We start from the raw sequence: 72,089 nt of genomic DNA, 5'->3' as shown, positions 1-72,089 counted from the left end.
GAGAACGGGGGCGCGAGGCATGGCAGATTGAGGAGTGCACTGATATTGTCAGCGGTGAGTTTTTTGGCACTTCTGGCTAAGGTCGCCGGTGCTTTTTTAGGCACTTTAGCGCTAAGTGAGACAGGGATGTCAAATAGGAGAAGGTTGTGGTCTGTCCATGGGAGGCTAGTATTGGAGGTGATGGCTGTATTGCAATTGTGGTCTATAATCCAGTCTAGGATGCGTCCTTTAGCATGAGTAGGCGAAGTGATCTTTTGAGAGAAGCCTAGGTCTTGGAGGTCTTTGGCTAGAGAGATAGCAGTTTTGTCCTTAGAGTCGTTTAATCCTAGATTAAGGTCACCTATAAGAAGTGATTTTGTGGATTTTTTAAGGTTGTTTCCTAGGAGGTGATTGACTTGACCTATGAATTTAGTGGTTGGGCAAGGTGGACGGTATACGGTATGAATATTTATTGTGCTATTTGGAGAGAGTGCTAATTTGACTGATAGGATGTCAATATTATCTTTCTCTTGGTGGGGTATGGTTCTGATAGAGAGTGTTTCTTTGTGAATAATGGCTACCCCCCCTCCTGTTCTGGCTATCCTATCTTGTCTAAGGATGGCATACCCTTGTGGTAGGGCTAGTGAAATGGCTGGGCCGGAGGCTTCGTTGAGTCAGGTCTCGCGAGTAAGTCTAGATTTTGGGTAGTTATTAGGTCATTTACTTCTAGAGCGTGGGCATTGATTAAGGCGCATTTGTATAGCATTGGGCCAGTGCAAGAAGTTGTGTTGGGTATGGTGTGGGTGTCTGCTTTAGGTACAGTGGTACATTGAGAGTAGGAGTTACTGCTAGGTGTAGTAAGTGTGGGTTTGAATTTGTGGCATATGGATGTATTATCACGGGGGTGGGGCGTGTGCACTTTAGAGGTGCGTGAGCTAAGTCTGCAATTTCTCTGTAGTAAGTGTGTAGGGGTGGTATGGTGGTGGATAGAGATGGTGCGAGCTCTGAGTCTGTCTAGCCTGAGGCTGAGATTAGGTATCATTAGTGCTGTGTTATTTGGAGTGTGTGAGGGCTTAGGCAGGAGGTCTATCGTGTGTCCTCGATGACTCGAGGTGATTAGATAGTGGTGGAGGTGCTTAGATGTAGAATGGTGTGATGTGGTCATAAAGGTGAGTAGCGTGCTAACTAAGCAGGTGAGGACGGGCATAGAGTACATATTGTGCATGTGTTTGTATGCTCCTATGCTTAGGTCAAGTATACTGTTAAGCGGGATAAAGGTTACACAATATAAGCCTGGAGGGCAGAATGCATAATACACTATATACAGGAGGCGGGGGGTTAGCATATACTGGTGGGGCCCAGGTGAGCTAAGAGCAGTAGTCAGATAATCTAGATACAACTGTCACAGGGCATGGCACATATGGTATTAAATCACAATCACAGTCTCAAAATGGGCAGAATCGAATGTTTCAGGCAGATATTAGTAACAGTGTCCAGTAGTAAATAATAACAGTGGCAACCTGCCTAGATTCCAATATCACAAGTGGAGCAAAATGCAGTGTTCAGTAGTAAATAATAACAGTGGCAACCTGCCTAGATTCCAATATCACAAGTGGAGCAAAATGCAGTGGTCAGGTAGTAAATAATAACAGTGGCAACCTGCCTAGATTTCAATATCTCAAGGTGGAGCAAAATTCAGTGTTCAGGTAGTAAATAATAACAGTGGCAACCTGCCTAGATTCCAAATATCACAAGTGGAGCAAAATGCAGTGTTCAGGTAGTAAATAATAACAGTGGCAACCTGCCTAGATTCCAATAACTCAAAGTGGAGCAAAATGCAGTGGTCTGGTAGTAAATAATAACAGTGGCAACCTGCCTAGATTCCAATATCTCAAAGTGGAGCAAAATGCAGTGTTCAGGTAGTAAATAATAACAGTGGCAACCTGTCTGGATTCGAGTATCACAAATAGTTCAGATCATGTAGACCGAGGTGGGTGCTCCTAGGTGCTACGAGCAATCAGAGGCATTCAAGTAAGCATATAACGGTGCAGGCAGTGTAACAGCATTGAAACACAGTATGGTTCGAGAAAGGTGCGCCGCTGTGAGCAGTGTGCGATCAAGGCGAGATCTAGGTACAATTGTCAATTGGGCAGTTACCGTGACCAAAGTGATGTGGGCCAGTGGCGGTAGGTGTGTAGGGCGACAGCCAGGTGGTAAGGTTTAGTGCATGGGGGTGACCACAAGAGGTGATATATAGTACTCATAGTACTGAGCCATGTGCAGTACTTCTGATTGTGATTTCGCCTGCCAAGCGCTCTCAGAAGACATAATCTGTGACTGGATGTCAGGCAGTAATCCACATACAAATTTGTCCACAAATAATCTTTTCCCAGACTCTGCGCCTAAATCTTGTTCACTGAAATCTGAGAATACCTGTTCGAACCGATTAAAGAACTCGGTAGCACCTTCAGACTTTCCTTGGACACAGGCCGTAAACTTGTCCCAAATAATTCTCTTTTCGGGAATTATGGTTTTTAATTTAACAATGATTCTATCAGGCAGAGTTAATATCACCTCTTGTGGTCTTTTGCCAGCTGTTCTTTCCCCATCGAGTCTAGTTATATTCGCCCATGTATCTCCCAACCCGGGTACATCGTCAATAGTTCTAACTTGTTTCCATAAATCTACAGGCAGGAGTACGGGAAACAACAAATCAATGTCACCTAAGGTGAACACTGAGGATTGCAAAACAGATTCCATCTCTTTATAGAACCCTGTCGGATTTTTCCTAATGTCAGGAATAGACTGTCTAATGGTGTTCACTTCCTGCCGTGAAAACGGGATGTGAACAAACTGTGATACATGATGTGCGGGAATGTTCACAGCGAGTATACCCTGTGCAGCATCGGCCGCAACCTCAACCTTCGGGACAAATGTCGGAGGAACCTCTCTCATAGGCTACTGGGATGTAGGTAACTCCGAACGCTTACTAAGCAACAGAGCCAAGTCAAGCGCTAAAGCAGCTGAAGAAGTGTCAAGTGAAAAAGCTCTCTTATAAATGCTCAATAACTCTGTGGGACAACTAATCTTCCTTTTTACACACTCATCCTGCGGGTACTCTACCATTACCTGTATCACTTTCCTCTGCATTTCCAACGTATATTGACTATATGTGTCATATACCTCAACTAGAGTTATCGATATGTCTGAAATCCATCTAATCGCGTCTTTCTTACAAATTAGCATTTCCTCTGATATCGGTTTACGAAACGGAAGGAACCGTTTCTGTACATACATATTCTCCTCTTCATCATCCTCATTCTGTAACTTTTCTAACTCCTTTCTATACCCAAATAACCTCTCGACATGCTCATTTACCTTCTCCACAGTGTCTCTGGAAAGTGCTAAAGTATTTAGATCCCTTAACTCTTGCGGAACATCCGCATTATTTAATCTTCCCCACATTATACATAACTGAATCCCTAAACCTTCAATAAAAACATTTTTCTCAGGAAAATTATCCGTATTATAAAGTGTGGCAAAAACAGTAGCTTGATCATCCTTCTCCATACAATGCTTAGCCCATGCAATTAACTCACATTTCTTCTCCGGTGGTACAGTACTGCGAGTGACAACCTTTGACCCTGCACCTCGATCGATTACAAGCGGCTCAGGACCACTTGGAAGAGAGGGAGCAGGCAAATTCGATGGAGGTACTATAATTGGTGCGATAAAAAGAGGCAGAGGAGCAGGTGGAGGGATAAATACTGGAGGAATAGGAGCAACAGGTTGAGCAGGAAGAACAGGAATAACAGCAGGAAGAGGTACAGCAGCGGGAAGAGGAACATACAGAGGTGGCGCAGAGGCACCAGGCCTTCGTTCATTTAATATTTTGTCAATAAACTCATCAGAAACATGAAGATCTTTAGAAGGATAGATTTTCTGAATTCCAAGTGAGAAAGCCCTATCCATATTTTTAGTCGCCTCAGACTGTTTGTTTTGGTCATATAACAATGCTTTTTCAGCGTTCGTTTTATGACGACGTGCATGTTTCTCTCTACCTTTAAGTTGTTGCAACGCTCCTTTTTTCCAATTCTGCAAAACATCAAATGCTGCAGGTCTAGCCTTTTTCTTTAACAAGACTGACTCCAAATATTCAATGCGAGGGATCTCAAAACTACCATTGATTGGCCACTGAAGGTCGGAGGCATTTCTGGTTTGTCTGTGCCAAATATCATTAAATACTATACTTCCAATGCCGTACTTACAGTACATAGTACATGCCGGCGACCCCTCCTGTGGTGCGGGACGGCTAAATTCCAACGATTGTCTATTACTGCGGAATAATGCCCTAAAGCAGGTAGACCATTTCCCAGGCATATCTCAAATTCTTGGTGTTACCTGGTCAATAATTGTGTCTGTAGATGCAATGTGCCAAAATTCAAATTGTCAGGGTTGAATTAAGAATCGGGTCATGACCCACCGGACCAAACCTAAGGAGGACCGATCAGTACTTCTAAGAATCTTACCTAGCTAATCTTACCTCGTGTATGGTGATTTCGGCAAATCTGCCCGCCTCGATAACTGGACCCTCGTCAAGATGCCGTCTCAGACCACAAGCTAATCATCCAGGATCGGGTCGGGCAGCGCTGTTGAGGTGTCGCATCTTGTCCAGGGGCCCCTTTATGTCACACCGTCCGATCCCGGTCCGATAGCGTGTGTCAACCTTCAACAATCCGGCATCAATCTTGAGGGTCCCTATTCGGGCGCCAAATGTGAAAACAGAAAAAGAATATCGAGGCTAAGCACCCCAAAAGGAAATATACCGAACACGGGTTACAAAGGAACATGCAAAGTACTTTATTCTATACTGAATTCAATTACAAAAACAGTGCAAAGTCAGATAGCTATCGGCCCTCAGTACAACACAACGAACTCCAGCGTGGTTCAGTGTGTTCAGTGAGAGATGCTGTACATTAGAATGCATTCACTTTTTATACATTTTGTGGGCGCGATGCCCAGCCCCACTTCGGGTTAATATTCCTTTTAATATATCACCGATCTAGGGTTCGTGTCAAGTCTCAAATAACCGTATATAACTGGTTTGCTTTTAATACATGTAACAACAAGCGTATGCAGTAGCTGTGTATTCTAAAGTTTTCCATGCAGGCCTTCTTAAACATTAATACAATGTAATAAGACAGATGTTCTTTGTTCAGTATTCGAATATATTGTCTCGACATATGCTTGTGGATTAGTTTTCATTGCATGAGTAATCCCTTTACACATAGGTCAACGAAGGACGAGGTCTCAGTTCATGACCTCAACAAGTGGCCTGCAGGCAAATTACACATTAGCTATGTACAGAGGTCAAGACGGCCATGTTATATTCTGCATTGACATCGTCCACCATTTTAGCTCACAGGGTGACTTTTACACAACGAATCCTAAAATGGCGGTTTGACCTAAACTGGCGGCCTGTATAGATTTAAGGTCAGGTCCTTGCAACACAGATTTCTTTTGCAAGCGACTTTGGAGCAGCTTGGCGTAGGCCAATATAATATATATTTATTACAATAGGAGGCACGATATACTTTCTATTCCGACATCACATTTTTCTGTCTGACTTCCCAACATAGAACAAAGCAAGGGGGAGTATCACCCTTTGTTTATTTTGAACCAAAAGTGTGGGCGAAAGTATAATTGCCATATGTATTTTCACCAATCTTGGCATCCTACTGCTACCCTTTTAAGCCTGCAGGAAAATCAAAATCGCACAGCATTACATAAGAGCCTTTGTTATTGATGAGTGTAATTATTTTGTGAAGTGAAATTTGCAGAAAGTTAAGAATTGTGATTGTTTTCTTTTTAAACTCACTTCTGTGATTATTTCTTTATGCTGAGAGAAGTTGATTGTGTTATGCCACGGATAAAGTGATTTTATTTATAGTTTTGTGCTAATTTCTTTTGCTTTTGATTTAAATAAATGCCAATATATTTCCTGGACAATGGCCTTGTTCTTTGCTCATTGTTAGCTCAGGGGAGAAGGACCCAAGGGGCATGATATGTGTCTGAGATAGGGCCAAAAAAAAAGAATCTGTTAAACAGTTTGTTGCATAAGCACGTAGGCGGGGAGGGAAGGAACTCGTAGAGGATGGCTTCTCAATAAACCATTACAGGTGGAAGACTGTGTGTACCAGAGAAGAAGGGAAAGCATACATGCAGGTGTTAAGTGAACTGGCAGAAGGTCTGTGGAGCATTACAAGAGGTGATAGGTTGGTTCCTTCCATCAGTCTTAGGAGCAAGGCTTGTCGGTTTGGCATACGAGGGGCATCTGGGCAGATCTCTTACCAAGAGAAGGTTGTCAGGATGGGTGGCCAAGGATGGATGATGAGTTGGGGATCGTTGTGAAGGAGTGTGTGGCATGTGCCATGAGTGATAAGAGCAGAGTTGTGCACCCACAACCTATTTACCCAGTTGATGTTCCAAATGAGGTGTGGTCAAAGGTGGCGTTGGACATCATGGGTACCATGGATTGGCTCAAGGGTGGTTTGAGGTTTGTGGTTGTGTTGGCCGACTATATGTCGCATTGGGTGGAGACTGCCACCTTTGAGACAGTGACAACAGAAAAAATCATTGAGTTTTTTAAAAAGGTGTCACTGACAATGGAGTGCAGTTTTTGTCACATTGTATGCAGGAGATTTTGAGATGGAATGGTATTAGGCACCACAGGACGACTCTGTATAACCCATCTGCGAACAGTTTGGTCAAAGTCATGAATGGTTTTGTGAAGTGGCCCATTAAATTGGCCATCACCAATGGTTTGTGTGGGCAGGAGGTGGTCTTGGAGGCATTAGCAGCGTATAGATGCCATCATCCTTTACTGGTAGATCCCTGTTTGAGCTCATGAGGGGAAGGAAAGCAGGGTTGAGGTTGAGAACGGCTGCTCTTGGAGGGGGTTACTCACTGAAGTGAACATGTTAGAGTTATTGGAAAAGGTATGTGTAGCCCAGGAGCAGTTAAGGACACAACAGGGAGTAAGGAAACCCTTTGATGTCAAGGTTGGGGATCAGGTGTGTGTGAAGAACAGCACGTTCATGCCCAAAGGCAAGAGTGTGCCCATGTCGCCCTGCATGGCATTGAGGTTGGGCACAGGTTGTGTGGTTTTGGATGATGGAACGAGGTGGAGAAGAAAAAGGGTTGTTGTGTAGGGGGGCACAACCGTGGTGGCATCCATTGGGCATGAATCTTCCTTGGAACTGCATTTGAGCGGGTTTTCTGTGGAGCAGGGGTTGGGGACTGTGATGCTGGAAATGCATTGGAGGGACAGAGCTTCCCTGTCCTTGTCCTGTACTCCCTTACATGTGTGTTAAGTATTGTTTTCTGCACAGAAGTCCAGTTAGGGCCCCTGGCAGAGCAACCCTTCCTCTTTTTGGTTGTGGTGAACAGAGACCCTTAGGATATACATATGGCACCCATGGGTGGGAGTACAATTCTGTACCCCTAGTGTATGTTTTTGGGCACATGTCTGTTGTCCACAGAGCAGGGAATGGGCTGGTGGCTGCTTCATACAGACATGACAGGGGCTCTGAGTATCCTCCATTTTGAGATACCCAGGTCCTGCCATAGGAATCAGTAGGTTTCTTTGTTTCTTTTACCTGTTACCTTGTTTTCCCAAAGTCCTGGGAAGCCCTGACCCTGTCCCTCCCTCTTACTGGCTGTTGGGTGGAAGAACATATATGGTATTGTGGGGAAGTCAGGCCAGACTGGCTGGAGCCTGCCCAGTGATTGTATGTTGTGGGTACTCCCTTGGGGTGGTATGAAAAGAGTGTGTGACCAATATGCATTCTATGTTACAGGTGTCTGGTTTCTGTGTGGTTTCTGTGTGTCTGACACAATGAATGAGACAGCCCTGCCTTAAACTGACATGAATGCAGTGTGGTGTGCTGAGAGGCTGGGTGCTTGCCCCAATCCACATTCCTTGTTATGGGTGTCTGGGTGGAATTGAATAGCCCGAATTCATCTGAGCCGGATTGGCTGCCTGCCTGCATGAAATTCTGTGTAATTGGCTGACTGAGCCTGGCTCAGCCAGTGTGAATGAGGAACAGGGGCCAGATTACAGAAACCGGTGCAAGTGCAAAGTTTGCACAGTATTAGCGCTAGGGAAAAGTTTGCCCTATTTTTAAAAACACTGGGACAAGTAAAAAAACCATTGCACCTCGACCAGTGTAGTTTGGCATATTAAAAGCACCAGGGCTAACATTGCCCTACTGCTAAAAAATACATTTTTAATGCATTTTTGCATTAGGGCAAAGTTTGCCATCGTGCTAATATCATTCCATATTAGCACTAGGGCAAACTTTGCGCTGGTGCAAAAATGTAGTGAAAATGCATCTTTTTTGCACCTGGGTAATTTTTGCCCTGGTGCTTTTAATATGCCAAACTGCACTTGTCGAGGTGCAATGGTTTTTTAATGTGTCCCAGTGTTTTTAAAAATAGGGCACACTTTGCCCTACTACTAATACCGTGCACATTTTGCACTTGCACCGGCGCAGAGTTTCTGTAATATGGCCCCAGATGTGTATATCTGGGTACCTCGCACTTACCAATTCGTATGGAAGCTGAAGTTAAAACTTGAAGCTCACCCTGAGAAGCACACCTGGAAGAAGATTGCTGCTGCATTCCTTTGAAGTAATCTAAAAGCTGTCGAGTTTGTCAAGGACTGATCCAAGAGAGGACCTGGCTAGGAGACCTCTCCCCAAGCTACGAGGGACCATCGTGCAAAATGTTTCTCTGAGGCACCCTGAAAGCCAGTTCTGTTAGTCTGACGTCCGGACAAGGGGTCCGCCGAGAATCCTGAGGAGAGCGCCTGGACCTTTGATGTCAACCGGTGTTCCATGACGGGTGGAAGCCAACTCGAATTGTGTCTCCCAGAAGCGGGGACACCTTGACATCGTGCTACTTGACGCCCAGAGCTGAGAAAGCGCCCCTTGCCTAAGAACATTTGACAGAGGGCTCCCTTGCCATCACCATCGACCACTTTGTCTCGCCTGAGAAAGTTGAGGTTGCTGGCTACCGAGGAAAGTCTGCTGTTGGGTTTCCCTCCACCAGAAGCTGACAAAGATATCCCAAGGACACTGACGCAGTGAAGATATGAGGTCAAGCCGGTGGTCAAGTCCCAATCGCTGAAGCTATACAGAGGTATGTGCTAGGGCTTCAGTGCCAACAGGCCAAAGGACCACCGAACGCAACTCCCAACACCCGACACCCGCTGCTGGACCTTCCTCCATCACTGAGTCTTATTTGCAGCACCAAACAGTTTCCATCGAGGTTTACCGCAAGCCTCATCTTCCCAGGACTTGAACCATCGATCGTTGAAGAGCACCGCGAAGGTCGTAGCTGCAGCATCACCGCAATTGAATACGGTGGTCAAAAGCTCCATGTATTTGGTCTGACCACTTTCATATCTCTTTCATAGTCTCTATTCCTACCTCACTTCCTAAACTACCCAACCCGCAGAAAAATGTTTAAAAAAACAGACTTTACAAAAGTTACACAGCTAGATTTGAAAGACTGTTTGGAGTGCATTATGTCAGTCCCTTCTGATTTAGATTCTCCGACTCTTACTGACACCTTCAATATGTCTATGCTCTTGTAGAGGAGCAGCCAAATGCCTCAGCAGGAAGTCCCGCCTCCCTCCCACCTATATGCTGGAAGCCTGAAATTGTGCCATGCTTGACACCAATGATTGTGACCATTCTGCAGCGAATATTCAAAAGAAGGTATCCACTAAGAAAACCCTATCAGATGTATTCCTGAAGAGATGACAATCTCGTGGAGGAAGTCCCTGAAGAAATATAAAAGAACAAGAAAAGGAGCTGGTGACATCACAAGAAACAAATGTGACGCACAGAGAAGACTGGCTGAAGAAGATAATGTATGGATCTTATAGAAACTGATGATGAAGTAAAGAATTGAGTAAAACTTTCATATGCGAAAAGAAGATTGCACATGTGAAGAGCACTGCAGAAAATGCAAGTTGTTAAATAACTGTACAGTTGCAGTAAAGCAAGTAGACTAAGTGGTCATATAAGCTGGCTATACGTAGTGAATAGAGTGCAGGCGGAGCCACCATTATAGAGAAACTGGACATCGGTCTCACAACTTTAGTAAGTGCAAACCCCTGGAGAGAAGGGCCGAAAGCTGTGTCGCAGCAAAGAATTAGCTGCGATTGTGGAAGATGCTGAAAGGGCTATCTGGCTTGTTGTCAAGGCTAAAGCAGACAAGACGAGTTATCTATTCTTGAAGGTGGTGAATGTGAGATGCTGCATCATCCCTGGTTAAGGTGCAAAGAAAGAACACCATGAGTGCCAGGTTTTATTCAGTTAAGACACTTAAATGCTAGAAGATGGGCTGAATTGTCATCTCCTGTCACGTGAGCCAAGGATGGAAATAGAGTTGGCCATGCAGTTCCGGATTTTCGATACCATGTGCTCACACTCCCATGTATTCTCAGAGGCAAGGATACTGGCAAGGTCAAGTTCAAAGACAATCTTCATGGCAGAAGGCATGGGTGATGAGAGATGATTGGCTAATTGGGTGGGGAGGTACAGTCAAGTCCACCTCCTGACATCTAGGATATGAGCTTACTAGTGCTGCTAGTGAACTGAATGCTCCAGACTGGCAAGAGCGTGCCAACCAATTGTAGAGGGCTATATATCAAATGGCCTTATAGTTTCAGAGGTAACAATACGCTGTGTACCTAATACTTGTTGAAGATGACTTGCACTAGGGGTGGGCATCAGTTGTGCACCTGATAGTAGGTGTGCAATCACAACCCAAGCGCATATAGAAAGTATACTTAGATATCCCCCTTGAGCGAATCACAACCCCCCGTAAGTTTATCTTATTTGCCACATAGTATGATATCACGCATGATGGATTTTTACTATAGAAGTGTGATTTTTTATTAAATGCTTCGAGAATGCTTGTGCGACGTTCATTGATGTCTGTTGTAACTCCCTGTTTTATAGAATTCATAATAAAACATACAAACGTGCCATGTTCCTGAGTTGGTTCCATTATTTAGTGTAAGAATTACTCTGCTTCCCATCCACTGCAGATACGCGACCCAAAGGACCCTATGTTCACTCTCTATGCTGAGTAGAGTGCCCCGGTTAGGAATAAGCTTGTTAGAGACAACCCTTCCCATCAGAATTGGTTCACAAGGTCTGTGCTAATTGAAAATTGAAAAACATCAGGCCAAGACTAAATGGCTTACATGCCCTTCACCACTCACAATAAAGATCAATGGAAGACCCTAGAGAAAGCCTATAGGACAGCCATCCAGGAAGCTAAAAATAACTTTTACAACAAACAAATTGAGGAAGCTAATAACTGCTCTAAAAAGCTCTTTCATATTGTTAAATCTTTAGAAAAGCCTAGTGCCCTTTCCATAGCTACAGTCCTCATGAAGCAAGTATGTTCTGACATACAGTGCACCTTTAATGATAAGGTAGATAAAAGGCAAGGGACACAATCAGGGTTAAACTCCTAGTTGAGAAACACCCTCCCCTCTGTCCCACCTGATTAATATGTCGGAATATATGTTTAGCTTTGCTCCTGTCTCTCTCGCTGATATGATGGCTACCCTCTCCACTACGAGTTCATCCCAGTGTTCAGAGAATACTATTCCAGCTAACCTTATCACAGATCATAAAGAAACCTTTGCTCCTTTTTTGACAAGATTTGTCAACTCCTCTTTTTCTAATAATCAAGTCCCTGATTCTATAAAATAAAAGGTACTATCACCCCTCTGATTAAAAAGCTAGGACTTGTCCCTAATGACCCAGGTAACCTCCGTCCCATTACCAACTGCCACTTCCTTCTTAAGATACTTGATAAAAGTGCCACCAATCAAATGCAAGCATTTGTTGAGAAATGTAATATCTTGCAACTGAGATAGTCTGGTTTCAGACCTTGTCATGGTACTGAGACTGCTTTGCTAGAATTACAGACACATACACTGGAAATCTCTGATATTGGTCACTCTGCCTTGTTGGTTCTTTTAGACTTATCAGCGGCTTTCAATCTCCTCGATCATGATCAACTCTTGCTTGTATTAGAGAAACAGGGCCATTGAAACCCTGATTCTTTTCTATGGGTGAAATAATTCCTTCTGAATCGCACATCCCGGGTGTGTTGGGGCGATGCCCCGATTTCTCATGGAAAATGTAAATCCCCTCTGCTATTCAACCTTTATATCCAACCTTTCTGTTATATGTTGGATGAGCTCGGAGTGTATTTCTCAAACTATGCTGATGACACACAGCTAGTACTTGAGTTATCAGGGAACTATGCCAAGGACGCGAACCTTCTTCAGACCACCTAGCGCCAAATTGAGACCTGGATGTGTCTAAATGGTGATAAGACCGAGTTGCTGGTCTTTGGTACCAAGCATGCTCAAGCAAAATTACCCTTGCACTATCGCGCATTATCTATCCATGGATATCCAATCTGGTCTCACAGAGCATTAAGATCCTGGGCTTCTATCTTGACCCGTTACTCAGTGCCGATGCCCACATCAATCAGACAGTAAGGAATGGATCATACTATCTTCGGCCGCTGAGAAACCTGTGCCCGTTCCTGTCAGCGCCTAACTGCTCCTCGATTGCTCATGCTGTGATTCTGTGTAGATTAGATTACGGCAATGCTCCGTTAGTTGAAGCCAAAAAAAACAAAACATTCAAGCTCTGCAAATCCTTCAAAATGATGCAGTCAGCATTATTGCAAAGACATCTAAGAGAGAGCATATCTAGGATAGCTGGAGAGATCTTCATTGGCTCCCGGTTAGCCCTCGGCTAGAATGCAAGGCTTCTGCACTAACACACAGTGCACTATTTGGCACCGCCCCAATCTATATTAAGGACCTGGTCTCTATTTATGAGCCACTGTGGAAACTATGCTCCATACCTCTCTATAACTATACTATTCCTTTGGCATTGGTAAAAACTCCCAAATTCTCTCTCACCAATTGCTTGGGAAGAGCTTTCCCTATCAGGGCTGCTAATATCTGCAATGCCCTGCCCCTGGAGTTTAGGCTGATAAAGGAATCAGATATTTTTCATCAGAAGCTTAAGACTGCTCTATTCATCTAAAATCTTTTAAGTTCTACCTTGAACGAATGCCGTTTTCCTGACGTGCTGGTTCTTCCTGTGCTGTTGTCCTGTGCCTTTATGTTTGTACACAGTGTTTTTGTTTGTGTGCCCTGATGCCTGTGGGCTTCGGGCCCTATAAATCAATAAATAAAATAAAAGTGTCCGACTTTTCCTCGAGGTTCTAGACACCCAGTGGCTCCTGCTTTAAAGGAAGTCCATCCTCGAAGGATACCGTCGACGAACCGTCAAAGAAACTCGTCCACTTCAGGTACACTGCGGTGGTTGAACTTTTTAACCAGGAAGCAAGGCTTATTAAGCATTTATGGACTTAGCTTGTCAATTCTTTTATTACAGGTTGCCCAGGTGGGGGGGATCCTCATTCAGAATTATTGTGTATCTATATCAAAAGAAAGCTTTCTGCCATTCCTTAACCTTAACCTGCCTTCTTGTCTATGCTGATACACCGTACTGAAAGATGTATATGCTCTATTATGAACTGTCAGCAGTTCATGCATTTTAAAGGAACCTAAAGGTTAAGTGTGGTACTACATAGCATTGTATATATTTGCCATTATAGAATAACCAGAGTACAAAGTGTGTTATTAATTGTGTAACTATCTCTGAACCTTATTTTTATATAAAGAACTGCGTTAGCATATAACATAGTGTGTGGGCATTCCTTTGTGGGGGCTTGTGGACTCACTGTATTTAAGAACCAGCTGCATCACAGCCTGAGAGCTTAAGCCTTGGTTGCTCCTCCATAGCTACCACATAGAGAACCTTGGCTGGGGTGCTCTGTGCCTCTACTCTGCCATATAGAGGGCAGAAGTACAGATACCCCCGTCCAGTCTTTACAGGTACCTCTGCGGATGGACCTGAGGATGGGAGCAGCGAGGGGCCAGTTCAGAGTCTGAACAGTGCATTCCAGAGCCTAAGTGAGGAAGAGTGTGGGGTTGCACACGAGTGCAGTGGCAGTGCCGATGGTGGTCGTCCATTGAGGATTCGGGTACCTCCGGTTAGAATGAGACACTGTCTGAAAGAGTGTGTGTGGTTGATGTATTAGGTTATGATCTTCACTCCCTAAGCATTTCTTAGTTGTTCATTGGTGTTCCAAAGTTTTGGGACACACTGTGTGCTATTTTGCATTGTTCATTTATTTCTATCTTCCTTTTCTTCTTCCTTCTTCTGTTGACAATTGTTGGCATTGTGAGAAGTTGTTGGCATTGTGCGATCATTAAGGGTAGGAGAAGTGCTGTAATGGAACTCTGCCCTGTGTTCTGTGGCCAGAATTCCAGGTTCCTTTGTCAGTTAGTGGGGCTTGGTGGTGCTGCTGCCATGAGGTTCGCAGCTTCAATAAAGCACTTTCGTTTACCCTTACCTGTGTCCCACCATTACTTCACGTTTCTGGCCTCGCTCTACTCAACTACTTTCAAGTCATAATAAAGCTGCTTCAGGCCCCACGGAGATACCTTTGAAACTCACTTTCTTTCTATCCGATTTGAGCCGCTGAGTTGACTCGGCCATCACCTGCCTGCACTCCAGCCAATTTCAGTCTGATCACCATTGAAAAACTGCATTGCTTCATTGGACCTTGTTGAAGCGACTCGCCAACTCCTGCCTATCCTTCACCCGATTTGGGCCGATCACCATTGCAGGACCACATCATAATGCTAGACCGTTGCAGGCGAACTTGACCATCTCAATGTACTTGATTCATTGGGAACTTGTAGCTTGACCATGTTGATGTCAACTCGACCCATTTTAAAGTGCACAGTAGCCTCGCTGCTGTTGAGCCTCAAGAACAAGCCTACATGGTATTTGTAGTGGTTCTGCCCCCAAAGGCCGCCTTCAAAGGCCCTAGTGACCTTCATGACACCACCCTTTATGCTTTTAAAGACATATTTAGTGAACTTTAACATTGCTGATGAAACTGTTGCCTGACTTTAGAACCAGAGTGCGTCTTTCATCCAAAAGTCGGCATATTCGGCATATTCTGTGTCCCCCCTGGTGTTTCTGATCAGTGTGTTTGCATTTTTTTGTTTAAATAGAACCTTGTTGCACATTCCATGCATGCCAACCCTCCCGATTTAGGCGCGAGAGTCCCTATTTTTCAGCGAAAAATATTGCTATTTTTCACGGTCTCCCGCCTAAAATAACCGTAGCCCCAATGCATTCCTATGGGGAAAATGCATGTCTCCCGATTTTCTTGGGTAAATCTCCCTCCCAGGTGCATCGCAATGTTGGCATGTATGACATTCTTTTGTTTTGGCACCCCAGTACTATTATTGTTTGGAACCTTCTTTGTTAGCTTACACACCTTCTGAGAGAATAGCCTGGCCTCAGCCCACATTATCACAAGAGTTGAAGGAAGTATTCCTATCAGGTTGTGCCTGTTTCCTCTTTATGACTGACATCACTGCTGTTCTAGCAATAGTGTGGGGCTAAGCAGAGCAGCAGCCATTTTGTCAGTAAGGTCTTCAACTGAGGCCTTTGGTCAAGCATTCCTACACATATTGCTGCCAAATGATGGTGTGTCCAGTACTGTTCTGGATTATCTTAAACAGAGCTGGTACTAACTCTCAACAGGGCTGCACCTCAAAAAAGTCACTGGCTAAAGGCACCCGAAGCTGAAAGAAGAAAATGTTTTTCAGACAACCTCTGAAAGCTCACAAGGAGTCGAGGAGTGGAAGAATGCGGAAGAGATGCTGGAAAATGACAGGTTTGCTTCCCCGCCTCGTCTGTAAGGACAGTAAGGCTTTCCGGATACGACACGGGCCGTGGTACAAACACACCCTTGCAACAGTAAAGAAATACTACATCACAGCTCTTTTAAAATGCCCGTATGCCCAAAATTAGACCTACCTTTTTGTTGCAAGTGTGCCCCCTAGCTCTTTTATTGTAGGCCCATTCTGTCTTTCCTTTAAGTTACAATGCACAGGTTATTTGAAACAAACAGTGTGTTTCTTCTGCCTCATTCAGACTTGTTGTATGTTTCACTGTGCCCAATTTTATCTATGTACAGCATTCAACTTGTGTACTTGTAGAGCAAAGGACTTCCAGGAAGACCCACGCCAAGTTTCGTGGGAACGACCACGAGATTACAAGCGGGCTTCCCGCTAAGGACATTATGAGCGTGGCTAGCCAGAAGAAGGAAGGCAGCCCAACGCTCTCCCCAGCAACCTTCTTATAATGGGTCCACTCCCTCACCTTGAATGCAAGAGGGGCCAGCAGTGACATTTCCCCACATAGACATTTACTGCACTGTATGCCGAGATTGTACCTAAGGGGTGAAGCTAGAGTTATGTGTGCTGTGTAAATAAAAGAACACTGCTCCAATCCCCTTTGCCTGTGTGTAATCATTCCTGCGACCACAACATAATTGGCAATGAGGATCCAAGTGACCCAACTGCCCCATGATGCAAGGAGCAATGCCACTGCCGCCATTCCTGCAAGTGCCAGGCAAGCCAGCCATTCCATGGCTCCAATGGGAGCTTTTGTTTCAAACTTACCTAGAAGCAATGGGAGGAACAGGCTATCCAGCTGCACGCAAAAAGGCCATGTTACTGAATGCGCTGGGCGTGGAAGGACAAATAACCTTTGCTGGCCTGAACCCAGAAGCCCTGACACGAGATGGCAATGATGCTTATCAAGAAGCAAAAAGGAGAATTGCCAAGAGGTTCTCTTGTAAAGAAAACATCGTACTACACAGAATCAGATTCTATGGCATGAAGCAAGAACCGGCGCAACCCGTGGATGATTATGTGGTCAAGTTCAAAGAATTGGCGGCATTGTGTGCTTTTGGAGCAACATCGGAGGACAGGATCTGCAACATGCTCATAGTGCACATGAACAACAGAAAGGTACAAGATACATTTATTCTTGAGAAGGAAATATCGTTAGACAAAGCAATTCAAATTGCGAGGGCGGTGGAAGAGACATCCTGTGGCACAAGGAGTGGGGAATCACTGCGCAATACCAGAAGTACAGTGGGTACAATCCAGAGGCAGAAGAGATAGAGGGCAACGCAAGGCCAGAGATGACACAGCAGGGAAACGTGAATCGTTGAAGTGCCACAGATGCGCCAGTATCAGCCACCTAGCCAACAGCACAGAATGCCCAGCAAGGAATAAAGAATGTTCGAAATGCAGAAAGTATGGACATTTTGCATCGGTGTGTACGTGGAAAGGGAGGAAGACTGTGGCGGCAATCCAGAGTGAAGAGGGCAGAGATGAGGCCTACTCAGATGAAGAAGCATGCGCCACAGTTCTCATGGTAAACAGCTGCACGGTTCGGAGGGAAAAGTCCCATTGTACCATTAAAGTCAACTGTCATTAAACAAGAATAATGGCGAACTAGGGCTCAGACCTCACCATACTACCATTGAATGTGTACAAAAGCATAGTGGGAAAAGAAAGAGTAGAAGCGTACATAACAAATATAAGTCCCACGGTTTATGGAGATGTCAGTGTAAATCTCCTAGGATACATCAGGGTGACAGTGGAATTCAAGGCAGAATTACTCCACCATAGAATGTGCGTGGGCTGTAAATTACTTTTGCACATAAATCTGGGGTACAGCATTCTTGCTGGTAACTGACCACAAACCCCTACTGCATCTACTGAGCCCGCGAGGGACCCAAACAGTGACACCTCACCTTGCTCGCATTGCAGCTAAGCTGCAATAATACACGTATGAGATACAGCACATTGCGCGGTGGAAAAATTCCCAGGCGGACTGTATGCCCAGACTCCCACTGCGCAAAGACACAGAAACCATCTTTCTACAAGATGCATGTGTTGTTGCGTCACTCACTGACTTGAGGAGTCGAGAATGCCTCAAAATGAGCAAAGGGCAGTGGAAAGAAGAAGCAGCCAAGGATGCCACCACAACAGAAATCACAGAATGGGTCAGCAAAGGGTGGCACGATGAGAAGTCCATTCCCGAGGGGTTGCGCCCCTATTGGAAAGTGGCAGATGAAATCTCCAAAAGCAAGGGGAAGCTCATGAGAGGTGAGCAAGTAATCCCACACATAGCAATGAGAAGAACCATTATATGCAGGCCTCACGCCGGTCATCTTGGAAACAATATGACAAGAAGGAGAGTGAGGGAAGCATATTAGTGGCCAGGAATGGACTTAGAAATAAGGACCATGACAGAGAAGTGTCACAAGTGCGTGAATAGTGACAAGCGACTTAAAGTAAGACAATCGCCACTACACCCCTTAGAAGTGCCAGAAGGTGTGTGTCAAAAATTGGGCATGGACTTCATAGGCCCGTTAGAACTTATGGAACATGAACACAAGTATGGCATAGTGTTAGTGGACTATTTAGCCAAATGGGTAGAGGTTGACTTTGTATCTAACATAACCACAACCACGATGATTCAGTTCCTCAAGAACATTTTTCAGAGAGAAGGGTTGCCAAGAGAACTGGTCACTGACAATGGAGTTCAACTCGTATCCAGAATAATGGAAAAATGTATGAACGAGAACAATATCAAGCAAATCAAAGCAGCCTTATATCACCCACAAGCAAATGGGTTGGTGGAACGCACCAACCGGTTCATTAAGGGAGCCTTGCAACTAGCCACAGTAGCGGGACTTGACCCACTAAGCACAGTCAACGAAGCAATCGCTGCTCATCGCCTTACCCCCAATGGGGTCACAAACATATTGCCGTTCCATCTTCTCAGAGGACGCAGAGCAGCCTCCACCCTGCTCCTGCCATGGTTGGCAAGTGTGAGAAGGGATGAAACGGTGGACATGGAAGAATTGGTGTGGCGAGTACAGAAAAGCAAAGAAAACATGAAGAGATATAGTGACAAGAGATGAAAGCCACAACAAAGCACAGTCCAAGAAGGAGATTTGATACATTTTAAAATGTTACATAGAGATTCCGTGACTGGGTCCAAGTTCAGCAGACCATTGAAAGGGGTGCAGTGAGGGACAAACCATGTACGCACCCAAGACGGGAAGCGATGGAACTTGTAGAGGGCGGTGCTATACGAAAGGGGGGCAGGAGAAGAATGCAGCCCCGCAACACAAGAGCAGAGTAGTCAAGAGGAGAGCGTGGCCAAAGAGAACCTGACCATGAGAGAACCACCTGTACATGAAAAGGAGGAGGACATAGGGACATCATCCCAAGTGGAAGCCAGTCCCAAAAGGAGTGCGGTGAGACAAGAGAACCAGTGGAAAAGGCGCAACAAGAGAATGCAGAGGGCAGTCGACCACAGTGAGAAAGAAGACCAGGAAGGTACACCTACTATGTGATGGAGTAAGACAAATCTGTCCAACAAAAGGAGGTATGTAGAGTAAAGGACTTCCGGGAAGTCCTGCGGGAACTACTGTGAGATTATAAGCGGGCTTCCCGCTAAGGACATTATGAGCTAGCCAGAAGGAAGACAGCCCAACGCTCTCCCCAGAAACCTTCTTATAATGGGCTCACTTGCTCACCTTGAATGCAAGAGAGGACAGCAGTGACATACCCCACATAGACATTTTCTGCACTGTATGCTGAGATTGTACCTAAGGGGTGAAGCTAGTGTTATGTGGGCTGTGAAAATAAAAGAGCACTACTTCAATCCCCTTCGCCTGCGTGTAATCATTACAGCGAACACAACAGGTCTGTTTAATAATCTAACAAATGCAAAGTTACAACGGAAAGTAATGTTACCACCAAGCAAATTACAGCTCCTCTCGGGATCACATCCAGAACTTCATGAATGTGCTTCCCCTCGCCCAACCACAGGGAGTGGGGGCAGGGGGCGGCGGCATCTTACAGTACTCTCGTCATTTCTCAGGGGGAAATGTAAGTCCTCACCTCTGCTACTGCATCAGGGTCTCCCACTAGCACCCACACTAACGAGTTGAGCTTAGTAGCCCTCATTAGGTGAGAGTGTCATGAGCTCTGAACCCCTGCCACTATGGGGCTGAAGTCCTTCAAGAAATGCTCTAAAAAGCTCAATTCCGTCTCTGGCATACTACTTGGCCACATATCTGGGCTCCCCCTGACCTCCAATGATAGGTCAAAGGAAGTCCTAGGAAAAGTGATGTACATTGAATTAAACAACCTCCTAGGTGTCTGCCAGTCAGCATTCCTACCAAGAGTGGCGGCACCAAAACCGCCCTGTTGTAAATGTGTTAATCTTCCGGAGACCAGGGCCAGGATTGGTTCTCTTTCACCCCTCCACTGCCTTCCACATGTTGATCACATCATCCTCTTGCATCACCTCAGATCAGCCTTTGCGATTGAGGACTCTGTACTCCGCCAGCTCTCTCCTTTCCTCATCTACCACAGACATGTGCGCACACACACACCAGGTACATCTCTCTGTTTTCCTGTCATCAGTTAGTAACATATGCTGCATAGTCCAACAAGGGTCTGTGCTATTTTGCTACAAGTCTCCACCAGCCTACATCATAGTACAGCACGGCATAAACTTCCAGCATTCACATTGATGATCCCCAGTTGTCTTGCAGCCTAGGACTCTCAGGGCAAGCAACAAGGGGCAAACCGCCCCCTATACGCCTCCAAATATGGGGGGCGGTTTGAGGCTAGGGAGGTGAGCCCGCGCCGCAAGACCCTCCCTAGAGTTGTGGGCAAGTGGGACCTCACTGGAAGAGACTACCCTTAGGGAACAAGGACTCTGTTACACTGAGGAACTCCCTAAGCCATTCCCTGTGATGGCATAATTAGGATGATCTTATATGGAAAGGACAACCACATTCAGAACATTGGCTGAATACGAGAATAAAGTATATCCTTTTCATCAAGAGAAAGGCTCTGTCGCTTTAAGAAAAAGCCTCCAATGAACTGCAATGAGGAGGTTAAAGAGAGAGGACATGCTGAATGAGGCCAAATGAGAGGAAAGCATACACCAGCAGGGGATGCCCACTGTAAGCCTAACACCTGATGGAGGTGGATCTGAGCAGAGCCACGGAGCCCGCAAAGTCCTGATCCACTCTGCATGTGAGAGACAGACACCGGAAAACCAGCGTGTGCAGGCGGGAGAAGCTGAGAGAAGGAGAAAACCAGGTAACGGTGGTGGCATGACCACAGGGACTCCATGGTGGGAAAGCTGATTGATCAATGACGCTGACAGCACCCAGTTGAGAGTGCAGCAACCTGTCCTGGTAGCAGAAAGAATACTGAGACTTTGAGTGGAATGAGAAAAGGATGCCGGAGAGAGCGCACTGACAAAGAGGTGGAAGGAAGGGAACGGTCCCAAGCGACTACAGCCCCTGAAGATGTTCCCCATAAGGATAGGGGAGAACAGGAGGACCGCAAGGCCACATGAGACTCATTATGGATGGAAAGTAGGAGTGTACCGAATAGTAGATTTAAGTATTTGGCCACATACTGAATAGTTGCACAAGTATTCGGCAACAGCCGAATACGGAGCTGAATAGTTGCCTTATTAATAAAGTTATGTAGACAAGAAAAACATGTTGTAAATTAAAAAAACACACTTTAACATATGTACATACATTCTTTATTGCTTTTGTTTTCTTTGTTGTCTACAGAAGATGTTTGTGTAAACCATGAAAGGAATACATAATCACAAAATAAACAGTGCAATAAAAGCACAATTTGTATTTGTGTACATTCATAGGACCCAAGTAACTAAGACTAGCTCAAATGTATAGTACGCATGTATGCAATCACTGAGGGGAGACTGGAATGTGTCTCGGACTTAGAAGTATATGCTGTCATCCTTCCCCTGTCTGTTGCCAAGCGCTCTGGTTCTGACCTGAAGCATCAATGAAGACTGTTGTTGGAGACCCAGGATTGGCTCACTTAAGTTAGGCTTGGCCTACACCAATCCCTGGGCCCCGTTTGGCTTTAAAAGAGGGCTGAGCCCCTCACTGATCAGATCATCTGAAGACTTCGCAAGGAGTAAGAAGGACCCATTTGGACCCGAGCTGAAGGAACAGTTTACCTTACATCTTCCGCCAGTGAAGGAAGGCCAGGAGTTCCAAGAAGGAAGCAGGATCCTTCCTGTAAACATCTCCCAGGGAACAGAGGGAGATACCAGACTCAGAGGACCCGTCCAGCAGCTCTAGAACCAGTACCCATCCAGCACACAGCGTGCCCTCCTAGGTTCCGACAGCAAGCTTCCTAGGTGGGAAGTGCTGGAGAGTCTCTGGACAAAGGACAAGGACGTTGCCTGCTAACACCTTCCTAAGTTTTGGGTTGTCTGTCTTGAAAAGGACACATGCCCTGCGAAGAAGCTAGAAGGAGTGCCACACAAGCATTATCCAGCGTCCATCTTTTTAAGGACAATTTCGAGACAGTCGGGTCCTTGAACCGCATCCGGCTGCACCGCTGACTGTTGTCAGGCCACAGTCACCAGAGCCATCCGGGACGCCTCGACCAGCATTCCATATCCGCCAACCAGCACAGAGACAACAATTCTTGGCCCAGGGCCGCCGCACCGGACAGCCTGCAGATGTCTGTCCAGCCTCGCTTGCCGAACTGCCTGCCGCCTGCTACCCGCAGCTGTTTCCCGCCACTAACTCTGTCTTAAGGGCGGCAAAGCTCCCTGGAACCACCTCAACGCTTCCGAGAACCAAGAACATCTTCAGCATCAGGTACATTGTAGTTCTGACTTCCTGGTCCTTCTCCGAAGGCCCCTGGATACAGTTACGACCCTTTGCCCGTTGGTGCTGGAACCAAATAATCTTGAACTATGAGACTGATTACTTTAGCAACTACCCTCCTGTCAGTATCCAGAGTGCACCCCTTTCCTTTGTGAAATTTTCTTTCCTATGTGTTCCTTTACAGTGTGGGTTGTAATTGTAATGTGCTCGAACTGTCTTTTGTAGTACTAATAAAATAGATATTTGTATACAACCTTGACTAGACAGTCCCTTTTATCATTGGGTAATAATTGTATTTTTGCTGTGTTGCAACTAAACAACGATCCATGACCTTGCAGAGATAAGCCTGCCGTTCTGTCCACATTACCAAAAATTGGACAAGGAGGTCTTATAATTCACTTGTATTCCAATCTTTTCCGATCCCTTCTGGTGTACTATAAGCGCGGGGTTGATTGATGGTTTAGAAACCGATATTCCTCCCTGGACCACAGGTTCCCCGGAAGTTGATTGGTCACAATTCCCAGGTCTCCATATCCCCCCACAATACAGCATAGCACTGGTGCCCCCTGTACCCTCCCACCAAAGAGCATAGACTTGGTCTCCTCCTATTCCCCAAACAACATGACCCAGCAACCAAACATTATGCCGCATGACCCCTACCCCCAACCAAACACTAAGCCCTATGACCCCAATCAAACACAATGCCTAATGACGTCCACTCCCAACCAAACACTATGCCCCATGACCCCCACCCCCAACCAAACACTATACACTGTGACCCACAAACAAACATTATGCCCCATGACCCCAACCAAACACTATGCCCCATGACCCCCAACCAAACACTATGCCCCATGATCCCAACCAAATACTATGGCCCATGACCCCTCCCAGCCACACACTATGCCCCAGGACCCCATCCCTCAAACACTATGCCCTATGAACCCCCACCCCAACACCATGTTCCTTGATCCCCCAGCCCCATTAAACACCATCCCCATGACCGCCTACCCCCCCACAAAAACGCCCCCATGACCCCCACACAAAATGGCATCCCCATGACCTCCCACCCCCAACACAATGCCAGCCCCATGACCCCACCCCCACAAAACGCCACCCCCATGACCTTCTCCCTCCAAACAAACCACCCCCATGAACCTCACCCCCCAACAAAATTCTACCCCCATAACCACACCACTGTCCCACAAAATGCCATACCCCTGACCCCAACCCCGCACAAAACACAATCCCCATGAATACAAAATGCCATCCCCATAAGCCACCCACCCCACCATAAAATGCTATCCACATGACCTCCCACCCCCCAACAAAATGATAGCCCCATGACCCCCCACACCACATAAAACACCATCCCCATGACCCCAATGGACCCCACAAAACACCATCCTCATGACCCCCACCCCTCACAAAACACCATCCTTATGACCCCCCAACAAAATGCCATCCCATAACCACCCACAAAATGCCATCCCCAAGACCCTCCCCTCCCCCAAAAAATGCCATCCCCATGACCGCCTCACCCCCCCAACAAAACGCCACCCCCATGCCCCTGCCCCAACAGGAATGCACCTACCTGGGTGAGCAGCTTTGTTGCAGCTGCGAGGCTGTTAAACGCCCTCCCCTTAACCCTTTGTGCCATCCAAGATCATCTTTCCTTTTGTCGCCTTTAAAACATTTTTGTTTTAGTTTTCTGCTCCTTCTTTTGCACACTTGTTGGTTGTTCTGTGGGTTTCGCACCAATATGTACGTACACTCAATAAATACCCAAATCAAATCAGTCAGGCGGATAAGGGAGCTGGAGGACGGACTGACAAGCAGGCTGGCTGGCGAGGTGTCTTGTGGGCCGGCCTCTCCTGAACCTGTACTGCGGCTGGCGTGTCAAGGTTGAAATGCCTTCCGCAACAAGCCTTTAGCCACGCCAGATGCAGTGCCAGCCCTCCATTGGTGCAGGACACGCACTACATGACTCGTAAGAGCCAAGAAGTGCATGCACTGAACTAATCGACGGTCAGTATTTTTCCCCACCTGGCAAGGGAAACAAAGTCTTATGAAGGGTGGCCGTTGCTGCTTGTGGGCTGCCCTCCATTCGGAAATTAGCAGATCAGTAAAATCAACGTGCTGGCCCGCAGGCCTAATGTTGCGCAACCGTGTTCTAAAAGGAAAAGGGGAAACCATGAACATAAGTGAAAGGTTATGTGACAAATTGAGGGAATTCGTCCCTTCTCCCCAAGGGGGAGACACCCCCTTTGAGGCTAGAGAGGTGAGCCTGCTCTGCAATCCACTGCCTGGGGGTTTGAGCAAATGGGACCTCACTGGGGACAAGGACTCCCGTACTGTTGAGGAACTCCCTAAGCCATTCCTCATGATGGCATACATTGGACAATCTGATATGCAAAGCACAACCACATTCACAACATTGTTTTAATACGAGAATAAAGTATGTCCTTTTCATCACGAGAAAGGCGCTGTCGCTTTTAGAATGAGCCTTCGATTAACTGTGACGTGGAGGTTGAAGAAAAAGGACATGCCGAATGAGGGCGAACAAGAGGAATGCATACGCTGGTAGTGGAGGCCCCTTGCCAGTGCAACACCTGACAGAGGCAGAGCCGAGTACAGCCGTGGAACTCGCGAAAGTTCAGATGCACTCTGACCGTAAGAGACAGACGCTGGAAAGCCAGCATGTGCAGGCAGAGAGGAGAACCCAGGTACTGGTGGCGGCATGACCACAGTGACTGTGGTGGGTTGGCTGCCCAATCAATGATGCCAATACCATCCGGTTGAGAGTGCAGCAACCTGTCCTGGTAGCAGAAGGAATACCGGGACGTCAAGCAGAAGGAGAAAAGGACGCTGGCGAGAGCGAGCCAACAAAGAAGTGGAAGGAGGAGAACTGCCCCAAGCGACTGCAGGCCCTGTAGACGTTCCCCCGAAAGGATAGAGGTAACAAGGAGAATGGGAGGACTAGGAGGCCACAGGGCACTAGTTATGGATGGAAAGAAACTTGTCCCTTTGAATTTGAAGAAACATGGGGCGTGGCTACATGGCCATGTGAGTGGACGTGTTTCTGGACGGCTCCCGCAGATCTGACATTGATCCTTGGATATGAACGTGCTTCACCTTTGCCACATGAGCCTGCTGCACACCTATGGATGCATGAACGTCGGGGCACGAATGGAGCGCAATGAGGGCCCGATCCGTGGCGTGACGGGCGTGGGACGGATGCTGGAAGATTTGGGGAGCCCGAGTCTGGGGGCTGAACAAAATGGCAGACGGTGAACAAAGGGCCATATAAACTGACAGCTGCGTCGCAGGGAGAGGAGGAAGCGAGGCGCAGCGGAGACCGAGCCCGGCGTGTGTGCCAGCGAATGAGGACCTCTGAGGACGGGATGAGACACAGCTGGGTCGTGATGAAGGCGCCAGGGCCCACGGAGCGTAGTGATGCAGTATGAGGCCGCGAGTGGCACTATACAGCTTGGAGACGCCCCTGGCGCGGCCCGGCCCTAACATTAATAATAGCCTAAAACTTTACTAAGCCTAGGGGCTGCAAGTTGTGGGGCTCGCCGGCACTCCTTTCTCACAACACGATGACCAATAAACCAAACAAAGGGCAAGCAACCCACAGTCGACGGATACGCTAGATCATCACCGGGTGCTGAAGGAGACAGGAGCAAAGCAAAACCCCCGTCGGTGGCACAGCCACCAGGGGCACGAACCAGGAGATCCTTGCTGCGATTGCTGATCTGAAAGTGGCCTGGGAGACCAAACTGGGTCTGGCCATGACCGAATTGAAAGCGGCACCGGAGCTCAAAGTTGGAGCGGTGCAAGAGGAGGTGAATCTTCTCCGACAAGATGTCCTATCATTGGCGAACACACAGGGGACTTAGAAAAAGAGGTGGCCCCGAACACAGCAGACTGCGCAACCCATAAATTGGAACTTCACGCCCTAGTATAACGCGTGGGGAACCTGGAAGTAGGGCGGAGGAGGCAGAAGGACGCACCCGAAGGAATAATATCTGCATCATTAGTCTCCCGGAGGGAGCTGAAGGACCGAACCCCACGGAGTACATTGAATCCATGCTGCTGCAGGAGATAATCGGTGGTGTGTTGACCCAGGGGTTTCCTGTTGAGAGGGCTCACAGGGCCCTGATAAGGAGGCCGCCGCCGGGGACCCCTCCTAGGCTGGTGATCGCCAAGATCCTGAACTACCGGGATCGTGAAAAGATTCTCAAACATTTTCGGAAGGGCGGAACAATACAAAGGGGGTCGGCACACATCACTGCATACCCAGAGTACACCTTGCAGGTGCAGCGCAGACGCATGAACTTTGGGAATGTGAAGAGAAGATTGCGTGAATCAGGTCACAAGTACATGCTGATCTACAAGTCAAAATTGAAGGTGTTCCACAAGAACAGAACATTGTTTTTCGAGACCCCGGAGGATGCTATAGGATGGCTGGACACGCAGAGCTGCCCCCAAGAACCGGATATCCAGAGAGGAGAAGGAGAAGATAAGAAGCAGACGTCTGGGGCATCCAGGGTGTCACAGCCAAGGACAATGGGCCTGGAATATAGTCTGAGACATGGCCTACGGGCGGGTGTTGCTTGGGCCATAGGTATGTAGGATCCTGTAACGCTCACCTGGTTCCCACGGAGGCGCGGCGTCGAAGGCGCAGAACTCTGAAGATGGACAGGAAGGGCCCCTCTATTCTGGCTTCCCTGGCTCGTTGGATACCCTCCTGTGCGTGAAAAGGGAGTATTACCAACTGTGGAACAATGCTCAAGCCTCCCACTCCCTTCCAACCCTCCACGATACCTCCTCCACGATTCCCCGTGAAGCCTCACCTTAGGGTTTGGAAGGATAAGCTCTCCATCCTGCTTCTGATGCAGGGGCGCGTTGAAACCCAGTTACTTCACTGGATTGAGGATTGATGGGAGTTCAGGTAAGCTTGACTGTTCAGGTAAGGCGCTGTAAAAGCTCTGTTCAAAAGTTCAAGCTTAATAATAATGTTCGTTGTCTAATTGCAGCAAGCGCTAATGCTTATGTCTTTTTCCCCTTAGGGGCCGGGGTTCGGAGTGCCGGAGATATGGCGCCGACCCGAAGTGAAACAGTTCTGGATGAGCGCTCAGGTAATGTCTTTGCATTCGCTCATTCAATGTCTTTGTCTTTTTTCCCCATAGGGGCCGGGGTCCGGAGATGCCAGGAAGCGGCAGGACCCGAAATGCAGTGGGAATAATCCAACAGGTAAGACTTAAAAGGAAACTGAGCTTTCTTTATTCCTTTTCTCCCTCTCACCTTTGTTCTTGTCTTTTTTCCTCTAGGCGCCGGGGCGTAGCTGAATCCGGAAGATCGGTGCTGAAGATGGAAGCGCCTTGCAAAGGTGAGTAAAATGCAGCGCTGCAGCGATCGAAACGAAATGCCTTTAAAATGATGTCTTCCTTTTCAGGGCCGTTGGAGAAATGACTCTGGGATGCAGATTTAGCAGTTAAGGGCTTTTCTTCTCCTATTCTCTTCCTTTCTCCCCTTGCAGGTGTTCCAGGGTGCTGGCAGGCGTGGCTGAAGTCAGGATGCAGGAGCTGACACGGTGAGCGTCCAGCTGCTAGGTGCAGAACAACGCGAAGCATGTGTGGCTGTTCGGGTGGGGTTTAAATAGCCTTGGAAGAAGTTCCTGGTATGTATCCTTCCACCAATCAGGTATGTATCCTTCCCCGACCACACCCGGGTGGTGAAGTAGTCCTACAGGTTAAGTAGTCCCATTCAGGCCTCAAGAGGGCCTGGATGAAGCAGCAAGGTCTGCATCAGGTAAGTGTGCACCCAAGCACTTAAACACATATCCTCTTCTATGAGCCTGGCGCCTAAGGCGCCAGGACTGGGGTCCGCTATGAGCCTGGCGCCTAAGGCGCCAGCACTGAGTCCAAAGGGCCCCGACTTGGGCCCGCTGAGACTTCCCTGGGGAAAATGATGTCTGCCTCTGGGGTTGCTGGGCCCGGCCTGGCTCCTTAGAGGTAGGCATCATGACAGATCCGTTGGCACCGAGAAACTTTGATATCAGGGCGGGAGCCTTACAGAGCCTGCCCTCATACCCCCATAACGAGAAGTTTTTGTGTGCAGTGGTTTAAAGTTGGGAAAGGGGGAAGGGGGGAGTTTGTTGGAAATGGGAAGGGAATGAGCCAAATTTTGTGTCACTTCAGACAGGAGGGAAACTGGGAGGGGAGGCGGGATACTCCATAAATGGCGTCGGGTAGTCTTAGAGTGGTCACTTGGAATGTGAGGGGCCTCAATAGCTATCTGAAGCATAACAAAGTGATGATGTACCTGAGAAGGATGAGGATCGATATAGCATTGTTACAGGAAACCCATCTTACTAGGGAGAAACTGGAGGTGGTCAGGAGAAAGTGAAGGGGGAGCGTTAGAGGAGCCACATACTCAGCTTACGCAAGGGGTGTTCTCCTATGGGTGGCACCGCATGTACCATTTCAACTGATTCAATTCACGGGGGACCCGAAAGGTAGGATGATAGTAGTGCGGGGGATGCTGGAAAACCAAGAGATGAGCATTATAAACTTATACGCCCCTAACCAAGATACAGCGGCCTATTTTAGGACTCTATATGGGAAAATTAGCCCCCTGCTGGGTGGCACGATCCTGTGAGGAGGTGACTTCAACTGTACACTGAACCCTAAATTGGATAGATCAGATGGTAAACTATGCAAACCCAACCTGGCCGCAAAGGCGTTACAGGCCCTGGTGAGAGATTTTGGACTTGAAGACATCTGGAGGCAGCTGCATCCAGCGGACAGGCAGTACTCACACTATGCGGCACCTCATGATCTGCACACAAGGCTGGATTATGTGTTTGCTACGGCTGGGTTAATGGAAGAAATGATGAGCGCGGAATATAAGGCCAGAGTGCTTTCGGACCACTCCCCCTTAATCCTGGAGTGGTGACACCAACCCCCTAGAGCGCAAATCCCAACGTGGAAGCTAAGAGCTGCGGCCCTGCATGACTCGGGATTCTGGGAATACCTAAGGAAGGCGATCACCGAGTACTTCGATATTAATACCGGTAGCGTCCAATCTGAGGGAAACATGTGGGAGGCATTCAAAGTTGTAGTGCGGGGCGTAGCTATATCAAAATCAAGAGGGCTCCAGGGGGGCATAGAACGGGAGTTGCAGGAAACGGAGTGGGAGCTGGAAGACATAATGCGTAAGGGAGGCACCACTCTGGAGGATGGGGTAAGGGTGAGGCTATTACAACAAGCCAGCAGTGAGCACTGGGATAGATTATGTAAGTTGAGCTACAAGAAATATGTTGAAAGACAGCATGCGGGGGGAGACAAGCCGGGCAGATTGCTGGCCTGGTTATATAAATGTGAAACATCACAAGCAGTGATCAGGAAAATTAGGGGAGACAAAGGCCATATTTGGGATACCCAAGAGGGAGTAAACAAAGAGTTCCTTAGATATTATAAGCACCTTTATGAGGACATAGGAGAAATAAGGCTTAAGAGATCCAGGACACATTAGAAGACATAGGCTTGCCCACGGTAGATAATTTGGAATGGGCCGACCTGGATGCTCCAATCACCTTAGACGAACTAGAGATAGTGATCCAGCACCTGCCCACATGCAAAGCTCCGGGGTCAGACGGGCTCCACAGCGAATTCTATAAAACATATAAACAAGAGCTGCTCCCCCCGCTGCTGGCCATGCTTAATGAGGTGTTTGAGCGTGGTAGGTTGCCAGAGTCCCTACGGGAGGCGGTGATCTTCCCGCTCTTAAACCAGGTAAACCAAGCACAGATTGTGGGTCTTATAGACCCCTATCGATGCTTAACCAAGGACAGCAAAATCCTCACGGCTGTGCTGGCAAACAGGCTTAAGCGAGTCATCGGGAGACTGATACACCCCGACCAAACAGGCTACGTCCCTGGTAGGAATATAACTGACAACCATAGGAGACTCCACCATATTATTGACAAAACAAAGCAGGACCCTGGCGAACTGGCAATCGTTTCGCTGGATGCAGTTAAGGCCTTCGACTCAGTGAGATGGCCCTGGCTGCTAGCGACTCTTAGAGAATATGGAATGGGGCCAGGGTACCTAAGGTGGATGAAAATGCTATATAGTTCCCCAATTGCAAGAGTCAAAACGGGTGCTACAATCGCGGATAAATGGCAACTTAGCAGGGGCACTAGACAAGGCTGCCCTTGGTCGCCTATGCTATATATCCTAGCGTTGGAGCCACTGGAAGTATGCCTCAGACAACAATATGTGGAGATAGGGATCCACACGGCGGGAGGCTCCCATCTTACATCCTTGTATGCCGATGACATACTTTTATATCTACGCTTCCCAGAAGAGAACCTACAATATGTCCTGGAGGTGATGGAACGATACGCTACCCTCTCGGGCATAGCAGTGAACCCACAGAAATCCAGTTTATTCCCCTGGGGAGATATAGAAGTGCCCCACCAAGAAGCCTGCCGATACTGCCAATACCCTGGCGTACCGAGACATTCCGATACCTGGGTATTGACATTTACCACACGACAGGAGAAGAACACAAACACAATATGGAAAAGGCAGTTGAAGGTATTAAAAATAGCATGGGATTTTGGTCCAGACTAACCCTGGGCATGATGGGGAGAGCGGCCCTGATTAAAATGGTAGTCCTGCCCAGACTGTTACACTTCTTTGTAAACATCCCATATGTGATCCCCAAGCGCTTCTTCGCCAGACTCCACAGCTTGTGCAGGGGGTTTATATGACATAACTCCAGGAATAGAGTGGCCCTCTGGAAACTACAAAACTCGTGTGACAAGGGTGGTATAAACCTAATTTCGAGTTGTATTACTTGGTGGGACAGCTGCAATATGTGGCCAGGTGGTTGTCCAAGGAGGAAATGGCTGAAGCTAGGCTGTTATGTAAGGATCCTGCTCCCTACTTCCTTAGAGAGACTGTGTGGTTGCCAAAGGCGAAGACACTGGGAATGGCGAGGCTGCTGGTGCTTGGCTGGGAGGTGTGGCATAGAGCATGGCAGACCGTGGGATGCCCGGCCCGCTCTCCATGCAGGTACCGCTAGTGGCGCTATGCGGAGAGGACTCCCAAATGATAAAAGGGGTCCGTAAATACTGGGAACCGGTGGGCCTGGCTACTCTTGGGCACATATGGCAGGAGGGGAGGCGCTGGACATTCAGAGGCTAACAGTGGACACCAGAGTGCACAAGGGCCAATTCCCTTGCAAATATTACCTATTCAAGAATCATCAGACAGGTGCGAGAAAGGTGGCCTGCGGTAGTGCTAGCAGAACAACCTAATGCTACCATCGAGACGATGTATGACATCTCGGAGGGTGGGCATGAAATATCCTGCATATATGAGCTACTGGGAACCAGGGTGGGGAAGGAGTTGTTCCAACTGAGGCGAGATTGGGAAGAGGAGGTGGGGGAACCCATGTCGGATGGGCAATGGCACAGAGCCCAAAAGTATCATAAGAAGGTGTCCCGAAACGCGAGGCTCCAGCAGATCCAATTATATATCACTCATAGAGCATATTTAACCTCCAGAGAAATTGCCAGGTTTGGTGGCCCAGTGATACAGAAATGCCCTAAGTGTGGGGAGGAGGAGGCGGGGATGCTACATATGTTTTGGGCTTGCCCAGAGGTGGGAAGGTTTTGGACAGAACTGAAAATGCGCTTGGCAGAGAAAGGGATCACGCTGGAGGTGGAGTCAGCTTGGGCATGCATGCTTGGGGGCTTTCTCAGACCACGCAACCTGAGGCACATTAGCAAGATGAAGGACCTGGCCTACATCCTGGCCAAAAGGAGGATTGCAATGGGCTGGAAAGCAGCCTATAGGCCTAGAATTGAGATGTGTTTGGCGGACCTCATGAAGTGGGCAGAGGCAGAAACGGCCGCCTGGTACGAGGTGGTCAGCAGGGGGGGTGGGGGGAGGTGGGATCCCTGATAGCATGGAGACAATTGGGGGCCTTGATGGCGGGTTCCCCCCAGGCCGACCATAGTGATGATGCCACGGAAGAGACAAAGGCAGCGGATACGTCTGAAGATGAACAGGCTGATGATATGGACACAGGGGCTCGAGTTAATGGGGTCGGAGGGGGAAGGACAGAAGAGTGTACTCTGTAATGTAATGATGTAAAACCTAAACATGGAAGTCCTAATTGTTTGTAATGTTTGGTGTGTTGTTTAAAATAATAAAAAACTATTTCAATAAAAAAGAATTTGACGAAACCCTGAAAATAAAATTGAAGGAAGGTCATCCCAGTAAGGTTGACCTAACGCTGAATATCAAATTCATGTACTTGTACTATAATAATATGAGAAGGAGAAACCCGGGTACACCAGGGAATGAATAAATTACAACTGGGTCCCAGTAAGCATGAATATAAAACTTATGAACTTGAACTATAATAATCGGAAATGAAAAACCTCCAAACACACCAGGAAATCAGTACTTTAACTCTGCGGTAACGCTGCCAGGGGTAGAGAGAAAATACCACAAAGTGAAGGGAAGAGAAGCCTATGAGATAAAAAGGTTCACAGGAGATACCACAACTGAGCAGGGGGAACATTAGTTATCCCGAAGAGAGACCCCATCCAAGAGAGTATAACTTTCAAGAATACCTACGCCCCAATAGCCTGGATCAAAGGACCAGTTTAAGAAAGGACTTGTGTAGGACAGTCCACAAAGATAGGGGACAAGCCACAACCCTTGTGATCGAGTTAAAAGAGTTGTTACTGATGGTGAACAGAGACCACCTGAACATTGGATATTAAGAGGAACTCTAAAAAGACCAGACCACCATCAGGAGAATTCAGTCATTCTCCTGACCTTAGTTTGTTAAATTAGTGGTATGGTCGGTTAGGGTTACAGTTTTGGACAGCAGACTTTTTCATTTGGACATTTCGTCATGACTTACGAGAACCTTAGTAAATGTCATCACAGTGTCCCCGTCCTTCTCCTGACCCGCCACACCAGTCTGGAGTTCCTAGCTCCCCTCTTCCATCCTAATCTGTGTCAAATCATACTAATGGCAGCCAGGAGTTCCTAGTTCCCCGCTGCCATCCTCACCTGTTTCAAACCATGCTAAAGCTAGCAAGGAGTTCCTTCCTTTTTGTTTTGATCTAACTTATTCACTTTTTTAAAATCAGAGATTAACCTTGGAACGTTGTTGTTTTCTTCAATTTTACTTTAGTCATTTACACTTTTTCCATATTCATTTTAGGGTTCATTTTTCCAGCGTTATTTTTACTGTGAACTGGCCAAGGCATTTTGGGGGAAGACTGCTGCACATTTTACATCACTCTGGACCACCCATCATACATCAGTTAACATGGACACGGCATGCAGAGGTTTCCGAAAAATTTAAACCACACTTGTTCCAGCCAGTCTAGTCTATTTCCTGACCGTATGAAAGTTGGGTTGGAACAACAAATAGGTCTGGGGCACCAAATGTAAAGGGGAGCACATTTGCAAACTGCAGTTATGGAATTCTCATTACTTGCTTTAGTAATATACATACATATATTGTTGGGAACGTTTGTGGGAAACGTTGATAGCAGCATTGGTCAAAACTGTGGTGTCACGTGCCAGGACACTTCCGGGTCACGTGACACCCGGAAATAAAGGTATCACCGGAACTGGCGTTAGGACGCCAGTCCGGGTTTATGCACCAGCACGAGTGGTTGCGTCGGTTCTTCCCGCGCAGCGAAGCGCCGCGCACAAGGCCAAGCCTAAGCCAGGTCTGCACCTGAGGTGGGGCCCTCATGCTAATAGAGGCCCGACATCACACTTGCGATGAAGGGGAAAAGAAGAGCCCCGCAAGCGGAGCCGCGTATCAACACGCATGGCAACAGAGCCTCGTTTTCACACCCTCAACATTCTAAATCAACACGCGAGGACGCGCGAACAATACAAAAGCCTCGTTCTCAGCCCCCAATGTTCCAGGAGCATCGCGCAAAGTACAAAGAGACTGAAACACTCTGCTTTATCCAGGAACATTTAATGAGAATTTTTTTAAAAAAATAAAAAAATAAAACAATAAATCAAACATCAGGAAGCCACAACCCAGACCTCCAGGATAACAGAAGACAACACCGCAAGCCAAAGCCACGACTCATGCACCCAGGCACCAGCATCACAACACCGGTGAGTGAAGTCCAATAAGCTCACACCTTGGCTGTGCCCTCACCCTGAAAACACAACATGTCCAGCAGGGAGTCAAGCCCCTCGAGGGTCAACACAAGCTCGTCAACCAGAAGGAGCATCACCCCAGATCACCCCGACCCAGCGCTCACCACACTCATGCCACCTTTTGACCCATTCACCACAGGAGCAGCCATTCCCTGGGAGATCTGGCTCCAACAATTTGAAATGCACCTTGACGCGGGAGAAATCACAGTAGCGAGGAAGAAACGCACCTTCCTCGTGCTCAACATCGGGGCGGCAGCCCCACGCCTGTTTAACGCTATTCAAGACTGCGGAGACGCAAACAATTATGATGCTGCGAAGAACGCACTTACAAACATGTTTAAACCAGACCTCAACCCAGATTATGAATGCTTTCACTTCTGCATGGCCAGACAGTGAGAAAATGAGACAGTCGATAAATTTCACGCACCCCTCCGCGAAATGGCAGTCGGCTGTGAATTTCCCAACGAAGAATTTGCCATCCGTCTCCAAATAATAAACAGCGTCTCATCTGAAAAACTGAGAAGGGCCATCCTCTCAGAGAAAAATGTACACCTGTCCCACATCCTGGAAATGGCACGCCTTCGCGAGCAAACGGAAGACCAGGTAGCAGTAATCGAAGCAGCCATCCAAAGGCTTCCATTCGACAACCCAAAGCCTACAGAAGACGTTGCGGCAATTTCAAGACATCAGAGCTCTCGCGAAAAGCACGAGCGAAGAGGAAAAACCTCCAAAACCCAAACGCCGCAAGGGAGAGACCATGCCTGCAAATGGTGCGGCGGCCCATGGCACAGAGGAGAGTCCTGCCCCGCATGGAGTACAACATGCCGGAAATGCAACCGCCTCAAACACCATGCAGCAGTCTGTCTAAACCCACCTAACCGAAACGACAGGGAGCAAACACTGCAACAGACGCAAGAGCACTGGAAAGAGTTCACCCCCAGAGAACCGCCTCATCAGCCAAACAGAAAAGGAAAAGCAAGGGCTATAGATCATACCCAAAGATCCCCGGACACAAGCGAAAGTGACGACAGCGACAACAGCGAATCCCCCGACAGAAGGGACAAAGACAAACGGAAAAGAGTGAGCAAACGAGTACATAGAGTACACCTCATTTCAGCCGTTGAACCACATCGGTCCCGACAACGAAAGAGACCATCATGCACAATCATCTCCGATGGAGAACCATTGCAGGTTGTCATTGAGACCGGCGCAACAGTAAACGTAATGCCGACGACAGCATTCAGAAAACTTCGCCCAAAACCCAAATTCCATGAGAGAAAAGTCCGACTAGACGCCTACGGATGCAAGAAACCCCTGCCCGTACAAGGGTCTTTCAAATCAGACTTTAAACACAATGACACCCGATGCCAGGCACGAGTATACGTTGTTGACGCTGGCTGCAAAACACTACTAAGTTGCAATACAGTGTAGAAACTGAAGCTAATACAGTTCGCCTTCAGCATCCAGCACAAAGAGCTCGACGGCAAACTAGAACGACATCAGAAGATATTCCAAGGCACCGGATGCCTGAAAGGCCGAGCAATCAAGCTCCACATAGACCCCACCATCGAGCTGAAAGCTGCACGCCACCGAAGGATACCATTCCACATGAGAGAAGCCGTGGAGAAGGAACTAGCCAAGCTAGAAGAAGCAGGGATAATAGAGAAAACATCTGGTCCAACCCCGTGGGTGTCCCTCATGGTGGTCGCCCAAAAGCCCAAACAACCCAACAAGGTACGTATTTGTATCGACATAAAGCTCCCTAATGCAGCCATCAGGAGAGAACGCCACATAACCCCAACAATTGATGAACTCATTGTTGACCTAACAGGAGCAACAATATTTAGCAAACTTGACCTCAGATCTGGCTATCACCAACTCAGACTAGCCAAGGAGTCGAGATACATCACTACATTCTCCTCCCACCTCGGTCTAAGGCGATACAAACGGCTAAACTTTGGGATATCGTCATCCGCGTAAGTATTCCAACATGAAATCCGCAAAGTCCTCACTGGTCTAGATGGAACGACGAACATCAACGACGATATTCTCGTGTATGCATCCAACGAAAAAGAACACCACAAACGCCTAGCAGTGGTCCTATGCAGACTAGAGGAAGCCGGTTTGACACTTAATGCAGAAAAGTGCGAATTCGCAAAAGAAGAACTATGCTTTTTCGGTTACATCTTCAACGCGAAAGGAGTATCGCCAGACCCCTCGAAGGTGAACGATATCAAGAACACCAAAGCCCTGCAGTCTGCCACGGAGGTTAGGAGTTTCATGGGGATGGCAACATACTGTGCGAGATTTATTCCAGATCTCGCCAGCATCGTGAGCCCCCTCCGGGAACTAACAAGGAAAGACCAGAAGTGGGAGTGGACACCCGTCCATCAACAAGCCTTCCAACAAATCAAGAACACCCTATCTGCCTCCACAACCATGGCATTTTTCGACAATGAGAGGCACACCAAACTCCTAATTGATGCCAGTCCGGTCGGCCTAGGGGCAGTACTAACCCAAACAGACAGCGAAGGAAACGTGTACCCCATCGCGTTTGCCAGTCGTGCGCACACCAAACCCGAGCAGAACTATGCACACATAGAGAAAGAGGCCCTCGCCATCCTTTGGGGATACAGACACTTCAAGGTGTTTCTATTAGGCAAGCAGGCCAAGGTACTCTCAGACCACAAGCCTCTGATTCCAATATTCAGAGGCTCAGCACCTCATCCCCCAGCACGCATCGAAAAATGGATGCTACAGCTGCAGCCCTACAATATAGAGGTGGACTTAGACCGGGAACAGACAATCCAGCCGACTACCTGTCCCGTCACCCACGGCCTGCCACGGATCAGGAACAATGCCACGTGACAGAGACAGATGAACACGTATGCCACGTAATCGCATGCGCCCGGCCACGAGCCCTGACCCTACAAGAAGTAGCACACGAGACGGAGGCCAACACCATCTTAACACACACCACCACCTCTATCCAGTCAGGAAATTGGAAGAACTTCCTCACCTCCATGGCCCAATGCACCACATCTGCTCAAACGAAACTTCAAGCCCTATTCGGGATCCGCCATGAGCTCTCAATTGCCCCAGAGAGAGTGCTCCTCAAAGGTCACAGAATTGTGCTACCCGCAACACTAGAGGAAAGAGCCCTCAAGCTAGCCCACAGCGGACATCAAGGCATTGTGAAGACAACCGCATATATAAAATCCAGAATGTGGATGCCCAACATGCAACAACGGGTAATGGAGCTAGTGGAGTCCTGCGCGGCCTGCCAAGCTTCCCGGAGGACGGAGAACCCAGAGCCCATCATCAGCGCCCCAAGAAGCAGCCAGCGGTGGGAAGCCGTCAGCATGGACCACTGTACAATTGCCGGCGAAGGATACCTGCTCGTCGTGATCGACGAATTCAGTGGATATCCTGAAGTAGAGCACGTTGCGTCCACCAACGCAGAGACAATGATCCTCACCTTGGAGAAGATCTTCGCAACACACGAAATCCCATCGAAAGTCAAGAGCGACAACGGACCACCGTTCATCAGCCATGAGCTGCGCACGTTCTTCAAAGACCTAAACGTAAGACACAAACAAATCACCCCAGGATGGCCACAAGCAAACGGCGATGCAGAAAGATTCATGGGGTCACTCAACAAGGTCATCCAAATCGCCAAGGAGCGGGGACATCCCTGGCTGAAGGCAGTCTATCACTTCCTAAGGACCCATAGGCAGACCCCACACTCCTCAACAGGAATCAGCCCCGCAGCCCTCATGTTTGGGGTACCCATACAGGCAGAACTCCCCATACACCCACAATGGGTAGCCCCTGAACCAGACATCCCAGCTATAGACGCTACAAGATCCAGGCGCAATGAACAGGAGAGCATCGCTCGACGGGTCCGCCACCGAGATCTAACACCAGGAGACACCGTCATTGTCAGGAATCGGGCCACGCCCAAGAAGATGTCCCTCAATTTTGAATTCCAACCTTGGACAGTCAGTGCCGCAAACCACAGCTTGATTACCGCCACCAGAGGAAGTGAAACAGTGACGAGAAACCTGTCACATTTCCGGAAAGTACCACCCGAGCTATGGGAAGAAAACCCCACTGCCGCAAGGGAAGAGTCTGCAACACCTTGCACCCCACAAGACCAAATGATACCCAAAACCTATGATACACCAAGAGAGACAGGGACACCCCACCGGCAAGGAGACAGAACCAGACCCGGGTCTTCTGTGGCGAACTATACGGAGAGGAGGAATTCCTGGTACCACCTGAGGAAGCGGCCAAGACCATCATCTCGCCTCCAGGGGTATGTAGTGGACGGAATCTACCTGCAGGCGAGCCTGCTCAGATGAAGTCTGAAATACTGGAATGCACTGCAACTGTTATATGTTTTGTTAATTGTTGTACAAACATCTCCAAGTTGGGGAGGAATGTGGTGTCACGTGCCAGGACACTTCCGGGTCACGTGACACCCGGAAATAAAGATATCACCGGAACTGGCGTTAGGACGCCAGTCCGAGTTTATGCACCAGCAGGAGTGGTCGCGTCAGTTCTTCCCGCGCAGCGAGGTGCCGCGCACCAGGCCAATCCCAAGCCAGGCCTGCACCTGAGGTCGGGCCCTCATGCTAATAGGGGCCCGACATCCCATCATCACAAAAACTACCAGATTCAAATAGCGCTGATTTTTCAAACTGGCCCAACACCAGCCAGTAGGGCCGCCATACAGGGATTGTCCTGCCCCCTAGGATAGTTCGACCCAAGTCTCCGCCATGTTTTACTTCAAGCACTTTGAAGCAGGCTTAGTAGGCAATAAGGCATTATAGCGGCCCCAAAACATGCATCCACAGAGACTTCTTTCTGCTAGACCAAAGAGTCGTTGGAACATTTGGTTGTTGCATCATAGTGCAGGAAATAGGGCGGAAAAAGACATAGCGGCGCAGCGGCAAGACTTTTCCTGTCACCAGATCCACAGGCTTTCCAAAGGACACTCACGGATGCCTGCCCTAAAGCCACGTAATCGCACGGACGTGCACCCGTTCTTCAACAAGCAGGAGGCTTTCAGAAGACTGCAGGGATGCCGAGTCTTCTGAAAGCAGTCTGCTCATTGAAGCTCGGGTTGCTCATGTGTGCAATACTCAGCTTTAGAACAGGATACTCCCAGCAGGATGTGTCCCGAAGCAGAGTTATCACATGCTCCCAACCCACGTTTCACCATGCAGCAGGGACGTTGCTAGGGGGGGGCTAACGGGGTTATAGCCCCTGATCTTTTGGTTGTAGCCCCGGATAGAATCTCTGGAGCTACAGCCAAAAGGCTAGCTAGCCCCGAGTCCCAACAGTTCCGACATCAGCTTAGCCCCAGGTCTTTTCCAGACCTAGCAACTCCCCTGCCATGCAGACACTTTAAGTAGACCCAGCAGGGGAAATTGAATACAGAAACAGCCAAAGCCTCACATGCTTGTTGCAGCTGTCCAAAGTGGTATATATGACCCGCAATCTACAGATTCTTTTTTTTTAGGGTGAGTATTATGACCAATCAAAACTTCCATTATTCGCTCAAAAGTATTTCTCATTGAAACACTATAAGACATGTATCAAATGTTTAATTGTGGACATTCTTATGTTGCCATAATTCTCTTTGCTTTTATGTCAGTCGGCAGGACTGAGTTCTATGAAGAGATACTGGGCCTCATCACAAGTGGGTGGTATACCGCCCAATGCAAATAGCGTTAACGCAACTCGTCCCAGCGTCATTAGCGCCAGATCCTGAGTTGCGGCGGGGTGGTAAATCCCCATTAATTTTGGGTCCATTGTCTCCCAGTGGGGCATTTTTGGCACTATTACCTAACAAATTGGTGGAAAGTGTACATATTTAGCTCCAGCTTAAAGCTGGAGGTAAATCTCCAACTTTGCGCTCAACTCATAGCTGGGCAGAGCGGTAATGCGGCAGCAATAGCAGTACCGCTGCATCTTTACCACTCTGCCCAACTTGTGATGAGGCCCACTGTATTGCGTGAAACAAAAGCATAAACTCATCTGCCAAATTGCTACTCACTTATATATCAGTTCCACATTGATAATAGGTGATTGGCATGGACAGACGCCAATCACAAAAATGACTGAAATGACCAGCAATGTAAGAAATTCAATATTTCAAATATTTATAACATCATAACAAAGTCTATACCCTCATTCTCATACATACCTTGAACCAGTCTCACAACTGGTCCACACACATAATCCGAATGTGTTAACCCGTATTGTCATAAAAAAGATGCACTCACAGGTTAAAACAAAATCCAAATCGTAATTATTTTACAAAAACATTAGAAATACATAGATAAACAAAAGGTCAATCATAAACCAGACTACAAATTGCTGGCAGAGTATGATTATGAGGCTGACAGGGTAATTCATGGAATAAATGTGCGCCGAAAAGGGGAGCGCAATCATGAAAAATGCACGTGTAAAACCTGGGATGTGCGCCAAATCCGTGGGTGGCGCACGCGGGCGCACACGTCACTAAACGGCATGCGCAATGCGCACAGGAAAAGCGCACATCATGTAGCGCACACAAGAAAAGTGGGTGGAACACGGGGCGTAACACGCGGAATGGGGAACAATGCGTGACAATGTGGGCGTTACGGGGGAAGTACGGGAGGTAAATGCTCGCAACGCCCACATGCGCGCTAACAACACCTATTTATGGAATCGAACAGGGGAAACCTGTGCGCCAAAAAAGATGCGCTAATCCGGAAACACGTACACCAGCAGGATGCAGGCGTAAGCGGCCCCGCGCAGCATAAAAGTGCGCACAAACAACAAACAAGCTCATACGCTTCGATGAATATACCGTTCCTCGCAGCAGTGGTCGTAGGACACCGCAGGAGGAGGAGGATAGCCAGGCTCCACATTTTTTTACCCAGGACCAGCCTCTTTGGGATGCCTGATGACCAGGTGTATGGGAGGTACAGGTTTCCACCACTAATAATCCTAGAACTGGTCAGGGGGTGGGGGGATGAGCTTGGAAAAGGTGCTCAATGTACTGCACTTCTTGACTACTGGGTCATTTCAGCGGACAAGTCCCATAGTTGGGGGTGTCTCACAGGCCACGCAGTCACGCTGCCTACAGCAGGTGTTGGCCATCATGACTGCACGCCCCTCAGTCCGCAGGCACATATACATGCCCAGAACACCGGCAGAAAGGCAGGCTGTCGTCCAGGACTTTTTTGGGGTGGCACACTTCCCCAAAGTGCTAGGTGCCATTGATTGCACCCATGTGGCTCTATGTCCTCCCAGGGCCACTCAGCACATCTATCGAAACCGCAAGCACTGGCATTCCATCACGTGCAGGTTGTATGTGATGCCAAGGAAATCATCACCTCAGTATATGCCAACTATCCGGGGTCCAGCCATGATAGTTTCATATTCAGAATGTCACCCCTAAACTGGGACCTGGAAGCTGGGCGGCATGGCGACACATGGCTAATTGGTGAGTATAAATGCCTCTGCACATGCATGCATGTCAGACACAGAGAAATGTGAAAACCCCACTAATGACAACCATTATCACCTCCCCAGGGGACAGTGCCTACCCTCTGAGCACCTACATGATGACGCCAATACGGAACCCCACCACACCACCCGAGGTAAGATACAACACAGCCCATATTGCAACCTGGGGCATATTGGAGCGCACATTCGGAGTGCTGAAATCACGCTTTCGCTCCCTTGACCGCTCTGGTGGGTAGCTGCTATATGCGCCCCCAGTAGTATGCAGGATCATAGTGGCAGCATGTGTCCTGCCCAATGTTGCAACTCGCCGGGGCGTGCCGGTGGACATGGTGGTACCCCCACATCCCCAACCACATGCACGGCCACTGCGCATGGGAGGTGAAAGGGCACGTGGTGAGGCAGCCCGTACCCAGCTTGTGGCAAATTACTTCACCTAAAATCCCACCCCTGCGGAGTGCACACAGGCCTGGCACATACCAGCTGACAATTTATGATGATGACAAAAGGGACAGTCAACTGTCACAACCATACCACCCTGAGATTGTTTACCTGGAAGTGCTGCATTGTGTGCATTCCTAGCTACTTAAACACACTCAATGCTGTGTCAGTAAAAGGCACACATTCATGCAGCATGAAGGACTACCCCCTTGCAAACACTACACTACAAACAAATAGCGGCATGTCACCCAACCCCTCCCTAACCCCATCTCAGCTACCCAACACACCATGGCATGGCATGCGATGTGAAAGCAACCAAATGAATGCACATCTGATGGCACAAGTGTCACAAAGTGCACCGTCCCAAATGGAAACAGGCCACAGACACTTGCCTCTCACCAATGAAAAAAAACAGCACACATTAACAAATACTTACCAGCAAGACAAAACATCAGTACAGGATCCAACAGTGGAAAAATATGACAGTAAAAAATGTAAGTAGTGCAAGTGTCACAACCTGACTAAGGCAGCACATCGACCCCTTCCAACTGCAGAGTGTTGCTGGTAGGCAAATGTGGCAGTGTACTGCATACAACATGAACTGCATCTGCAAAGGAGACAGGCTCGTTAAGACATGAAGAAGCTACATGTATATAAGCAAAAAGTCCTGTATGTAAAACCATATAGAAATCCACCATGCAGTGGAGAAATGAACAACAATCCCCACTAGGGATGTATACACAGTTTGGACTACAGACTGCCCACACAATTTATGGGAGCCCAATGCCTCTGTGTAAGTTACCATAACTTGGTCACACCTTTTGCAAGCCCATGGAAAGGGGAAGCAGGAGGGGTGTGTGCGTCAGGAACCCAAGTTTCTAACCTAAAGACAGGACAAGCCTGCATGTGCCCAGCTGGAATACACAGTGGATGCCTACGGGAGCCACACAAAGAAACACACTGTAACATTAATTCACAAACTGAAAGAAAATGTTTATGAACAAAAATGTAAATGCAAATGAAATATAGAAAAAGCAAAAGTAAATGTAAAGTAAAAGAAGCAAATTAAATAATGAAGTAAAAATCAGAAGCATAACCAAATAAAAATAAAAGTATGAAAATCAAAATTAGAAATCAAGATTAAAAATAAAAAGAAAATAATAAATAGAAAAAAGAAGAAGAAATAAAGATAACAAATGAATTAAATACTATTTTCATTTAGCAACTCGGAATGAAATGTGAAAAAAAAAAAAAATATCCAAAATGGCCATGTGAGGACCGGGGGGGGCACCCAGGAGGGATCAGGTACAGGGTGCACCCCAACACCCACTTGCGTGGATGTTGAGAAAAAAAAACTCCATGGGCTCGTGGCCTGCACGGCTACCGTATAGTGGGAGAACTGCCGTCGCTGTCATCACCCTCTGGTGGTACATCAGAAGGTGGGCGTGATATGGGAGGCAGACCACGCAAAGCCCTGGCATGCTCCTCCATGGCAGCAAGCATGTGGGTCTGAAAGGTTTGGTTCTGCAGGATAATGGTACGGAGATCCCCATGCAGCACCTCACAGGTAGCACGCATTTCTGCCTGCAAGGCCTCGCGTGATGCCCGGATCTCCTCACGGGTTGCCTGGAGCTCAGATGAGAATGTGCGTGTCAGCTGCTCCAGCTGCTGTTCTGATCTTGTACTCCAGGACACCTCAAGTTCACCCAGAGTATCTCTGAGGGACCTGTGTTCTAACTTCAGAGCATCCCTGTGGGCCTGTGACTCTGCAGATATGGCTGTGCGCAGAGTCTCCAGTCCAGTCCGTCTGTCCCTGTTGGATGCCAACATGTCCTCCCTGTGTGAGTGGCAAATGGACTCTGTTGCCTGCTGCTGGAGCTCCACCTGCCTTTCAGGGGGGAGAATGGAAGTGGCCACCCTATCCACGGCCTGAGCCATCATCTCACACAATGCCCCCTGTTGTGCTGCTATAGTGTACATGGAGTTCTCCCACACAGTATTGCCTAGTGGCACACGGCCACCATGTTGGCGGGCACCACACCTGTTTGGGGCAAGGTGATGTGCATCTTGCTGTTCTGGCACTGCCTGAGGCTGCAGGACTGCATTCCTCCTTTGATCTGCTGGCCCAGGAACAGGAGCAAATATTGTGACCCTGCATCCATAACCACCACAGGCGGGCTTTCCAACACTGAATGCCCCATAGAGGGGTCTACCCCCAGTGCAGTTGGGTTGGACAGAACAGCATCCCTGCCAGAAACACCCACCTGCGACGGGACATATGTCTCAATGTCCAATTCAGCACCTGATTCATAGAGGTCTCCGGAGGTGTACCCAGAGACACCCGTGGACAGTATACTCTGTAGGAGTAATGGGTTTTCACCCACCACTACCCCGTCCTCCACTGGTGCCTGGATGTGGCTGTGAGTACTCCTACCTCTGTGCTATCTCCTCCTCCTCAACAGCATCTGGTGCCCCATCACCTGCAAAAACATTAAAAAAAAAAGTAATTAAAACAGGCATGAGCACCATAGGCCACACACATATGCATGACGAGGCAGACATCCAGTACATAAATGACACATGTCACACATGACAATAACTGTGAGTGGCATGGACAATCCACATACATGACACATGCCAGCATACAGATGGCACGTAGCATAGCCATGGCAGATTTGACAAGGACACCAAGATGGTAGCAAATCAGTACTGTCACCCATCCATGTGAGATGGACATCATGAAATAGAACATGCAAAATAGTGTGACAAAACACGCATGTGCCACATGCTGCAACAAAACCAGAGTTCACTAATGCAGTGATGGCACGCACATGGATACATCAATGGTTGGTCACTTGGACATGACAGAAGACAATTGTCATGTTCAACATTCAAACAGGGCCCCGAAGTGATTGTGTGCAGGCCATGTGTAGATGCACATTACTCAGTCAGCCTGATTGATGAAATCATTCCCATAATAAGGAAACATAAGTGGGCCATTGTGGGGTGTAATCTATGTCAGAAGTATGTTACATTTGGGGCAGAAGGGCACAAAAATGTGTGATAAACATGCAAAGGATTTCATCAATCAGGCAGAATGAACAGGAAAACAGTATGAACAATGTTGTGCCAAGATGGCCGTTGAAGGGCAAGTGCAGTAATCAGGTGCAAATTGTCAACTGCGGTCAGAAGGGATACTTAAAAACCCAAATCCAAGGCTGGGCTATGGTTTGGAGGCACCACATGGCTGACCCATAGCAGTCATGACTACACAGCCTCACCTGGCACTCAATCAGAACACATCACCCAAGCAACATACACATGGTTTGCACACACATGCATGGCCACTCATCGGACATTGCCTCAAGATCTGGTAGGTCTCCCATGCCTTGGATCTGATCCTCTGTGATGAAGCCTCCAGCAATAGACTTATGTTCTGTGAGTACTTCCTCCTCTGGTGGAAACCATCTGCCAGTCACCAGAGTAGAGGCATGATTGGAAGCCAGCTTGTTCTTTGCTCTGCGTTTGAGGTCAAATCTACCGCTTAGAGCAATCATCAGCTGTGCGCCTGACAAATCCAAGGGCACTAATCTGGTCTGTGATGCACTGCCAGTGGGCCCTACGTTGAGCAGTCGTAGTCTTGCACCCTGCAGTCACCAGCATTTCGCGGCCATTGGCCGATACGTAGCCCACAAGTGCGTATAGTTCCACATCATTGAAACAATGCTTCCTGCCGGAGGGGGGAGCCGTGTCTGGGGTCCCAGCCTATACCGCAAGAGCACCCTTCTTCCTCTTGGGAGGTGGTGCGGACCCTGAGTGGCTTATGCCGCTCTGGTTGGTAGGGGCTGAAGCGCAGGTGGACAGGACACTGGAAGTAGCCAAAGGCACGATGACCAAATGTCTCAATGCAGGCATTGGCTGCTGGGTGATGTTGGCAGGACCAACCTCAGTGTGATGGACCTGGACCAACACTGTCCCGGCTGGGAGACTCGGAGCTGGGGTGGATTGAGCTGCAGCTGCCCCTGCAGCCTCCTCACCCTGTCTACTTGGGGCAGCAGATGACATTGCTGCCCCAGATCCATTGGGCCTGGTGACAGCAACTTTCACCGCCACACGTGGCTTTGACTTGGCGACACGGAAGTCAGCCTGGGAGTCATCCTATGCCGGTTCGGTTATCAATATGGTGTGGGTTAACAAGGCCTGAGCTGGGATGGTGTCAGCTGCATCTCCCCGACCCATTGGGGGGGGCATAGGTGTCCCTGATTGGTCCTCCAAACATTGGCCTCTTGGGCCACCATGCACATCCTGGCCACGTCCCCTACTGCGCCCACCTCTTGGAGGTTGGCCACCTTTGCCTCCCTTACCGCTTGGTCGCCTCCCAACCATGGCACTGATGTTCTTGTGCGAATGGGAGGTACAGTAAACAATTGTCCTGGGCAATTGGGATGAAAGGGGCAGGGTACTAGATGGAATACGTGGCCTAGTGCTCTAGCAAGGCTGTCTGTGACCCCTGGGGGAAGATGACGGGTCACGCAACACTCAGGCACCCCGAAAACAAAATTTAACGTGCACGTGACCCCTGGTAGCCCACGTGCGTGGAATAAAGAACCCACACTACGCTGTGGCACCCAGAAACACAAAAAGAAGTGTACGTGTGGTACACGCAACTACAATGACCTCTGAATGGGTACGCGACACACAGGGGCAACCACAGTTGAAAAATACGTCTGCCTGGAAAAAGAATGTGAAAAAGATAGGTATGTGCGCGTTGGCAACACCCCCGCCAAAAGAAGAATTGAACGCTGTCTGAGTATACAAGAAGTACGAACTGGAACCGTTGTGAAGTAATCACGTGTGAACAGACAAGAAGTACAAGAATCACCCGCTCGCTCTCCACAAAAAGCACGTACAAGAAAATGGCGTCCTATGCATACCTTTTAACCCAACCCACATGTGCGACATCACTTACACGCGTACATGCTAAGCGCCTTTCTTCCAATTACATGCAGTGACACCCGGATGTGCAGTTTTTTCACGTGTACAATCTACATGCACCCGTGTGGAAGGAAACATCTGTGTGTGTTACGTCACAGACGCGCTTATGCGCTAAGGGCCTTTCCTCAAATTACACGCTGACGTGCACTTTTTTCACGTTCATGTTCCAAACCACTCCGTATCAAGCTGGCCACGCAACAACACAAGGAAGACCACGCTCCTGCCCAGAAGGCCATTTTCCTGCCCCCCAGAGCCCTGAGCACGCTCCCACCTGCCATCTGCTGCTGCCTGCCTGCCTGCTGGCCATGTGCCCTGCTGTTTGGTGCCTGCACGTCAGCCATCTGCAGGGGTCCAGTTGCTGTGACCACCCTTGCTGGAACAGAAGAATCCCGACTGGCATTCCATCGATCCACAGCCCAGCCCCAGGACCCATTTGCCCACCCACACCTGCCTCGGGGGTTGCTATGTCCGACACAACACCATCTGGCACCAGTGGCAACCCCCCAGCAGAGAGGCAGAGGGCTGCCAGCTTCAGTGTCAATGAAGTTGGCATCCTGGTGGAGCAAGTCCTGGGTCATTATGATCCGCTCTTTGGAAGTTCACGCGCCCACATAAGAACGGAAGAGGATCTGGAAGGACATCGTGGCTGCCATCAACGTGGAGGGGGTGGCAGCCCGCGACATGCAACACGTCCGGAAGCGTTGGGAGGACTTCAGGTCCAGGACCCTCAGCAAGGCCCGGCGCCTCTTGAAGGCAAAGCATGCAGAGGGGTGCCGGGTCCGCCTTACCGACATCCAGATGAGGGTCCTGGAACGCATACACCCTACGCTCCGCCTCCAGATCCTTCAGAGGCAGACCCGTCCGGAGTCGAGCGGTAAGTGTACATGCGTACTGATTGGACGCTGTGCATGTTGAGGTGTGGCAGGAGTGTGCAGGTTGGACATATGTCTTGGTAGGCCCATGTATGGTGTGTATGCACAGGGACATGAGCCTGCCGCATGTGAGTCTAGTCATGTGTGAGGCACCTCTATGGTGTATGTATTCAAATGTATGGTGGCCAAATGCATGTGTGGGTGCACACATGTTTAAATGTCTGTGTATGTACTGTGGCATGGTTTTGGTGTGACACATGGATGCTGGTTCCACCTTCATGTATGTGCACAATGTACATGTGCATGTGTGTGTATTTGACATGTGTGCCACTGTGATACACCATGGATGCATGTGACACTGATATATAGGAGGTTGATTGACAGATGTGACATGGATGGCGATGATATCACTGCGACAGGTGGTGGAGATGTACAGATGCATGTATGTCTGGTGGCATGTGTGCATGTGTTCTGCACTCCCCGTGTTGCATGTGCCGTCAGGCTAACCTTCGGATGCTCATGCTGTTGTATGTGTATGGATGGTGCTGCCTGCTGCAACATTCCTGTTAATTTGCGCATGTGTGTGCCACTCATGTGCAACTGTCATGTGTGTATCAGACCATTGTACAGTGCCCTGATGCCTGTGTTCTGTCTCTCCCTGTCTGCAGCATCATCTGATGAAGAGGGCGGAGACAGTGCTGTGGAGCACAACGGCAGCGATCGCACCACTAGCCGGAGACGCAAGACCCAGCTCCCCTCCCAGGTTGTCATCTTGTCGGGGAGTGAGGAGTCTGGTGCGCGTCCGTGGCCGCAGCTGCCGAGGATAGGTCCAAGAGGCGGAGGTCGGAGGTGGACTCCTCGGCAGCAGAAGGGGCAACTGAGACCCCACAGGGACCTATGGAGGAAGATGGCACGGAGTAATCCAGGTTGGTGGGGGGTTTGGTTGAGGAGGAGGCCATGGAAGGGCCACACACGGGGTCTGGAGGGGGGATTCCACTGGTGCTAGTGGTGCATTCCAGGGGCAGGGACAGGAGGCAGAACAGGTGGACGCGGCGGTGCCTCTGTGTAATCCTGTCCCCGATCCTGTGACTGCATCATCCCGCACCAGCAGGGAGGCCTTCATCTAGACCCGTTCTCAGGGAGAGGATGCGTGAACAACAACTGGCCTTCCGCTCCCTGCGAACGTAGCAATCCGGGACCGTGTTGAGCTTGTCCTGGCTGGGGTGGTGTTGCATCAACGTGTCATCCGGGATGACGTGCAGGGTTTTCGTGAGGACTCTGCATGTTATTTGGGGTGCCTCATTGACCGCGTCGACCTACTAGGACGGGTCACCAGTGCTGGGTTCCTCTGTCTGCTGGACCTTGTACCGACCCCCTCCTCAACTGAAACCCCTATGCTCCAGTCGCCCTCCGTGTCATCGTCCGGCCTAAGTATCACCTGGGCACCCTGTGGAGCTGCCTCTGACCCAGCGGCCAAGCTGGTGGAGGCCACATCCCTGCCACAGTCGGGAGCCGGAGGTCCAGCAGGGATGGCCACCCCAACAACTGGACCCCAGCAGGAGGAGGACGTGCAGGCATCAACAGGCAGGGCACATGCACGGCAGCAGCAGCCTCAAGGTGGGAGCGATGATGGCTCGGGGCCTTCAACATCAGAGGGGCAGGCATCGGCCGGAGGGCAGGAGGACCCTGGATTGGGAGTGTCTTCCGTGTGACAGTGATTGGTCCAGCAAGTAGATGCGGAGCGGTGGCGGGCGGAAGAGGCACGGCTCACTATGGTCAGGGCGGAGAACTCCATGTGCAGGGCACTGAGGCGGGCTGAATGCCTCGAGGAAATTTGCAGGGAGTTGGAGGTGGACATGGCATTATCCCTGCGAGACGTCGGGGCCAGGGAACAGGCCCGCCTCCAGGACGTTGAACAGGAGTTCGATGATGCCCTGGCCCAGGAAATCAACAAGTGAGCCGTAGGACTTGCCCGCAGCCATTGTATATAGTTCATTAGTGTTAGGTTTCCTTTCTATTTTTCTTTCATTTGGGGCACATGGACTATGCCCCACCTTTTTGTATATAGTTATTTATTAGGTAGAGTATTTTGTAGGTTTCCTTTGGATTGTTGGGCTCATTGACCCTGGATTTTTACATTGTATATATTTCTGGACTTGATTTGACTTTATTAATTTTTTTTTACCCATGGAGCAAAGGTTTTCTTTTTTGTTTATCTTTGAATTTGGAGCCTTTTTCATTTGAATCAGCATTCGTATTTTTTCATTCATTTTGGACATGCAGCCTTTTGTTTATTATTTCTTTTATTGTGTGACTTCCTTTCCCTCGCTTTTGTATTTAATACATTTTGGTTTCATGCTTCATTTGTGTGGTATTCTCTCATTGGATTCATGCATGTCACAACGTGGGTTTTCTCATTCACTTGCACCCATTGTGTGTGTGTGACGGACATGTATTGATGTGCATACTTGTCATTTGGGATCTATCATGACATGGGGATTTCAATGTGGGGTGGATGGAATACGTGGTTGGGTGTTTGGACTGGGGTGGTGTGGGATTTGGGTGGCCATAAGGGCCATGAGTGTGGATCGTGATGACGTGTTGGGGGGGACATGAGTCTGGGCCTGCTTGCAGGTGCCCGTCACTGCTGGGTGGGTGGGGGTGCAGGGGGACATGAGTCGGGGCCTGCTGGCAGGTGCCTGTCACTGCTGGGTGGGTGGGGGTGCAGGGGGACATTAGTCGGGGCCTGCTGGCAGGTGCCCGTCAATGGTGGGTGGGTGAGTGGGTGTGGGGACATGAGTCAGGGCCTGCTGGCAGGTGCCTGTGAATGGTGGGTGGGTGAGTGGGTGGGGGGACATGAGTCGGGGCCTGCTGGCAGGTGCGCATCACTGGGGGTGGGTGGATCGGTGGTGGACATGAGTCGGGGCTCACAAGTGCATGGTGCCATGTGGTCTGCCTGCAGGGCATGGTGAGGGTTGTAGGGTAGTCCCCTGTGGTGTGGGCTGCCTGCAGGGCATGGGGAGGGTTGTAGGGTAGTCCTCTGTGGTGTGGGCTGCCTGCAGGGCATGAGGAGGGTTGTAGGGTAGTCCCCTGTGGTGTGGGCTGCCTGCAGGGCATGGGGAGGGGGGAAACTGCACACCCGGGAGGGCCCACAATGCCAAATAGCATGTGAAACTTCCCACACACCCCCCAAAATACACGTACCCCGCTCGCACAAGGCCTATCACATGTGAAGCTTCCCGCACCCCCCCGAAATACATGTACCCCGCTCGCACAAGGCCTATCGCGTGTGAAACTTCCTGCACACCCTCGAAATACACGTACCCCACTCGCACAAGGCCTATCGCATGTGAAACTTCTCGCGCACCCCCGAAATACACATACCCCGATCTCGCCTGGAGTATCACATGTGAAACTTCCCACGCACCCCCAAGATTCACGTACCGCGCTCGCACAAGGCCTATTGTGTGTGAAACTTCCCACGCACCCCCAAGATACACATACCCCGCTCACACAAGGCCTATCACATGTGAAACTTCCCACGCACCCCCAAAATACACGTACCCCGCTCGCACAAGCCCTATCGCGTGTGAAACTTCCCACGCACCCCCAAGATACACATACCCCACTCACACAAGGCCTATCACATGTGAAACTTCCCACGCACCCCCAAAATACACATACCCGGCTCGCACAAGCCCTATCGCGTGTGAAACTTCCCACGCACCCCCGAAATACGCATACCCCACTCGCACAAGGCCTATCGCATGTGAAACTTCCTACGCACCCCCGAAATGCACGTACCCTGCTCGCACAAGCCCTATCGCATGTGAAACGTCCTGCTTACCCCCGAAATACACGTACCCCGCTGGCACAAGGCCTATCGCATGTGAAACTCCCCGCGTACCCCCCAAATACACGTACCCCGCTCTCGCCTGGAGTATCGCGTGTGAAACTTCCTGCGCACCCCCAAAATACATGTACCCCGCTCACACAAGGCTTATCGCGTGTGAAACTCCCCGCGTACCCCCCAAATACATGTACCCCGCTCTCGCCTGGAGTATCGCATGTGAAACTTCCTGCGCACCCCCATTAATACACGTACCCCGCTCTTGCCTGGAGTATCGCGTGTGAAACTTCCCGCGCACCCCCAAAATACACATACCCTGCTTGCACAAGGCCTATCGCGTGTGATACTCCCCACACACCCCCGAAATACACATAGCCCGCTCTCGCCCAAGGCCTATCGCGTGTGAAACTACCCGCGCACCCCCGAAATACACGCAGGCACCCCATCCACCCTGGCCATGCCCCACAGGCAGCCCACTCACACTCCCCATGCCCCACAGGGAGCCTATCCACCCTGGACATGCCCCGCAGGCAGCCCACACCACAGGGGGGTGCTTTTTCTATGCAATTTACCTGGCACGAGCAGGGTACACGTATTCCGACGGCTGCGCCAGTACATTTTCACGCTTTTGGGTGCCATGAGTGGGGTGCGCGTAGTATTTTCATGCGATTACAGTGTGCCAGCCCTGTAAACTGGTGCAGGGTTAGCGCGGCCCTTTGCGCTGCATTGGGGATTTCAATGCCTTTTCCTTGTGCAAGGGGCGTTCTTGGGGGCGGAACTGGTGCTGCGGGATGTTCTCTGCGCCAGCCCTCAAAATGGCTTTGGAATTCCATGAATACGCGGTGCGCCAGAATGCTGTTTAGTGCACACAGCTGGCGCACGATGGCGCACGCTCCCTCTCTGCGCTGCTCGCGTGCGCTGCCTCTGCGCTGAAATCTATGAATTACCCCCTAACTCTTGATAAAGTGCAACCTATTGCCTAATAGATTCCCCCAAAAAAATGTTGACAAAGCAAAGCTGCCTCATTCTGGCTGCCAGTTAAAGCTGGATATTCTTTTGATGTGACCTGATTGTAGAACGGCCTACTCGAGTTTCGGTTGTACTTGCCCGAGCTGTTCTGATGAGCCCAGTCTTCTTCAGGGCCAAAGTTTCAACTTGTGTGTTAGATGAACTACCTGTAAAAATTCAAAGGTGGTCATATCCAAGGGGCAGACCTCGTAGTGTCAGTAACAGACCAGATATTGTCGGGGTGCTCGAACCAAACTGGAGACCTCCTCTTTAAAAAAATCTTTTAACGTCCCAGTGCACGAAGAGCAGCAGAGTACATTGTCCTCTATTCTAGATGGTCCCGATTGCTGTCAGGACCCCCATCATTTGAAGCCTGTGCAGGCCGCATGTGCCCGCTTTTTTCTGGAATTAATCCACGGGGGTCCCCAAGTGGCCTGCTTTGTTCAATGCAGGGAACCTATGACTGAAGTGAGTCCTGTCGCTTTCTCTGCACTTGGCGTCTGTATTGCATGACCTGGCCTGGGTTCAGGACCCTCAGCCCCGCCCCCTCCTGGCCATGGCTCTGCCCCTCCAAGGATGAGAGGGATCCCCGAGTACATTTGTTTCCATTTGCAGCACTGCTGCATCATGTTAGACACAATTGTTGAGCAACACTGCCATCTAATGAACAAGATGGGTAAGACGGTTCAGAAATCAGCAATACAGAGAATTTGAAGAATGTCCATAATTGCGAGAGGTACAAGGTACACCATGAATATACCTTATAGTTTATTTTTAAAGGTCAACTTCCTACAAACATTTTCTGTCTCCTAGTTTTTTAAGTCATTTGGTTATCCTCTGGTTTTCTAGAACGATTTTGGCAATGTGCAGCAGATTTGATAACTTTAGTCAGGATTCGCGTGCTTTTTAGCTTTGTGCAAGTTGATACCACAACGAGTTTTTTTTAATAACAACCACATGTAAAACTTGGGGGATCACATACAGCTTTGATTGGTACATCAAATGTGTAGCATTTCATATTCTCAACAGGGTCTGCTCGTGATTTCTGCCTCACCTATGTTATGTTTATGTAATGTTACGATAACAAGTTTTTATGATGTGCCTGTCACCCCCATAGTGGCACTGGTAACCTTGGAAGGGATAAACATGGGACCCAAGTGACAGCCTTATTGTCTGACTTGTCCTCAATTCCTCTGCCCAAAAGCCACCTACTCCCATTGTGGTGGAAAAAATGACCACTCACGATTCCGGTGGATTGTTGAACAGTTTATTAGTAAAAAGCCACAACAAAACAGAACCAACAACAGCACAAGACTTCGACTGTGGTAGGCCAGAACAAGGAGGCAGACAAAGGGGTGGCCCTTTCATCTGAATTTGTATTCAATTAATAAAACAAAGGTCTTTCTATCCCTACCAAACAGGGGGTTTCTCCTACCTGACAGAATCTAACTGGGGTGTTCGTCGCCAGTGAAGTAGTCCAAATCAATACAGTCTGTCCTCTGCCCAAAAACGATGCTACTCTGGCCCTACCACTAATTACCAACTAACAAAACAAAACGGGTTCCAGCAGAATGACTCCCTTCTCCTGGACATGCCTTCTCAGCCTTAATAGTCTATCTTGAGGTCGTTTCTTGGGATGTAGTTAAACAGTCCTTTAATTCTTAAGACAGTTCCATCTTCTCTCAGGTGTCCCATGTCTTGACTCATTTAGAGTTCCTTGGTTTCCTACTCCAGGCTCTTGACCTTTATTCATCTGGTCTTTCTTTACATCAATGTCCCTCTCTCTTGTACTTTTTTGGGAATTACCCAATTTGTTAGTTTACTTTTGTTCGTTAGGTCTTTTTGACCTAATTATAGGTGTATGTGTCTAAGTTCTTCCCTTTTGACCTACTTACCTGAAAAGGAGGAGCGGGTGTTGCAGGGGTGTCCTCCGCTCCTCATTTCCAGGTATCTGCAGCCTTGGGGGCTGCAGCAGTGTCACCCACATCCTTAACAATGGAGGTGAGGGACAAAAATAGCTTGGGCCCCTGTTTTCAATGAACGGTCAAAATGGGGGCCCAGGCAGTTTTACTGCGGGCAGTCTGCCCGCAAACAAAACATTTGTGGGCAGATCGTATACATTCCTTTTTTTTTACAGTCTCTTCCTGTGAAGTCCCGCTGACCACCACCTCTAGAGGGAATGTTGCGTAGTGGGCTCAGCTCCCTAGCCTCACAGGGGAGGGTTTATCTCTGGGGAGAGGCAATGATATCCCATGAATCATCACAGGTGCAAGAGAACCCTCTCCATCTGTGCACCATTCTCATTTACTCAAAGGAGCACATGTGTTTCAATGGAAGGGGTGGTCCAAATAGGGCAAGGTCTCACTTTGAAACAATGTTTCTAGCAGGGAACAAAGCCTCATTATACAGGTATTTGATACCAACTGTGCTCTTTCTTGTTAGTTAGTGTTATCAGGGAGAACAGCATATTGTAATACATTTATTCAAGGTGAATATGGTCCTTAAATATTCCCACATTCTGTGAGGCAGGCGAGGACACTTTTAATATGACTTCCATTTATAAATGTCGCTTTTCTTAAGAAAGCGGGAGCCTAAAACACCATTACATATGCCAAAAGGGAAACATGTCAGTAGTGAGAGATGTGAAGGTGAGCATTCCTACACGCTAGTTGAGGGACCTTAATTGCAATGGCATGCACAGTTTCACCCCGCACAAGCAAGCAAGAGTTGTTTAAACATGGCCGTTCGCAGTACATAATCATATAATGCAGTATTATGTAAGGGGAGAACTTAATATTGTCATTTCCCAAATCTTCCCCTACAGTCCTCTCCTATGAGACCTTCACTCCAGTCTCATTACAACCATCTCTAAGAGAGCAAACATCACATCCTCGGCATACCGTAACATACTGTTTCTTTTTCTTCAGGAGCATGGCAGTAAAGCACTTGAGCAGTTTGTGAAACTTCAGAACAGGTATTGCATACCCGATAATAGAGACAATTGCAAACCATTGACAGACAGGACAGCCTTATAATTATAACAACTGCTATAAGAAAGATCTGACCAACAGACACGCCTATGGGTCCCAATAGATCCACGATCAAAGACCCCAATGCCCAGGAGGCTTCTGGACTAGTGTGAAGGAAAACCTACAGTATGAAGAATGTGGGTGACGATGTCAGTGACATCACTTGCATAACTTTGTATGAAAGTAAAGCACTCACTCTTCACTACTGCAGAGTCACCCCCTTGCAAGGCCAAAAAAATATCTAGAGCCATACGAGTCTGTGGCACCATAGTTTGGATGGCTACTTGTTCACAGGACAACAAAGTCAAGGAGGATGCAGTGGCATTTGCAATATCTTTCCTAGCCATGACAGCTGGGTCAAATGATCTCTATTTATCTTAATCCCAAGGGCAGGTATCAAATATCCCAACCCCGCCACAAAGATTTCCCAGACAGTGCTTCTCCTAGGACGGGGCTGAGCAGGAAAAAAATAGGGGTATGTGTAAAGTAGTGAGCCAGAGACAAGAAGTTAAGTTAACCAATAGTATTTTATTCTTACAGCTCAACAATGGTTAAATGGTTGGGTGCAACCGGTCTTCTCCTTAGCCAATTAACTTCACTTAAAGTTCATAGCGAAAACCAAATAAAGGGTCTTCAAGGCTGCTCAGAAAAACAATTCAAGGATTCCAATATTGCTTGTGCACAAATGAATGCAGTTCAAAACATGAAGAACACAGGAATGGCAACCTTTCTTTGTTTGTAACAGCCGTTTGTACCTTGAAAACCCCTGGAGAAAACTCCTTTTCTTAAAGTATTATGTATGCAGGATTCGAGCGCTTTTACTCCACACGCCTGAATGGTTCAGAGCTTTCTTGTTCAAACTCTGCTGCAGGTCCTCGGAGCCAGCCGTTCCAGACTGGCCTCGGGCTGGAATTCAGTGAATAAACAAACTTTCCTTTTTACGCTGTTGTGACTCAGGCGTCTTCATCTGCTGTGCAGTCGGATTTGACTACAGGTCCGGTACGGTACACTCCGGTGAGATTTCCTTTTCCCTCTAATACGCCCACCGATATGGGTTACTGTCCTCGTACCATTCAGAGTCCACTCTGTCAGCCTCCTTCCACTCCTGCAAAACGAGAGACCAGTGAGCTGTTTTCTGATGCTTTTAACCCCGGTGAGTCTCCTCCCCAGCAATTAGCGTTGGCCGTTCCCAGCCCTGGGCTCCTTACACCTGAGGCTAATTCACCTCCTCCCAGCTTCAACTTCATGGAGTTAGCCTTGCATTTAACCTCCGCCTGCCCGGAACCCCCATTATATGGAAACGTGGTTTTTCGTCATCCTTGTATGATTTCTATTCCCATTTTGTGGCTTTTGTTTTGATTATGTATCCGTTGGGGCATTCTGGGATATGTAGTTTGTGTCTTTTCTCTCGTGTCTCTTAGATTTGTTTTGTCCGGTGTGATAGTTGATTGGTGTAGCATTCTGGGACATGTAGTCTGGGTTTTTACTTGTTTCCATGTGTCCCTTAAACTTGTCATTATATGGTCCGGTGTGATATTAGACTCATCCCCCTCCCTCCTGTTTTGTTCCGTATTGGCCGCTATTGGTTCCCCATCACAGTATGATGCACTGCAGGCCGAGTATACCCCACGTAACAATTCCCTCCCCAATTAATGAGCAATGCAGGGTACGCGTTGTCCCCACAGATGAAGTAAGTTCTGGAATAGTTAGCATACCGAACTGAGGGAATTTAAAATGTCATTATTATGTAACATTATTAATCATGACACTGCAATCAGTGGACAGATAATACTGACATTTGCTAGTTCCCATGCACAAAGAACTTTGGTTAGTATAACATATGAGACCAACTGCTGGGGAGATAAGATAAAGCGCTGCTGGTTTAATTTGTACTTGGTCTGGGGTGGAGAAATTCAGAGGACCAGTAAAACCCAAATGGGAATGAGCCTCCCTACAAGGTCCTGGCCCCTCGCACTGGGTACTAGGTAACCAACTTGAGATCCAAACAGACAGCCCCCACTGGAAGGGGATGAGTGCAATAGGAAACCTGCAGGGTAAATCATGTGGCAAGAGGGCACAAGCTCACAAATCGTTCAAATTAAAAATGAAGGCATATTGCCAAGAGAGGGGCGAATAAGTATTTTTGCTGTGAACACAGGGATGTGCAGAGGGACCGTCACTCATGGCAAGTGATGCAGAAAGAGTCTGTCACAGAGAAACAAGAACACATCAATATTCTAACAACAATAACAGAACTATAGCCAGGCATCCACGCCACCAGGTCCACTTCTTGTCTGTTCCAAGTTCTGAAATCGATTTGTTCCATTAGGACAACTGTATGTGGCTTGCAGACACAGTTCAATTTAGCTCATCAAAGCTGGTACGATACAGGATACAGGCAAAAGAAATCTGCTGGACCAAACTTCCATTTCAAAGTTTTCAGACTCCGTGAAGATGAAACAAAGTATGCATCAAAGTTCCAAAGTTCCATCAAGACTCAGGTAGTGGACAAAGGAATTTGTCACTTACAGATTTTGTTTGAGAATTCCATCCAAGAGTTCAAATTACAAATATCTAAGATATCAGAGCCAAAAGAATATACAGGCCATTTTAACAAAACGAATGACCAACATATGATAGCAGCGGGGGCCATAACCTGCAGATGCCGGTGAATCAACAGCATTGGCATCTACCCTTTGCCAGCGCACCGCCACCTCAGGGGGATTCATTGCTGTTGGGTGGACAGATCCAAAAGGTGAGCGACTTGGCCAGCTACCACTTTGTTCAAAACTACTGACTCTCTGGTATGTGTAAGGAAGGCATTGTATCAACAGTAAAACAGACACAAGCGACCACAGTTCAATGGTATTTATTGGACTTTCGCAAGGGTGTGATAAACGCCTATCTAATCCTAAATCTGTAGATGGGAGCAAGCTACGACCATGTTCATTGTTCAAATAAAGCACACTCCGCTAGATTTTACTGCTGCTAAATCATTTATTGTTGCTATATAATATAGTTTTGGATAATTTTGAACTCAATTTTAAGTACAAGAGCCTCTCAATAGCCATTATGAATCAGAATTATGTTTATTATCAGTTTTAAGTCACCAAAACTCCTCTCAACAATCAGCAACAGAAAATGGAAATGCAACCAAGATCCGACCCGTGAGCATTTGAAAACACAAAAATCTGTCTTTGTATAGGGAATTTGTTGCAATAAAGATCTTATGATAATGACCTTTACAACAGGAATAGGTGCCATTCAATTTCCCCGGGTCAACTTGTGCATCCCTCTCACACACTCTACTCTGGACTTGAACCCTCTTCTCTACTACACTCTCAATGCCCACTAATTTCCACTCCCACTACTCTCTACACCTACTACTCTTCATTCCACTACTCTTCACTCCCACTACTTGCTCGACCTACTACTCTCCACCACACTCTCCCACACCTTCTCCCAGTCCCTCTCCTTTCACTCTCCCACTCACCTTTCCAAACTACTCTTCCTCACACCACATACTCTTTTATTTAGTTTCACTCACCCACCTTACACATGCCCTCACACGCAATTAGCACTTTTTTGTACCAACCAATACCTCACCTTTCACATGCTCCGGATCTATGTGATCACTCCGGAACCCGAAATGTTGCAGACGAAAATGTCGAATCCGAAAATGGCGCAGCACAGTGATCACATAGATCACTTTTACCTGCATCCCCATTACCCACTACCCCTTTATCCCTACTTACATTGCTGCAGCACACTTCTTTCCTGTGCCACAACTTCCCCCTCCCCCTGTGACATCAGTTCCCTATTCCCAATGTGGGTCGGAACAAGCGCTGCAGGGTCCTCTTTTTGGAGGGGCGGGGGGGGCTTTCTTGTCCCCACCCATCCATGTAATGGAAGCAGGGGACACCGCCACAATACATGAATCCCATTTTAATTGTACATGTGGAGCGGGGAACACCCTCACATCCCTGCTCCCCTCATTCGATGAATCGGATTCAGTGTTTTTTTAATGTTGAGTTTGCAGTAAATGCGAATTCAGCTTTCCCCCCGCCCCCCCAAGATTTTCTCAGAATACCCATGCCTTCTATCATTCTGCTCCACGCTCCTCTGCACCATCCGCCCTTTTCCTGTTCCATTGATCTGCTTTTTCCTCCTTTCACCTCACCCGAACAACCCGCAATGCCTTGGTCTTTCTGATCTCTTTAATCCTCATGATTCCCTCTGGATTGGATCCCCATGTCATCTGACTCCCCAGGCCAATTGCTTCCTTCGTTTCCCCCACTGGCTGAGTTACAGGCATCAGAGAATATAAAATAATGATTAAGCCCTGCACCCTTTTCATACATTGGTCTGCGTGCTCTAGGTATGGACGCCACAACAATCTCAGTCAATTTCCAAGTTTGGGTATGAGTGGAATGGAGCATTTGGATTGCGCATTTTGACCTCACGCTGCTCTATAGCATCTCCACTCCCCACCACATGAATCCTCAGTGAGCTGTGGAGTAGGGTCACTGTTGCAAGGACCTCTGGTAACTGCAGTCCTATGGGATGAGAAGAGAAACGCTGGCAAGCAGGTTGCCCAGTAGGTATTGCTTGGATTACTTACTGGTAATCTTCATTACTCCTAGTCCTACTCTTCCTCATCCCAGTACTTACCTTTGAGGTACCTTACTTCTCCTCACAAACCCCTTTTCTTCCTCCAACGATGATGGGTTAGGGAAAAAAGGAAGCCAGAACAAATTCATGTGATTTGTGAAGTTTTGAAACAAGGGGTGTGTTTTGCCCTCCCCAATCTCAGTAATTTATTTATATTTTGCACTTCGACAATGCCCTTAATAAGGCAGGAAGGCAATGTGCTTTTTGGAACACAATAATTAATTAACACTCCATTTAAACTTTAAAATAGATGCTTATCCGGCCCTTTTTATTATCTCTTATAATGTTACAAAAGCAAAATACAGATAGAAATATAGCAGAAATAGTTCACCATTAGCGTCACTCTGAAACACATCATCTCTGCCAAGCGCTTCACTGGAAACCCCAGGTTGGAAGAGAGCCACTTGCCAACGGGAACAGGCTGAAGGAGCACATCTGCTTCTGTCAGCCCAGCCGAAGTCCAAAAAGAGTGACTTCATTTTACTCTGTCTTCCCTATAATGTATTCAAGTACAGCCTGGTATTTTTCCAGAGAGGCTTACTGTCAGTAATGTTCCACAGCTGCTCGCCGATGCAGCTCCCGAAATCAACTGAATTGCAAACAACCCCCGGCATCTCGTGAGAGTCGACAGACTCTGCTCTCAGCTTCCTACGGAATGCACAACAAAAATCCCCTGACACCCATAACGTTGTTCCACAGCTTCAGCAACCGCACACTGTGTTCAGAAATTAGCTTCTATTGCATTTCATCTTGAATCCATATTGGAATCAAAGCTAATGCATTTTTAAATGCATTACAGGGTGCCATCTGAGAAACAAGGCTACCGGGGAGATCACTAGGACCAGGGCTTCACAACCCAGGGCACTGCTTCCACCTAGTCTTGCAGCAAAGGTGATGGCTAACAGGAAAATCGTTCTAAGCATCAGAACATTCAGATGGAACCGCAAACCCCCCCATCACCCTGCACCACCCACCCCTGAAGCACACAACATTGCAGACTTAAGGACCAAGGGGAGATCCCAGGGAGGTGGTCCACATTAATCAAATTTTCTCCAGTGCCTGTAGTATGCCCTCAGGGTGAAGGGCATTTTGGTGTTCTGTATGGAGCAAGCCACCTCTGTGGAAGGAAACCATAACATGAGCCTCTCCCTCTCAATTTCCAGCCCCTCCCCATCCCCTCAAACCAATTTCTTCAAACCGACTAACCCCTGAGGGGACAAGACTGGCCCTGGAACAGAGGTGAGGGGTCAGCATGGGAGCTACAGCTAGATCCATGAGAAGGTGGAACCAACATGTGCCGGGACAAAAGGGGACCACTAGAATTACGTCCACCATGCAGTCCCTTAGTTTGAGCAGGACCAACGGAATCAGAGGGAGAAAAGAGAATGCACAGAAGAGCCCCTTTGGACAAGTGATGGACATCACGTCCACCCCCCAAGCTCCATGTGAGGGAAACCAGTAGCAAAACCGGGGGACTTTGGCATTCAAGGTGTTGAGGGGTCCAGGGTTGGTGACCACAGGACTTCTGAAAGACTTCCTCCTACAATTTCTGATAATGGAAATAGCCTGCTGAGGCTGCCTGCCACCATGTTGTCTTGGCCCCTAATGTGGACTTCTACCCAGGAATCCAACCACAGCACAAGGATTTTGAATGGTGCCAGATGGGTGCTGGGGGATGCAAAGCATTTCTTGTAACCCCAGCAGACTAGCCTGTTGGCCCAGGCATCACCAGAAATCCAGATCCAATGTGTACAGAAGTGCAGCAGGTGATCCCAGACAGACTGGCATCAGGACCTATGCTGTTTTGAAGTGGTTGGGCACCTGGATTGCCAGTTCGGCCACATAGTGGGGTGTCCCTTTGTACTTGGTCTGCTAGGTCAGTTCTTTCAGGAAGCTTGGCGGCAGAGGAAGATTTGGGTCTAGGTTCTGATTTGTTACTTAGCTTCCCCGTACATTTATCATCTTTGAAGGCATGAATGACCTGGTCTTCAAGCATGTCCCCAAACAAACAGCATGTGTCCTTTAAAGGCAATTCTCATAGCCATGTTCTTTTGAGATTCTCTCATCCATTCCTTGATATGCAGGTTCCATCTTCAAGCCACTATGAAGCACAAGAAACACTTGTGTACAGGCGCGTTATAAATCACATATCATATCATATCATAAGGACACTGCTGCTTCCTTTACTCCATCAGAGGCAAGGTCTGACAAAAACCTCACTAGTGTCCTGACTGACATCTTTGACTACCTTCACTGCTGGCTTAAGCCCCCTGAGTGCCGTTTCCACCATGTAGGAGGAATAGGTGGCTGATCTGAGGGCTAGGTGTGACCCCCCCCCCCATATTCCTTCCTGTGGGACCCTTTATGGCTTCTTTTGGAGCCATTAAAGGCCTCCCGACCAAGCTTGGGAGGATATCATCCACTTGAATTACCTGCAGCATTGTTTGTTTGTTTATTAATTTGTAAGGCGCACCGAACCCTTAGGTAACTGGGCGCAACAGAATACAAAGGATACTTATAGCTTAGTTGCATAGTAGAGAAAGGTAAGGAAAGGTAGATACATGCATTGTGTAATCAAGTGGTCAGGTGACGTTCAAATATACATCATTACAAAGTCACAATACAATAAAATAAGGAGCTAGGTACAGAGGTACGCGAGTTCCGAGGCTAGTGCGGGTAAGTTAGTCATAGTGGCCGTTGGATCATAGCCAGTTAAGGGTGTTGCGTCTGAAGCTATAGTAGGACTTATCTGTTGTGAAATCAAGTGGGAGTGTCTTCCAGTGCTGGGCAGCTTTTACCGGAAAACTTTTTCCACCTGTTTTTTTTAACCTGAATCTAGGCATTTGTAAGCAGTGGGAGTTGGCTGCTCTAGAGGGCGGATTGATGTTCTTCTGACTATTCCTTCCATAAAATAGGGTGGGGCTGCATTATTCTGACATTTGAATGTTAACGAGACTGTTTTAGGAGGATCCTATCGCTAATTTTAAGGCACTGCAGATCGCTTGTTAGATACATGTTCTCTGGTCGGTAAGTTTAAGGCCGTTCTAATAGCATTGTTTTGAAGTGTCTGGATTTTGTTAATGATGTATTTATTGGCTCCCAAGTATAGGGTGTTGCAATAATCAAGTTTAGATGATATTAGGGCATTATCTAAAATAATACAACTGGCTTGTGTTAGTAATGGCCTGCATGATCTAATAAGTTTACAGGTATAAATGGTGGATGAGGCCAGAGAGTTTGACTGTTTTCTCAAGGTTAGGGAAGAGTCAAGGTAGAAGCCTATTGTCTTCACTTCTTTGGCTACTGTAATTATGTTGCCATCGATGTTGAAGGCGGCATAATTAGTATCAAGTTTTTTTTAGATTGGTGGCAGAGCCAAGAATCAGGAGCTCTGTTATATCGTCATTTAGGCAGATGCCATGAGTTGCCATCCATGCCTGAATGAGGATGTATATTTCATTTACCAAGGCCGTATCAGTGACGAAATTGCCCAAAAAGGGAATGAGGATCTGGGTGTCATCTGCGTAGTTCGTGTAGGTGACACCCAGTCTGTCCAATTTGTCAAATAAGGGCTTGGTAAATATGTTATACATAGTTGGCGAGACAAAGTAGCCTTGTGGAATGCCACATGTTGTCTGAATTGGGTTTGCCGAGGTGGAAAAAACGTGCATAGTTCTGTTGTCTTGGAATGACTGGACCCAGGATATGGCTTCGCTCGAGAAGTGGGCAGTCGATGTAAAACTTTTGCATAGCACTGCATGGTCCACCAAGTCAAAGGCTGCCAACAAATCAAGGAGGAGCAGCATGGCAATGTGTTTCCTTTGTCACTGAGTTTGTCAATTTGTGGCTTCAGGTCAATTAAGGCCGTCTCCGTACCATGCTTGTGGTCTGAATCCGGATTGGCGGGAGCCCAGAAGCTGGTTAGTCTCAAGGGTTCCATGTGTTAAAATCGCAGCAAAAATGCCTGTGAACACAAAATATTGCGGCAAAAATGCTGTAGTTCTTCCTCCGCAATCCATGTAAAGGATGCGGGGGACACTCCCGCAACTCCCGGACCCATTATACCATTTAAGGGGAGCGGGGGACATCCCTGCAACCCCTGCTCCCCTTAAATGGTGTAATGGGGTATACCTTTAAACGGTCAAACCACAGCATTTTTGCCACACTTTTTTGATCAGGCGACTTTTTTGCTGCGATTTTATCACTGCATACCATCTCAAGATAATTCTGAATTTGAAGATAGGCTACTCTATCTATTATCCTGAGGAGGAAGGGGACCGTAGTAATGTAGTAATGGGCCTATAGTTAGTGGGGATGGCTGGGTCTAGCGTTTGTTTCTTGGGAAGAGGTAGAACCCAGGACTCTTTTAAGTTTCTTAAAAGAGGCATTGATTAGCTTGGAGAGGAAGGGGGCTAAATCTCTTGCAGCATCCTTAATTATTTGGGCAGGGCAATTGTCACCTTTGCAGTTAGAACGCTTCAGGGATGCGATCATTTTTTCAGTTTCCTGAATGGATACTTTGGTCAATTTAAACGGTACTGGACCAGGCGTGTCTTTAGTCGGGTTGGTAGTTGGCGTCTCTGTGGGAGGCAAGGAGGCTTTTTTTGGCAATTTTAATTGTTGTAATTTTATTGGCTAAGGTGTTCTGGATGCTGGAGCACCATTGTTTGTCTTTCCATCCTCCTTCAGTGGATAATGTTTAGCCATGAATCTGGGGATTTATGCCTTTTCTGGCTTTTTCCATCCCTGAGGATTTCTTTAATTTCAGTGAGTATGGAAGCCCTGCCTTCACGGTGCATTTGACTTGGGTTGGGGGACCATCACGGTTCTGGGAATGGGAGGGGAATCCTGCAAGCTGGTGAAGTAGGATTCTGAAGAAGCAAAGGAAGATGGGGATATACGCCTGCACTCGTTTCCATGAATATCTTCCTCTTTCTGGGATTTTTTGAAGATTTCCAAGAGCCTTTCTACCAAAACCTTGTCCTGTCTCCCCCTCTTATGTGATCACTCATGAGGGAGCGTGTGATCACACATGAGGGAGAGGGAGACCTATGCTCCACCTTAAGCGTTTTCTCTTTATGCTTCCCCATAACAGATGTGCACAGGCCTAGGAACGCCTTTTCTCTTGTTTGCTCACTCAACGTTGCTGTACACATGTGGGAGAACCAACGCCATTGTTATTCTCTCATTGTTTAAATAGGGACCTAGCAACCTTGCCCAACCTGGCCCGGGATACCCCTCCTGGTTCCTTAGCAACCCAAATACTAACCTGTGCCGGGGCAGGATAACCCCGGGCTCATAGCACTCCACCAGAGCTCCACTTTGTGGTCCCAGTGAGGCCAGGGTCCTGTTGTCCCTAGGAGGACCTCCTCAACCAACGCTGAGTGCTCGGCATGGGCGCCGGGAACCCTTGGGGCAAATTCACTCTCAACTGGAAACCCCTCACTTGGCAGGGTCTCCAAGAGTAGTGGCCATGGTCAAGGGACCTCATGTCCAGCAGGAGGGGCCCAGCGTGCGGCTGAGAAGAGTGTAGCACCCTGGCTCTGTCAAGAAGGAAAGCGGCAGAGAACGGCACATGAGGTCCCTGCTAAAGACAGGACATTTATGGGTGGTTGGAGGACGAGGGCTATTATGCCCAAGAGGGAAGAGGTAGGGCTAGGCCCAAAGAAGTAAAAAGGGGCTCCCAAGGAGAGGTACAGAACCTCATTAATTACTGGAACGTGGAAAGTGGAAGTAATGGGTGATTGGCAGTGGTACTGTGTACAGTCAGCCAGGCACGTGTACATGGGTATAGACACTCCCTCGCAACTCCTTTTGGGGTAGGACTGGCAAGTACCCTGGTAGGCCTCATGCCCCATGTTGAGAGGGATTTTCATCCCCTCTTGACAAGGTCAGATGCCTTGCCTTATGACACAGATCATTTAAGTAACCATTGTTTTGGACAAGACGTTCAGCAATAAGAACAACAAAAGGGATGTTTTATGCTGACAGCACACTGTAAGGGTGGCATTGTGTTACAATTATGACACTGACACAAGAAGTACATGTTTCAAAACATTTTTAAATTCTTGGGGTTTGGAAAAACTCCTACTTTGCCCTATAGCTAGGATGGGAGTAGTCTCTACCATCAAATAAGGAAAACACAGTCCTAGTCAGTCTGTCAAATCAAACTGTCATATACTAACAAAACCTAATGCCTGCCTGATCTATTATACAAAAATGTGTAAAGGGGAATGTTTATGCAAAGGAAAGTCAGTGTTTTAACATAAAGGATCCAGGTGACTGAGTCAGCTTTCCAGGTCATCAAAGAAAAGGCAGTTCAAAACATGGGTCGAGGCCCACTTGGCCTTCCACATTAATGTTACTTATTTTCAGTTCACCAAAAGTTCCTTCACAGTTCAACAGAAGTTCACATAGGTCTCCCTCTTTCTGGCTCAGACCTCTCAAGGCATCAACAGTTCACGTAGGTCTCCCTCTGTCGGGCTTGGACCTCTGAACAGAAATTGCCTGCTTCAACATCATGTAGGTCAGCCTCTGTCGGGCTCAGACCTTGCAATCACAGCACTTGCAGGGGTTCTGTTCCACAAGCTACATTCACATTTGTTAGGGGCTCCCTTCCCCTAACTTATTTCATGTTTTCTTATCTCCTTTAGCTGGGCTCAGACCATTTACACAGCTGTTGAAGACGTTTGAATGTGCAAAGCTTTTTCTATAGACCGCCACTGGACCACTTCGACTTTCACTTCAGCTTTCCCTTATGTTATTTGCCCCAGTGTCTCTTGGTAGTTGCATAACCCAATCAGAAAAGTTCAAAGAGATCTTTCTGATAAAGCATAAACCTTTTAACCTGCCCTTTCACCTGGGTTAATCTTGACCATTGCGTGTTTCAGAGTTCATTTGCTTTGTCGCTTTCTGACAAGAGTTCGAAACATTTTGCGAAGACTTTCAAGTGGGCTACTTCGTTTTGCCGGACCGCTCTACTACTCTGTATCACTGGCTTCACAGTTATCCGTAACTTTAAAGTTCACCACTGATTTGCTTTCTTTCACGTCTCATCAGCACGCACGCAACCTTCAATTCTGAGATACACTGCTGCGGCTTCAAACTTTCCTTGTCACAAATGTTCCTTTGATATCTTTCGCTAACTCACTGACTGTGTGCATTCATTCTTGTCTTTGCAGCTTTGATTCACAAGTTAAGGTTGATACCACAGGCTTGACCTCGCCTTCCCAACTCTGCTGTTTACCTGGGAGGGTCGCTGGCGTCCTTGAAACACAATGCAGGCTTCTTCGTTTCTGGGATTTGGCTTTCTCTGGGTATCCTTCTTGGCTTCTCAGAGGCAACGACCTCCTGCAAGGACCTTCAGGGTTTCCCTACCATTTGCTCTACTCCCACGATTGGTCGTCTTGCTCCAGTGGGTTCGCCTTCACCTCAGAAGATCTGCTCCTTCTTGTGTCTTACCTTGCTCAGAGTGTGTCTCTATGTTCCGACTTTTATCCGTGTGGGGGAACTAATGGGTATCAGATGTATGTGATTAAGGTCAAGTGCCCGACTTTGCCTTACCTGAATAACGGGACATGTCCAATGAGATATGGAAGTGTTAGCCTCTCTACTCTCATTCGTCCTCTTCCTCAGCCCAGTATTTGTGCAGAAGTGGAGTTGGGTGTGTGGGGGCAGGAGGAGTTGGTACGTTGGAGAATCCTATTAAATAGGATTGGGTATGGGCACTGGAAAAGGGGGGATACCGTGTCTCATCATCGGTTGTCTCATGCCCACTCCCTGTTGATCCCCCACCCAGGTGATTCTCCCGCACTGGTCCACCCACAGGGTCTGGATCCAAAGGCGACGGCCGTGCCCTGGCCACCTGAGAGTGAGATCCCCGGGGACCAGCAAGTGAGACACCTGATTTCTCACAACACACAAATCACCAATTAGCTGCCCAAATCTATGTCTTCTTCCCAGACATTAAAATGTGTCTCACAAAACAGTTTTAACCGATCTCCCTTATTTGACACACCAAAAAGCATTTTTTGTAGCATGTTGCATTTTCCTCACAGTATATATGAATCATTCTTTTGTCAAACAAACAATTACTCTTTGACACATTATGTTTAGTTGCGAGTCTAAATCTTGAAAGTACAACTCACTGGCCATTTGGCTTCCACTGAATTGCATTTTGGTATTTGTAATCCTCTATTCAAAATTATGATAAAAAAAGAAATCACTACTATCATACTCTTTTTACTTAACATATTTCTAGAAGGATTTACATACATGTCTGGGTACTTAATTATGATTTGTGTACTTTTCAAGTCATCTTTATATATTAAAAAAATGATTAGTAAAACCAATCATTGGATTAAGGAGAAGAAGGCAAGTGAGTCATGATGATTAGCCAGGCATGTCGAAAGAGAGGTTATTGGCCTGGAGACTGGAGATGTTGTTTTCCCGGTTCCCGGCTCTGCTGCGATTTTTTTAACACTTGAAGAAATCGGCTCTACTTCAGTGACACTGTAAGGCAATTCTGCAGTAGAGGCGCTTTGCCATGTGTGCCGGAGGCCCCAATCCCAGAGGTCCGTTGAACCTGTAGTAACACAGGAGACATTCTTTCGATATGTAGCTCGCCTTCTGTTTTAAAAATAATAACAGCATTGCTTGCACATTAATTTCTTTTGACAGTCAAAATAATGCTCACCTGTAGCTTCTGAATCAAAAGCATAGTGCTAGTTTGGACTATATGGTCAAATATATACAATAACATTAATCATGTATCTGTTTAGAATACACTGTACGTCAGTTAGTAAACCACAATCAATGCACTCCAGTCAGATGATAGTTTCAAACCAAAGAGGCAAAAAATACCTGCTGTAAAACAATAGTTCTAACAACTACAGTTGGGAAGATATACGTTCAAGTGCCTGTGTTCCAGACTGGTCTCAAATCCCAGCTTCCCCACTTAACATTATTTGCCTGGAAGCACACAATTGGCTATCTCACTGTGCCTTAGAACTGATTCCGCTCACACTGTCTCCTACTTCAAGCCCCAGTATGATTTGGCCTCATATGTAATGAGTCACCATTCATATACTGCAAATCACAGAAAGTGTGTCTTGGCTTACACTCCTGTTAACTTTTTGTAACGCAGGTTCCCTTTATTCCCACCAGTACTAAAAGCACATTCTGTGTGGCATTCTCTGTGATATCACCACATATGCAAATTAGGGTTAGGCGTATTAAGCAGCATATGGTTTAATAGGACTGTACGATGGGGAACCCGGGCAGTAATCTTACAACACATACACAGGCAATGAAGCACACATTAGCTCGCTTTCCCGCATTCATCATGCTCCCTTAGGCACCTTTGGCTTGTTCATTTAATATACCTCTATAGTGCAGCTACAAAATGGGATGTTAGTTAGAATAATGAGGCTGCTCTTTATGTTATTCAAACCCCAGTACTGTTTTTTGCCACAGTGCGTAACAAAAACAAAACCCTACACAGGATTCAGCTCAAATGGAGAGTGAGGCATACTGGCACCAAATTGTAGAAGCCTAAATCCATCAACATTTAATCCAATGAGCAACCTCAGCAAAGATGGAGGCGGGATTTATTTTCATTCTGTGCAGAAACAGACCAGGAAGCTGGCACAGCATCCCCGTCCCAAATACGTGGGCTTGAGCACAGAAAATGTGGTGTTCCTAGAGGGTTTACACAATGGGCCTCATTACAAGTTTGTCACTTGTAACAAATTTCACTTTTATTGCACTGCCAAATTACAAGCAATACAAAATTGGTGTCGTTCCAACAGTGCTAATTCTACCGGAGGAATTAAGTAGAAAAAGAAGGTCAGGTGTGCACTCTGGTTCCAAGTCATTTAATCCTGATGTAAGTAATAACAGGGTTGAATCCCAACACAGTTCAAAAAATAATAACAGGGCTGAATCCCAGATGCAAATAGTCCCAACAATGTAAAAAAATTACCAGGGTTAAATCCCAACTGCTACAGTTCCAAAGCACAATAGTTAGTTCTACTCCTCCAAGTACTTTCAAGTCTCAAACTCTCATCAGGGAGGCTGTGTTAGCTGTGTTCCTTTTCAGGTGTTGCTAATTACTTTTTTCAATTTCAGTCTCAAGGGATCCAGAGGCAGCAGCACCGGGGCTATTATGCCCCCACTTTGGAGAGCCATATTCATGGTATTCCCCCCTCCCCCAATTGTGGGTAAGATCTGAATGAAACACTTGTGCCATCACTACAATAACCAGAATCCCTTGAGACTGAAATTGAAAAAAGTAATTAGCAACACCTGATGAGAGTTTGAGACTTGAAAGTACTTGGAGGAGTAGAACTAACTATTGTGCTTTGGAACTGTTATTATTTTTTGAACTGTGTTGGGATTCAACCCTGTTATTACTTACATCAGGATTAAATGACTTGGAACCAGAGTGAACACCTTACCTTCTTTTTCTATCTACCGGAGGAATTACCACCATAAAAGAAAACAGTAATTCTTCCATATTACAAGGTCAAATACTGCCAAAAATAACACTAATAACAGGCAGTAAATCCTCCTTATCAGTGTCGTTACTCCCAATTTACAGCAACATGCAGCCCCCTGAAGACATGGATTATGGGATCTTCAATTTGCTGTTGTACTTAGCTCCAGAGACATGCAGTGCACCAGCTGCCAAGGATACCTGCCCAGCAAAGGCACAGGAGACGTGTGAGGAGGAGGAGGA

Source organism: Ambystoma mexicanum, chromosome 1p, assembly GCF_040938575.1.
Source record: "Ambystoma mexicanum isolate Mex_15411 chromosome 1p, UKY_AmexF1_1, whole genome shotgun sequence".
Taxonomy (NCBI): domain Eukaryota; kingdom Metazoa; phylum Chordata; class Amphibia; order Caudata; family Ambystomatidae; genus Ambystoma; species Ambystoma mexicanum.
Note: the sequence above shows the minus strand (reverse complement) of the source record.